General features: G+C 34.9%; 2 protein-coding genes, 1 long non-coding RNA gene and 3 pseudogenes across 4 annotated transcripts in view; 5 read left to right on the forward strand and 1 right to left on the reverse strand.

The window, feature by feature from the left end:
* LOC112004424 (TMV resistance protein N) overlaps nt 1-1,803 on the forward strand; it is a 6,121-nt gene extending 4,318 nt beyond the window's left edge. Inside the window, exon 3 of the mRNA XM_065764804.1 lies at nt 924-1,803. Within this exon, the coding sequence (XP_065620876.1) occupies nt 924-1,623 (700 nt within the window). The 3' untranslated portion in view covers nt 1,624-1,803. The remainder of the gene's footprint in view (nt 1-923) is intronic.
* Nucleotides 1,804-36,034: 34,231 nt separating this feature from the next.
* On the forward strand, nt 36,035-36,544 carry LOC112039222 (TMV resistance protein N). Its single transcript, XM_065764792.1, has one exon. It carries the CDS (start codon nt 36,035-36,037, stop codon nt 36,542-36,544), a length of 510 nt encoding a protein of 169 aa, XP_065620864.1.
* A 3,048-nt stretch (nt 36,545-39,592) lies between these two features.
* LOC112039210 (pentatricopeptide repeat-containing protein At2g02980, chloroplastic-like) lies at nt 39,593-42,176 on the forward strand (annotated as a pseudogene).
* Nucleotides 42,177-42,486: 310 nt separating this feature from the next.
* Nucleotides 42,487-43,218, forward strand: LOC112039209 (extracellular ribonuclease LE-like; annotated as a pseudogene).
* A 7,352-nt stretch (nt 43,219-50,570) lies between these two features.
* LOC136063837 (pentatricopeptide repeat-containing protein At2g02980, chloroplastic-like) lies at nt 50,571-53,154 on the reverse strand (annotated as a pseudogene).
* Nucleotides 53,155-55,520: 2,366 nt separating this feature from the next.
* On the forward strand, nt 55,521-57,126 carry LOC112039206 (uncharacterized). Of its 2 annotated transcripts, XR_010625496.1 has the most exons (5): nt 55,521-55,768; nt 55,915-55,976; nt 56,243-56,387; nt 56,597-56,703; nt 56,803-57,126. It is a non-coding gene; the product is annotated as an uncharacterized LOC112039206 (long non-coding RNA). The 2 variants fall into 2 exon arrangements; XR_002885965.2 differs by having other exon boundaries at nt 55,529-55,768; nt 56,597-57,126.
* The last annotated feature ends 3,566 nt before the right edge of the window (nt 57,127-60,692 follow it).

Below are 60,692 nucleotides of genomic sequence, written 5' to 3' on the forward strand. Positions count from 1 at the left end.
AGGAATTGTAGCAAAAATAAGCTGAATAGTATAATAAGTTGGCAAAAATAATCTTGCCAAACAAACACTAAGTTGGTGAGTAATATTGTCAATATTTTCAACTCCAATATAAAATTTGAGGAAGACTTAGGTACTATTCCTCAGATTCTATTTTTAAAATTCTGCCATGTGAATTTTTTCTAATAAGATGAAAATATATTTTTAAGTTAAATAGCCACATGGTTGAATTTTAAGCGGGGAACTTAAAGAATAACACCTAAAGTATTGTACCTAAATTTTGCCCATAAAATTTTAATATAAATTAGTATTCAATAACATATGTCAATAAAGAACTATATTTTTTATAACTATGACTATTCTGTAAAGGAAATTAAATAAGTAGAAGTGACAAAAAAAAAAAAAAAAATGGAAGAGAAGAACAAAAAAAGGACTCAAAATGAAAAGTTCACGTGTTGTTAAAAAATGGTCAACCTGCAAGTTGACCTGACCTGAACTTTCACAAGATTGAATTGACTTGTTTTTTCATGGTCCAAAAAAACTCGACCCATATTTATATATATATATATATATATATTTTTTTTTTTAATTTGGGTTTAATCAGGTTAATGAGTTCAAGTCCCATTTTGCCTGGTCTAATTTTGACATGTTGTGATGAAATAATACAGGAATAACTGCAATTATATTTTCAATTTCAAAAACTTTATTGAAGGTTATTAATTTCATATTTAAAGATATTGGCATATTTCAACCATTCTCGCCCAATACCACTATGTAGATTTTTTTTTTATGAGAACACTACTCAGATCACATATATGTGTGTGTGTAGAAATGCTTTGATAAGCAAGGACAACTGATTTGCTGAATCTTTGCTCTCTTTATGGCCTTTGCTAACTCAACAAATTGTTGTCCTGTGTTTGTTGCAGACATGAGGCAAACGTTGTTGAAGAAATAGTTAGAAAGATATCTGATAAATTGATTTCTACATACTCAATTGTCCACAAGGATTTTGTTGGAATAAACTCTCGTATGGAGGAATTGGTGAATTTATTAGGCATGGGGTTGAATGATGTTCGCTTTATAGGGATTTGGGGAATGGGGGGTTTGGGCAAAACAACTCTAGCACGAGTTGTTTATGATAGACTTCGCAATCGTTTTGAAGGCAGCAGCTTTCTCGCCAATGTTAGAGAAGAATGTGAAAAACATGGTTTTGTTCCTTTACAGAAACAACTTCTTTCTGATATCTTGTTTGAAAGAAATATTAATTTTTCAGATGTTCAAATGTTAAGCAATATGATAGAGAAAAGATTATGTTATAAAAGGGTTCTTATTGTTCTTGATGATGTGGATCAACTTGATCAACTAGAAGCGTTAGCAGGCGAGCGAGTTTGGTTTGGTCTAGGGAGTAGAGTCATTATAACAACAAGAGATCAACATCTATTGATTAAACATGATGTGGCTGAAGCTGAAATATACAAGGCTAAGGAATTGAATAGTGATGAAGCTCTTCAGCTCTTTAGGCTGCGTTTGTTTTGGGTGAAAACCATTTCCGGAAATGGTTTTCGAATTTTCCTTGTGTTTGGTTGCGCTGGAAAATTGCATTTTCCGGAAATCATTTTCAGTTGACTCACGGTCAAGGCTGAAAATGATTTCCGGACTCATTTTCACTTCAAATGAGTTCCGGAAAATGGAGAGAAAGAGAGCGCGAAGACAGAGAGAAGAAAATGGAGAGAAAGAGAGAGCATGAAGACAGAGAGAGGGAAAGAGAGAAAGAGAGCACCGCCGTCGCCGAAGAACCGGGCCTCGCCGAAGAAACGGTTTGACTTTGTGGGCTATATTCATGACAAGAGCCTAAAAAGTCATATTTTTCTTTTACATTTTTCTTGATAATAATTACGTAGAATCCATTGTTATAATGGGATTACATACAAAATAAATAATACATAAAAAATAAAAAATTTGAACTTGAATTTGAATTGCATATTATTGTCTCAATCATACAATTTTCTATTGTAATTGATTATATAATTTTCTCTTGAAATCAATGCTTGATTTGGTCTTCAATGACTGGAAGTGAAATATGCATTCTAACAAAAAGACACTAAATTGCTTACCCCAAACAACTCACCATACTTCATAGGGTACACAATTTCATTCAAACAAGTGAAATTTGAATTCTTCATTTGTCCACCCGATTATGCTGCAACTTCTCTAAGCTATTAGCCAATGGATTGGAACAATTAAAAGAGATAGAAACTAGGTGGGAAGGCTCACAAAGTACTCAAAGAAGCATGAGCCTTCCATCATTAGACAAATAAATTCTTCCATCAGCCTAACATTCTTCTCTCTCATGCTAGTGTTTGATTCTCACTTTATTCAATCCAACAAATCTCTCCAAATAAAATTCCTTTAACAAACATTCACATATGAATTCTAGTGTATTACATATTATTTTTCTCAAGTAAGGTGGGGATTCAAATCTAAGTACTCCCTATTCAAAAAAATAAAAATCAAATAATGTTATTGAGTTAGACTATTAGCTTCTTTACTTTTCTTTTCCAAAGTTTTGAACATTTTAACCCTAATTATTGTCCCCCAAACTCAATTCTCTTCTCTCCATCCACAAGAGATGTACCATAAATTGGACTCTCATTGTGGCATCAACTAGTCTGAACATGAACACAATGTTAGGTTGTGGGCTATCACATTTCAAGGGCAATTTTCAAAAGAATAATCTTTGACTCTAGAATATTCCATTGCAATGAGCTGTCCATGGTGTGTACGTAGGAGTTATCACTAATCAGTGTGGCTATATATGTTTTAAATGTGAAGGTATTTTGAGATATAATTGATGAAAGAAAAATGTGTTTCAATAACCAAAAACATATAATAATAAAAATCTTGGTTCTCAAACAATCAAAAAAGACTACCTTCCAAATCCTATCAATTTTATATTAGGTGTTGGGCTTTGCATGTCTTTGTCCTAGACAAGCAAGTGCCATGAACATGTTCACTTATAACACGTTATCCCTAATAGTACAGTGGTCCAGTGCAATTTAGTTGTCCAAATATGAAAGCATAAATTGTTGTATTAGGCTTTATGTTAATCTTAGCAAGACAAGTCTGAAAGCTTTGACTCCTCACCATTCTTTTTGGACTCTAATCAGTTATTACAAAATCTTAATTATAGTTTCTTGAACATCTCACAATCAAGATCAAAGTAGAGAGGTTAAGAAGGAAAAAAAAAAGTCTTGCGTTACTCTCTGGTCCTATGGAAGATATGTCACGTTACAAATTTTCACAATAAATCCTAGGTGATAAGTTGTTATTGGTTCTAACTTGAATCCATTACTGAAATTACTTTTTTGACTATCTGTAACGGTTAGTAACATCTGTCACTTAGAATTTATTATGAAAGTGTTGTGATAATGTTGTGGAGATAGTATTTTTTTTGTAAAAAAAAAAAGAATCAAGATTTTGAGAGTCAAATTCTCTCTATCCCACTTAGAACAAAAACCATTTTACTTGTTAATTTTTTTTTATTTTAGTTGCATGTTCCCTTTAATGGCTTTTGGGTTTTGGCACTGTAATTTAGGGAATGAGGCAAATAAGGAAGAAGTACCAAATTTGATATGACAAGCAAAAAAGTTAGCCGACATATACTAATCATTACTCTCGGCCGTTACACGCATAAACTCTTAACAATGTCATAAATGAATATGATTGCCAAGCATATTCTCTTCCAAAACCTTCCATTTTCTCTATAAATACAGTTATCCTTGCTCCATTATATACCATCTCATCTTTAATCTCAATTCCAAATTCCAAACCCAGAGAGACAAAGAGAGAAAGAGTCATGGAGTTAAATATTCAATCTTGTTAAGCTTTTTGATGTTACAGTGTCTCTCACTCCTTTGTTTTCACAGTCACATGATTTCGATTTCTTCTACTTTGTCCAACAGGTGAGCAATTTTTTTTTTCCTATATATCATTCTTTTGCGCATTGTTTTTACTAAATTATCTATGGGTAACTTAAATTTTTTTTTTTTTTCATTTCTTGATCTTCAATTATTTCAATAGTGGCCAGGATGTACTGTGACACAAGCAAAGTTGTTGCTACCCAAACACTGGAAAGCCTATTGCAGATTTTGGCATTCATGGGCTTTGGCGTAATTACAAGGATGGTTCTTACCCATCAAATTGTGATCCTAAGAATTCCTTCAATCAGGCTATAAGGTACTTGAAATCTTTTTTCTTTTTTTTTTCATATATCATTGTCTTTTGGCATGAAATAATAGCAAATTGTGACCAGTCACAGTATAACACAATGTAATTTAGCTATGAAATTCCATCAATTTCTACAAGTCTGGCCACGTAATTAACAACAACTTTATTAATTGGACCCTTTTTTTTAGAAATGACTAATCTATTAGCTGTATACTATTACTATGTATAGACAATTAATAATGCCAATTTTCAAGGAGAAAACTGTTCTCATACTTTTATAACTTTTCCCATCTTAGAATTTTTTTCCCTTTTTTAGGTGAATGCATATCTAAAACATTTCTCTCCTTCCTTAATTCGTGATCCTTTGCTTATTATTATGGGTCCGGATGTCCAACCATTTTAATAAAGTTTTAATATCACTTTCATAGAAATTATAAAAGCCATTAAAAAGTTTTTTTTTTCTTTTCTATAAAAATGTCCTAAAAATATTTTCTAAACTAATGCCAGTGTCTGTTGACTTTTCTTAATAATATTACTATTAGGGAGTATTGCTTGGGAAGAAAAAAAAAAAAAAATTCTATATTTATTACCTAGCTTTTTTTTTTTTGAGAGAAAGTTTTAACCTATAGCATCCGCTCCTGATGATAGCTCTTTATCATCAGACCAAGACACCAATCAATTTTTTGTGTAGGCGAGGCTTGAACCCAGATCTCTTATACAACAATCAGAGACTTTACCAGTTGAGTTAACAACCTACTATTACCTTGCCACTTAAGCCAAAGCCCATAGGGACAATTTCTTTGAATCATGGGCGTGCTTATGTAATGCCTTTAATGAGTTAACGTGCGTTTCTATTTGAAATGCAAAATAAAAGCTTTCACGTCATTTTAGCGCTAAACTGTAAAACATTTTCTAAAGATGTCACTTTTAAGTTTTAAGTAGAAATTGCATTGGCTAAAACAGAGACAGAGACAAAGAGAGAGAGAGTAAAAGCTACATAGGTTTTTTAATCATGACAATTAGCAGTATCTTGAAAGAACACCCTTGGTGTTTTGTGCACTGGACCCGATATATTGCTGCCACTAGTCCCTATATGCCACGACTCACTTATCTATATCATATCGGGTCAGTATAGCGGACACATTGAAGCGCTGAACCCAACCTTGCCCATCTTAAAAACATTTGGAGTTTAGGCTTCAATTTTATTATTTATTTATTTTGGGAAGGCTTCAATTAAATTAGTTAAATATTGTTATAATTTTTTCTAAATTGAACTATGATTATCTTCCTGTTTATCATGGCTATAGATATCAGACCTCATAAGCAATATGCAAAAAAATTGGCCATCACTAGCTTGCCCTAGTAGCAATAGTATACAATTTTGGACACATGAGTGGGAGAACATGGGACATCCTTAGAGTCTTTAATTAGCCAACATGGATACTTCGATACAGCTCTTAGTTTGAAAGGGAAGACAAACTCCTCAAAGCTCTTAATAGTGCAGGTAAATTCAATTTTCAATATTTTAGTGTCTTGTTTTTTTAAGTAACACCTTTTTTAGATTTAGGTTTTGATTGCCTATAATGTCCTTAATAATTCATGCTTTATGTGAAAATAAATATAGGAATAAATCTAGATGGGACTCTTAGAGCTTAGTAAACATAAAAAATGCAATAAAAGGTGCAATTGCCTATACTCCATGGATAGAGTGTAATGTGGATGCATATGGAAACAGCCAACTTTACCAAATCTATCTCTGTGTGGATACTTCTGGGTCAGACCTAATCGAATGTCCTTTGTTTCCCAAGGGAAAATGTGGTTCAGAGATTGATTTCCTTCCTTTTAAAAAATGGTAGTGACAACCACTATGATGGTTTAATTTTCATTTCTATCCTCTTTCAACGTCATCATTGTTTTGATGACCAACATTGTACGTTCAAGTACTATAAAAATGTTTTTTTTTTTTTTTTTTTTTGAGAATGTATAAGAATGTTAATTAATTCAAAATGGGATGGTGTTTATTCGTAAATTTTCAACAACAATATATAAAAAAATAAAAAAAAATATATATATATTTTTATAACTCTGTAATTGAGAGGGATTTGAACCCTCGATATATCTCATTAGTTAGGAAATACTAGGAAGTTCAACCTGCCAACTAGTTAAATTACAAGACTTTTGATTCGATAACAATGTATGGTATGTCCATATAAAGTATTACTTTTGATTCATGGGTAAGAATTTTTTTTTTTTTTTTTTTGAGAAACCAGTAGGGAACTTTCATTACTAGGACAGAAAATTTCTGTCAAATTGGGTAAGGATTCACGGGTAAGGATTGGGTTCAATACATAGGAGCACTGAACCTGTTGGAATTTTAATAAATGATAAATATTACATTTGACATGTGTCAGCATCTCAATAAGTTCAGTGCTCTAGTGTAATATTGGACCTAAGCTAAACTAAAAAATTAATTTGAACTCATGATATCGTTTTAAATTAATAAATACAATACAATTAGTCTCACATGAATTCATATTTAAAATTATAATTAGCTTTGGGGTTTAAGTGATTGTCCAACAATTAATGATTGTGAAATTTTTTATGTTTATGCCTTACTCTTTGACTAAAAACAATGTTTATGGAAGGATTACTGATCAAAGAATAAATAAATAACAATGTTTCTGCAAGGATTACTTATAAAATAAAATAAAATAAAAAAACATTGTAAAAATTTGTTATTTTTACGTGTGACTCTTTGAATAAAACAATGTTTATTAAAGGATTACTTATCCAAGAGAAAAAGAAAAACGGCGTATAGTTCCTAACTTTCAATGATGTTGACATGTTGTGGTCCTTGTGGATCTAATTTTTTGTTTTGCACCTTTCCTTGCCTATCCCTGCTGCAATGCAATTAACGTTTCCATACAGGTGTCCCAGCCGAGAGGATGTAGTATGAGTGTTTGTAATGGAGGTCATGACCACCTTATTGTCTCCCTCAACAATTAAATTCCTGAATCCCGCATCTCCTGCAAATTCTAAAGCTTTTCGGCAAGCTAATATTTCTGCCTCCTCACTATCAATAACCGGTGGTCCTGTGCCTGAAATTGACAACATAACTTCTCCACTGCCATTCCGGATTATTGCCCCAAATCCAGAAGCTTGTAGTTCCTGAAATATAGCGGCATCAAAATTTAGTTTGAAGCAATTTCCAGGTGGTTGAACCCATCTCGGCCCTCTCTCAACTGGATTCGGTACAGCCAGCTGCTCCTGGGATGCTCTGAACTCGTCCAGAAAAACAGAGGCTCGTTTCACTAGATGAGACGTATCTTGCAATGTGCCTCCATTTGTAGCCACATTACGTTGCGTCCATATCATCCAGGCTTGCACTAGGAACAGTTCAACTTCCTCCACTGGCAATTTTCGTATCATATCTTCCACTAGTTGCCGAAAATCAGTTTGGACACTCACACTTTTTTGTAATCTCCTCGAACTCCCTGCCCACGCATCCATTGCAACGCTAGCTGCATTCCCACAAGGCAGCTCACATGTGCTGTCTTCAACTATATGTCTTCGAGCTAAATTTTCACGGGTTGGGAGGATGTTCTGACAAGCACGCCAGCCAAAGACTTCTATCTTATTTGGGATGTGGAGTTTCCATATTTTGCCCCAAACCCCGGACTGACCCCTGTACCTGAAGAGCACTCCCCTTGTGATTGTGCTTCCTTCCAAATCTGTCTTGCAATATGATATCCAGATTTAACTGTGTACTTCCCCTCTCTGTTGTGTAGCCAAAACAGAATATCGTCAGTATATCTTTTGTTCAGCGGAATTCGAAGAATGGCCTCCGCATCATCTCTATGAAACTTTGTCTCGACCAAATGTCTATCCCATGTCCGAGTTGTCTAGTCAATAAGCTCCACCACCCTCCACTCCCATTCATCTTCTTCGCGTGGATGAATCACCATGTTCGTTGGATGATTAGGGATCCACTTATCTTTAGTAACCCGAATGGCCGATCCATCTCCAACTCTCCAGCAACATCCTTGCTTTAAAATCTCTTGGGCTGCCATTATACTCCTCCAAACAAAGGAACAATTTGGAGACTCCACCGCCTCCAAAAAGCTACATCTTGGGAAGTATTTTGCTTTAAAGCACCCATAAAGCAATGAATCCTTTGCCTGCATCAACCTCTATCCCTGTTTTGCTAGCATTGCCAAATTAAAGCTCCGGATGTCTCTAAACCCCATCCCCCCTTCCTTCTTTGGTTTGGACAACGATTCCCAGTTTTGCCAATGAATTAGTTTATAGAGTTAACTTGAGATAAAATCCTAGGATATGAGCTGGATTTAAGGATATTCTATAACCTATGGTCAAAAACAACGACTGTTTAAATTTTTTTTTAAAAATAAAATAAAATGTTCATATTTATTTATTATACATGTTAGTAATCAATGTCATTTTAGTATTAATTCTAAACAGTAACTTATACGGTCAAGTATATGTTTGGTATCTATAATTTGAAATGCGTCAAAGCACAAAACACACATTATAAACTTAGAAATAAGCAGGACCCACACCCATTCGTCCAAAAACTCATCAAGAGGATTGATCTCCCCATAATATGCAAGTAATTCAAGTTGCCTAATGATGCAAATCATGATCCTCCAAATGCCAAGCAAAGTCATCTAAACATCATCACCACATACACCATCAGCGACGTAACACCCTGAATGTCCTCCGTCATGAACTTTGACAATGAACCATTTGCCCTCAGCACCTCTCATATTTCAAGCAATCTCTCCCAAATTCATACCTTCACTGCCCCCAATACTTTCCTTACACTTCTTCTTAGAGCTAAATTGCACGAAAGCCGAACCAGGCATGTCATTTGCGCACTCCACCGTAGCTTTCCACTAGGCATGTCTTCCCATTCCCATTATACGCTTTAGCTTTGGCATCACCAAATCCATGCAAGAGGAAGAAGAGGTGAGAAAAAAAAAAAAAAAAAGATTAGAGAAATTCATTTATTGTTTATTGTTGCTCTATCGAAGGTTTTTTATGGCCAAAGAAATTATGAAATCCTTGGGAAAATGTGAGAAATGGATGGAAATTGGGTTTTGAATTCTGGGTTTTAGCCTGTTTGGTTACCAAGAAAAGAAAAGAAAACTTTCAAATATGAAGATAAACGAATTCTAAATATTTTATTTTTAAATTAAGGACACATGACATCTTATATGACATAAAAATAATATTTTAATCTCACCATTAGTCACATCAGTTTTTTCAATCCACTACTTAACGGCTAAGACTATTTTGACACAATATCAAAAAGGTTAGAGAATAAATTAAAACATTTGAAACGTTAGGGATCAAATTGAAAAACAATGTAAACATTAGGGACTAAACTTGTAATTTACCCTAATTTAGAGAAATCCAACCACAAAAAAATAAAGCAAGAAAAAGACACTTAGACGAGTAAAATGTCCTCACTGAAAGCAGGAACAACTTCCATCATTTCGGGGGTGTTTGGTACATGTACTTAAACAACAATTTTCAGTGTTTAAACACTGAAACACATATTTTCACAACATTTTTTAACTTACATGTATTTTCACAATACTTAAACAACGATGCTAAAATTTCTAACCAAATAGGCCTTCATTTTCCTTTGTTTTGTGTTTAAAAGTTGACTTTAAAAGTAATTGATTTGCCTAAATTATAAAAGGCTTTATTCAACTTTTTAGAACCAATTTATCTGTACAAATCCACAAAAGGCTTTATTCCACTTTTTGAAACCAATTTTTTATCAGTGCAAATCAACAAAAAGCTTTATTCCACTCTTTGGTACCAATTTATTTGTAAAAATAGATTCCAAAGATGCACATTCTTGCATGATCATACATTTGCCTAAACCCAGTTAAGGTCTTTGGCCATATTACATAGCATTTTCTCTATACAACTATATCTTTATATTTTTAAAATATGCGGAAATAAAAAATGAGTAATGAATTATATAAATCTAGCAAGTTAATTATCCAAACCAGCTTCATGTCAATGAATGAATCAGTAAGATAAAGATTAATTTGAACTCATGATATCAGTTTTAAGGTGTAAAAAATACCACCAACGAAGGCACCATTTTTTATTAACTAGAAATTAATATAAACAATACAATTAGTCTCACATGAATTCATATTTAAAATTATAATTAGGTTTGGGTTCAAGTGATTGTATAACAATAATGGTCTCATTTATAGTGTCTCATGTTAGTAATTCGAATTTTACCTCCCCCTTCTTCACTATCTACTATTAAAAGCAAAAACAAAAAGCGTAAAATTAGCTTTATATCTTATTCTCAAAAAAAAAGTTTTATATCTTTTTTTTTCTTTTTTATTTTATTTTATTTTATTTTTTTGCATTGGTAATTAGCTTCATATCTATATGGACAAAATTCTCCTCTAAATCAATTCAAAGAAAATTTCTCCCAACTCGCTATATGACCACTTACATATGTTTTAAATCACCTAACATATACCTAAATCATTTAGGCTAAATGGTTATTAACTTTCCAAGTAGTGTATCACTCATAACTTAATTATTATCCCAATAAATTGTGAAATTTTGTTGTTTATCCACTATTCTTTGAACAAAAACAATAGTATTTATGTAAGGATTACTTATCAAAAAATAAATATAAATTGGGAAATTTGTTGTTTTTATGTGTTACTCTTTGAATAAAAACAATGTTTATGTAAGGATTACTTATCCAAAAATAAAACAAAATAAAATAAAATAAATTAAACACAGTCTATAGTTTCTAACTTCCAATGATGTTGTAGATCTTTTTTTTCTTTTTTCTTTTTTCTTTTTTTCCTTGTTCTTTTCCTGTACTTTTTGGGCGACGCCGACGACCAAAACTCAATCCAACAAGATCAACGCGGAATCTATATCCTATAACCCTTTAAATTCATTATGTTATAGAGTTTACTTTAGATAAAATCCTAGGATATTAGCTGGATGGAAGGGATTAGGTTATTCTACTTTTGGTCTGACTGTTTTAGTTTTCTTTTTCTTTTTTTTAATATAATTTTTGAATTTATTTATTATATAGGTTAGAAATCAATGTCATTTTAATAGTTCTAAAAAATAATTTATACTATTTCGTGTGACTTGTAATTTAACTTGGAGTGGTATTTGTGAATTCCGGTTAGTTTAGTTGGTAAAGTCTTTTGTCGTCCAGAAGTAGACGTCATAAATTAAAACTATTTTTTAAAAAATAAAAAACTTGGCGTGGTATTTTTTTTTTTTTAGAAGAAAGCTATGAATTTGCGGTAAACTTAGCATCTTGGATAAAATAACCAAAAGAGGGCATAGAAGTAGACTCCTCTCTTAAAGAGTCAATGACAATCTTCAAAAATCAATTGGTACCTTAGTTTGATGATAAAGAGTTATCATCATGAGTGAATGTTATAAGTTAAAACTATCTTTAAAAAATTATAAAACTTGATGTAGTAATTTTTTTTTTTTTTAAGAAGAAAGCTATGAATCTACAGTAAACTTAGCATCTTGGATCAAATAACCAAAAGAGGACATAGAAGTAGACTCCTTCCTTAAAGAGTTGATGACAATCTTCAAGTCATCTTGACTGCTATTGAGGTAGTGTCCAAACTGCTATCGAGGAGGCAGTAGGTTTCGAGCTTTTATCGATAGGTATCGAGACTGCTATCAAGAGGTATCAAGATTGCTATTGAGGTACATGCTGAAACTGTGCTGAAAATGCACTTTTCTTAAGCTTTTCTTGAGTAAATTTTGTGTCTTTAACTTGATCTTCAATTATAGCTTTAACACATATCAAAACTCAATAAAAGACACATTATTTGGCATGGTTTGGCAATACCAAAATACAGGACCCTAACAGAAATTTATATTTTATCTTTCAAAATTTTTTGGTAGTAAAAAAAATACATTAATTAATTGATTAATTGCAATATTCTTAAAAACATAGAAGGAAAGATAAAAGACGAATTGAATGCATGTATTAGATAAACGTAAGTGGTTAGTTGATACATTGGAAAAATTTATTATGAGGATCATTAATGGTTTCTTTTTCCTATATTTAATAGGGCATTGTAAGAGAGTTGCTCATACTTTGGCAAGTACATTACAAGATGAGGACTACATAGGGCTCCCAAGTTTGACTAGAGGATTGTCCTCCTTTTATTCTATCCCTTTTACAATTTGATTTTCATTCTCAAATCTCAATAAAACAACTATAGTTTATTACAAAATTTAAAATAAAAAATAAAAACTTATTTTGTAATTAATGAGACAATCTCAAAGGAGTTTTTTTTTTTTTTTTTTTTTAAGAAGTAATCTAAAAAAAGAGTTTGGAACCCTTAAAATTTAAAAATAATTTGTAAGTGCACAAGATTAGTTGATGTTGTTGATTAATTTATAACAAGGAATTTTTTTTTACTATTACTTATTAAAGTAATGTTATTTTAAATGTTTTTTTATAACTATATATTTTTTGGTTTATTTTATTAACTGATCCCGTTTTGTGATGTAATGTGGTGTTTAGAATTAATATTTAAATCCAAATATTTTGTATCTTTGGTCTGTTTAATAAGAGGATTTAAATAAAAATTTTTGTTTTGAAAAACATAAAATGGTGAATTCCACACTTGAATCTATTGTTTAGCTAATGTTTTCTAAATACAAGTTTCATAAAATTATTTCCTATTTTCCCTATTGAAAACAGGATTTTGAAAATGATCAAGAGAATGTTTTCAAGATATATAAAATGTTTTTAATGGCATAGTTGTAAATAAAATGAAAATTGTGGACTCCATATGTGGGGCCAAATAATCCTACGGCCCAGCCCACTTCATTCCTGGGCCGAAGGCCCTAGCTGAGGAGGCACCTAAGTCCGAGGACGACCCCATCATCGGACGTCCGAGAACTTGAGGGACAAGCTCATGACAAGTAGTCACTTTCACATTAAATGTACCTGACTATCACCCTGGCCGCATTAATGAGGAAAGGACCCCGCACCAGCGTTGCCTCGGTCGCCGCGACTCCCAAAGAGACTGAGAAGGCGGCTGATAGGACAAGCACCCGAGTAAGGTCCAAATCGCTCAACAAGTGTAGGGCTAGGATTGGTTGGGAAAAGGATATATAATGTAAGGGAATCCCTCCTGAGAGGGGGGATGAATGGAAGGCCTAAAAAAAAAAAAAAAAAAAAAAAGGAAAAGAGAGAGAAAAGGGAAGAAAAGCCTCCTTGGCCATGGGCCGAGGAGCATCCCCCAGTTGTAAATTGTTCTAAGTGTTTCTTTAAATAAAAGAGAACGGAGTTCACGCCTCGTGAACGCCGGCCAGCGCCTAGACCTTCGATCCACTCTCTACAAATTCATTGTTAAGGGTTCGATGGGCCTTGGACCAATATCCCCTGGGCTTGGGCACCGAAGACCAGACCCTACAATTGGCGCCGTCTGTGGGAAGGATTAGTGCGCCGACCGGCGCAACAGGCGACTATTCTAAATAGATATTCTACGGAAGATTGGTGGTGATGCAAAAAAAAAAAAAGAACTGCCAAACAAACACTGCAGAAAGATAAAAGCTCGAAGACAGAAGATTCAACAGTAAAAAAAAAAAAAAACTTGAAATTATTTCATAAAAAGAAAAAAGGTTACAGATTACAATCAGAGGCTCAGGCAGGCGTGTTTTACAACTGTTCCTACCAGCTAGTCCTACAATCAGAGGCCCAGGCGGACCCGTCCTAAAACTAGCTAGAGGGAAGTGTCAACCCGTACCCTTACTGGCATCAAGAGAATGGGAGAACTTGAAAGTAAGCGGACGGAAGGGGGTGGAGGTTGGCTTGTTTCAAGGCCACCAACAACTCCTTTCTCAGAGCGGCGGAACTTGAACAAAGCGAGGAGCAGATGCAGGGGCTCCGGGACGCCCTCCCCCATGATGTTCCCTTAATTTTCTCCAACCCCCACGAGCGATGGCCGTTGGAGACGGCAACACTCGGGTACCACCCATAATGTGAGTTCGCATGTCTCCTCCGTCGGGGGTGCGCTCTGAGGAGAGACGTTGGGTACTTCAACGACATCCCTCCGGGCCACCGTGCATGGCGCCATCAGGGTTACGCCTAGACTCTGCCGCACCGGAAGCCCAGTGGGGGCTGCGGCCATCACGGCTCTTGGCACGAATGTCCTCATACCCGCCCAAAGCCGTCCCATATCTACTAACTCCGGTCACAATTCCGGCGGGGTTATTAAAGGGGCTTGGGGAGCTGAAAAGGTGTGTTCTTTCTGTTTGTGTTGGGAAGTTCATGGAGTATGGAGAAACCATCCTCCCGGAAAGCCTTTTATAGAGGATGAGGGTGGATGAGAATTAATCCACGCAGAATTCGAAAAGAGTGGATAATAATGAAGCTACCAGATTCCAAGGGGGGCCGTAGACCGTTGGACTTATGTTCATTCACGAGGCCATTAATGAAGACGCGTCACGCACCGAAGCATCAGGCGCGGAACACGAACGGTCAAGGGACGCTTCGCAAATGAGAAAGATGGGGGCTCGAGCTGGAGGCGAGATCAACGCCACGTGTAAGATTATAATCCGTCCGAAGGAGGAATCGTCTCCAGTAAAGCAGTCCGAGGACAAACCCCTACTTACGAAGAAATGAAAGTGTTAGACAAAACCAAGGCTCTGCATGGTCCTCGGACTCAGGCCTATGGGGAAACTAACTACTTCAGAAGAACAAGTGTTAGACAGAACCAAGGCTCTGCATGGTCTTCGGACTCAGGCCTATGGGGAAACTAACTACTTCAAAGACCAAGTGTTAGACAGAACCAAGACTCTGCATGGTCCTTGGACTCAGGCCTATGGGAAAACTAACTACTTCAAAGACCAAGTGTTAGACAGAANTTTTTTTTTTGAGAATGTATAAGAATGTTAATTAATTCAAAATGGGATGGTGTTTATTCGTAAATTTTCAACAACAATATATAAAAAAATAAAAAAAAATATATATATATTTTTATAACTCTGTAATTGAGAGGGATTTGAACCCTCGATATATCTCATTAGTTAGGAAATACTAGGAAGTTCAACCTGCCAACTAGTTAAATTACAAGACTTTTGATTCGATAACAATGTATGGTATGTCCATATAAAGTATTACTTTTGATTCATGGGTAAGAATTTTTTTTTTTTTTTTTTTGAGAAACCAGTAGGGAACTTTCATTACTAGGACAGAAAATTTCTGTCAAATTGGGTAAGGATTCACGGGTAAGGATTGGGTTCAATACATAGGAGCACTGAACCTGTTGGAATTTTAATAAATGATAAATATTACATTTGACATGTGTCAGCATCTCAATAAGTTCAGTGCTCTAGTGTAATATTGGACCTAAGCTAAACTAAAAAATTAATTTGAACTCATGATATCGTTTTAAATTAATAAATACAATACAATTAGTCTCACATGAATTCATATTTAAAATTATAATTAGCTTTGGGGTTTAAGTGATTGTCCAACAATTAATGATTGTGAAATTTTTTATGTTTATGCCTTACTCTTTGACTAAAAACAATGTTTATGGAAGGATTACTGATCAAAGAATAAATAAATAACAATGTTTCTGCAAGGATTACTTATAAAATAAAATAAAATAAAAAAACATTGTAAAAATTTGTTATTTTTACGTGTGACTCTTTGAATAAAACAATGTTTATTAAAGGATTACTTATCCAAGAGAAAAAGAAAAACGGCGTATAGTTCCTAACTTTCAATGATGTTGACATGTTGTGGTCCTTGTGGATCTAATTTTTTGTTTTGCACCTTTCCTTGCCTATCCCTGCTGCAATGCAATTAACGTTTCCATACAGGTGTCCCAGCCGAGAGGATGTAGTATGAGTGTTTGTAATGGAGGTCATGACCACCTTATTGTCTCCCTCAACAATTAAATTCCTGAATCCCGCATCTCCTGCAAATTCTAAAGCTTTTCGGCAAGCTAATATTTCTGCCTCCTCACTATCAATAACCGGTGGTCCTGTGCCTGAAATTGACAACATAACTTCTCCACTGCCATTCCGGATTATTGCCCCAAATCCAGAAGCTTGTAGTTCCTGAAATATAGCGGCATCAAAATTTAGTTTGAAGCAATTTCCAGGTGGTTGAACCCATCTCGGCCCTCTCTCAACTGGATTCGGTACAGCCAGCTGCTCCTGGGATGCTCTGAACTCGTCCAGAAAAACAGAGGCTCGTTTCACTAGATGAGACGTATCTTGCAATGTGCCTCCATTTGTAGCCACATTACGTTGCGTCCATATCATCCAGGCTTGCACTAGGAACAGTTCAACTTCCTCCACTGGCAATTTTCGTATCATATCTTCCACTAGTTGCCGAAAATCAGTTTGGACACTCACACTTTTTTGTAATCTCCTCGAACTCCCTGCCCACGCATCCATTGCAACGCTAGCTGCATTCCCACAAGGCAGCTCACATGTGCTGTCTTCAACTATATGTCTTCGAGCTAAATTTTCACGGGTTGGGAGGATGTTCTGACAAGCACGCCAGCCAAAGACTTCTATCTTATTTGGGATGTGGAGTTTCCATATTTTGCCCCAAACCCCGGACTGACCCCTGTACCTGAAGAGCACTCCCCTTGTGATTGTGCTTCCTTCCAAATCTGTCTTGCAATATGATATCCAGATTTAACTGTGTACTTCCCCTCTCTGTTGTGTAGCCAAAACAGAATATCGTCAGTATATCTTTTGTTCAGCGGAATTCGAAGAATGGCCTCCGCATCATCTCTATGAAACTTTGTCTCGACCAAATGTCTATCCCATGTCCGAGTTGTCTAGTCAATAAGCTCCACCACCCTCCACTCCCATTCATCTTCTTCGCGTGGATGAATCACCATGTTCGTTGGATGATTAGGGATCCACTTATCTTTAGTAACCCGAATGGCCGATCCATCTCCAACTCTCCAGCAACATCCTTGCTTTAAAATCTCTTGGGCTGCCATTATACTCCTCCAAACAAAGGAACAATTTGGAGACTCCACCGCCTCCAAAAAGCTACATCTTGGGAAGTATTTTGCTTTAAAGCACCCATAAAGCAATGAATCCTTTGCCTGCATCAACCTCTATCCCTGTTTTGCTAGCATTGCCAAATTAAAGCTCCGGATGTCTCTAAACCCCATCCCCCCTTCCTTCTTTGGTTTGGACAACGATTCCCAGTTTTGCCAATGAATTAGTTTATAGAGTTAACTTGAGATAAAATCCTAGGATATGAGCTGGATTTAAGGATATTCTATAACCTATGGTCAAAAACAACGACTGTTTAAATTTTTTTTTAAAAATAAAATAAAATGTTCATATTTATTTATTATACATGTTAGTAATCAATGTCATTTTAGTATTAATTCTAAACAGTAACTTATACGGTCAAGTATATGTTTGGTATCTATAATTTGAAATGCGTCAAAGCACAAAACACACATTATAAACTTAGAAATAAGCAGGACCCACACCCATTCGTCCAAAAACTCATCAAGAGGATTGATCTCCCCATAATATGCAAGTAATTCAAGTTGCCTAATGATGCAAATCATGATCCTCCAAATGCCAAGCAAAGTCATCTAAACATCATCACCACATACACCATCAGCGACGTAACACCCTGAATGTCCTCCGTCATGAACTTTGACAATGAACCATTTGCCCTCAGCACCTCTCATATTTCAAGCAATCTCTCCCAAATTCATACCTTCACTGCCCCCAATACTTTCCTTACACTTCTTCTTAGAGCTAAATTGCACGAAAGCCGAACCAGGCATGTCATTTGCGCACTCCACCGTAGCTTTCCACTAGGCATGTCTTCCCATTCCCATTATACGCTTTAGCTTTGGCATCACCAAATCCATGCAAGAGGAAGAAGAGGTGAGAAAAAAAAAAAAAAAAAGATTAGAGAAATTCATTTATTGTTTATTGTTGCTCTATCGAAGGTTTTTTATGGCCAAAGAAATTATGAAATCCTTGGGAAAATGTGAGAAATGGATGGAAATTGGGTTTTGAATTCTGGGTTTTAGCCTGTTTGGTTACCAAGAAAAGAAAAGAAAACTTTCAAATATGAAGATAAACGAATTCTAAATATTTTATTTTTAAATTAAGGACACATGACATCTTATATGACATAAAAATAATATTTTAATCTCACCATTAGTCACATCAGTTTTTTCAATCCACTACTTAACGGCTAAGACTATTTTGACACAATATCAAAAAGGTTAGAGAATAAATTAAAACATTTGAAACGTTAGGGATCAAATTGAAAAACAATGTAAACATTAGGGACTAAACTTGTAATTTACCCTAATTTAGAGAAATCCAACCACAAAAAAATAAAGCAAGAAAAAGACACTTAGACGAGTAAAATGTCCTCACTGAAAGCAGGAACAACTTCCATCATTTCGGGGGTGTTTGGTACATGTACTTAAACAACAATTTTCAGTGTTTAAACACTGAAACACATATTTTCACAACATTTTTTAACTTACATGTATTTTCACAATACTTAAACAACGATGCTAAAATTTCTAACCAAATAGGCCTTCATTTTCCTTTGTTTTGTGTTTAAAAGTTGACTTTAAAAGTAATTGATTTGCCTAAATTATAAAAGGCTTTATTCAACTTTTTAGAACCAATTTATCTGTACAAATCCACAAAAGGCTTTATTCCACTTTTTGAAACCAATTTTTTATCAGTGCAAATCAACAAAAAGCTTTATTCCACTCTTTGGTACCAATTTATTTGTAAAAATAGATTCCAAAGATGCACATTCTTGCATGATCATACATTTGCCTAAACCCAGTTAAGGTCTTTGGCCATATTACATAGCATTTTCTCTATACAACTATATCTTTATATTTTTAAAATATGCGGAAATAAAAAATGAGTAATGAATTATATAAATCTAGCAAGTTAATTATCCAAACCAGCTTCATGTCAATGAATGAATCAGTAAGATAAAGATTAATTTGAACTCATGATATCAGTTTTAAGGTGTAAAAAATACCACCAACGAAGGCACCATTTTTTATTAACTAGAAATTAATATAAACAATACAATTAGTCTCACATGAATTCATATTTAAAATTATAATTAGGTTTGGGTTCAAGTGATTGTATAACAATAATGGTCTCATTTATAGTGTCTCATGTTAGTAATTCGAATTTTACCTCCCCCTTCTTCACTATCTACTATTAAAAGCAAAAACAAAAAGCGTAAAATTAGCTTTATATCTTATTCTCAAAAAAAAAGTTTTATATCTTTTTTTTTCTTTTTTATTTTATTTTATTTTATTTTTTTGCATTGGTAATTAGCTTCATATCTATATGGACAAAATTCTCCTCTAAATCAATTCAAAGAAAATTTCTCCCAACTCGCTATATGACCACTTACATATGTTTTAAATCACCTAACATATACCTAAATCATTTAGGCTAAATGGTTATTAACTTTCCAAGTAGTGTATCACTCATAACTTAATTATTATCCCAATAAATTGTGAAATTTTGTTGTTTATCCACTATTCTTTGAACAAAAACAATAGTATTTATGTAAGGATTACTTATCAAAAAATAAATATAAATTGGGAAATTTGTTGTTTTTATGTGTTACTCTTTGAATAAAAACAATGTTTATGTAAGGATTACTTATCCAAAAATAAAACAAAATAAAATAAAATAAATTAAACACAGTCTATAGTTTCTAACTTCCAATGATGTTGTAGATCTTTTTTTTCTTTTTTCTTTTTTCTTTTTTTCCTTGTTCTTTTCCTGTACTTTTTGGGCGACGCCGACGACCAAAACTCAATCCAACAAGATCAACGCGGAATCTATATCCTATAACCCTTTAAATTCATTATGTTATAGAGTTTACTTTAGATAAAATCCTAGGATATTAGCTGGATGGAAGGGATTAGGTTATTCTACTTTTGGTCTGACTGTTTTAGTTTTCTTTTTCTTTTTTTTAATATAATTTTTGAATTTATTTATTATATAGGTTAGAAATCAATGTCATTTTAATAGTTCTAAAAAATAATTTATACTATTTCGTGTGACTTGTAATTTAACTTGGAGTGGTATTTGTGAATTCCGGTTAGTTTAGTTGGTAAAGTCTTTTGTCGTCCAGAAGTAGACGTCATAAATTAAAACTATTTTTTAAAAAATAAAAAACTTGGCGTGGTATTTTTTTTTTTTTAGAAGAAAGCTATGAATTTGCGGTAAACTTAGCATCTTGGATAAAATAACCAAAAGAGGGCATAGAAGTAGACTCCTCTCTTAAAGAGTCAATGACAATCTTCAAAAATCAATTGGTACCTTAGTTTGATGATAAAGAGTTATCATCATGAGTGAATGTTATAAGTTAAAACTATCTTTAAAAAATTATAAAACTTGATGTAGTAATTTTTTTTTTTTTTAAGAAGAAAGCTATGAATCTACAGTAAACTTAGCATCTTGGATCAAATAACCAAAAGAGGACATAGAAGTAGACTCCTTCCTTAAAGAGTTGATGACAATCTTCAAGTCATCTTGACTGCTATTGAGGTAGTGTCCAAACTGCTATCGAGGAGGCAGTAGGTTTCGAGCTTTTATCGATAGGTATCGAGACTGCTATCAAGAGGTATCAAGATTGCTATTGAGGTACATGCTGAAACTGTGCTGAAAATGCACTTTTCTTAAGCTTTTCTTGAGTAAATTTTGTGTCTTTAACTTGATCTTCAATTATAGCTTTAACACATATCAAAACTCAATAAAAGACACATTATTTGGCATGGTTTGGCAATACCAAAATACAGGACCCTAACAGAAATTTATATTTTATCTTTCAAAATTTTTTGGTAGTAAAAAAAATACATTAATTAATTGATTAATTGCAATATTCTTAAAAACATAGAAGGAAAGATAAAAGACGAATTGAATGCATGTATTAGATAAACGTAAGTGGTTAGTTGATACATTGGAAAAATTTATTATGAGGATCATTAATGGTTTCTTTTTCCTATATTTAATAGGGCATTGTAAGAGAGTTGCTCATACTTTGGCAAGTACATTACAAGATGAGGACTACATAGGGCTCCCAAGTTTGACTAGAGGATTGTCCTCCTTTTATTCTATCCCTTTTACAATTTGATTTTCATTCTCAAATCTCAATAAAACAACTATAGTTTATTACAAAATTTAAAATAAAAAATAAAAACTTATTTTGTAATTAATGAGACAATCTCAAAGGAGTTTTTTTTTTTTTTTTTTTTTAAGAAGTAATCTAAAAAAAGAGTTTGGAACCCTTAAAAGAGCTTGTTTCAAAATGTCAAAACTCGCCCTCAGCAGGGCCGAAATCGGCGACTTCCACTTCCTTCTCTAAGCCTACTTTGGCGGGCTCCGAGAGCCTAAGCGAGGAGGAGGGGCCTGCAGGTGTTACGCCTTCTGATATGGATGGCACCTCGGGGAACCGGAACACGTCCTCGGTCACAGTTATTTTTCGAAGCCGAGGATCCCTTGCTCTGATACGTACTTCGGCGCCGCAAATGACTTTTGAGTCGGATCGTATTCCAAGATCTGGTGAGCGGCCCTAACCTGATTGTCGGCCTCGTTCACGAAAAACCTCTGCCCTCAGCGCCTTTTACAAGTCTTCCCGGTTGATCAGGCTGAAGTGGCGCGTGAAGGCGTGCGGATTTGCAAGAGGAAACACATTCACATTAGAAATCAGACGGTGCGAAAAAAATGGACGAAGTAAATGATGGAACTGATTAGGGTCCTAGAACCCTCTCCCCATATTCCCATTGCCCCACCTAGGGTCCCCTCCGTCGTCGGGCAGTGAAGGCCATCGTGCCACTCTCCAGATACGATGAGGAAGTCCTTGTTCAGCCCCTTGCTGGACTCAGGGAGGCACTGAATGAGCCGGGCCCTGTCATCCCTGGTCTTCAGATAGTAAGTTTTGTCCTTCAGACACTGGAGGTTATAACACCAGTTGACGTCATGGTGGGTCAATCTCAGCCCTATCTTCTCGTTTAGGGCATCCACACAGCCCAGAATCCTAAAGACGTTGATGGGCACTGGGTGGGGGCTAGCCGGAAGTGCGTCAGATAGTCCCTCGTCACCGAACCCATGGGTATCCTCATGCCACCTTCAACGAAGGCAACGATGGGAATCACCACCTCACCCTCCTGCCTCCGAAAGCGCCACTCGCCCTCCGCACAATACCTCAAGCCCACATTAGCCGGTATCTTATAATCGGCGATGAATTTCTCCATCGCCTCCTCAGTGAAGACATACTTCTTAAATCTACCCATCCCGAATGGTGCCTAAGTGAGCTAAGAGAGAGCAAATGAAAGAAAAGGAAGAAATGGAAAAGGAGAAAGTTCAAAGAGAGATATAGTGACTTACAGAAATGTGTAGAAGCTCCTCGGACAGACTTTTTATGCTGGAGATGTAGACTCTTGGGTGCGAGTGAACAGAGGAACCGGCTTTTCAAATGGGTATTTATACCCCCAAATCAAGGAACCGTGCGGGTTTTCCCACCCCTGACTGCTAGGCGAATCCCCACCGTTGGATTGTCATCCTCCCGTTGAACGTGGGGAGCACAGAGCCGTCCGGATTTAATAAAGGAACGTCGCGCCCTTCGAGGCGTCAGTAATGCTTCTGGGGCAGACAAAAAGACTCTAGTACCCACAGAGGGCCAAACTCGATGGGACGTGTCGCATGCCCGAGGACATCAAAATCCTCCTCTCCGCCTGAGGATGCGGACAGCAAAATTTTGAGGGGCTATTGTGGGGCCAAATAATCCTATGGCCCAGCCCACTTCATTCCTGGGCCGAAGGCCCGAGCCGAGGAGGCACCTAAGTCCGAGGACGACCCCATCATCGACGTCCGAGAACTTGAGGGACAAGCTCATGACAAGCAGTCACCTTCACATTAAATGTACCTGACTACCGCCCTGGCCGCATTAATGAGGAAAGGACCCCGCACCAGCGTTGCCTCGATCGCCGCGACTCCCAAAGAGACTGAGAAGGCGGCTGATGGGACAAGCACCTGAGTAAGGTCCAAATCGCTCAACAAGTGTAGGGCTAGGATTGGTTGGGAAAAGGATATATAATGTAAGGGAATCCCTCCTGGGAGGGGGGATGAATGGAAGGCCTAAAAAAAAAAGAGAAAAGAAAAAGGAAAAGAGAGAGAAAAGGGAAGAAAGCCTCCTCGACCATGGGCCGAGGAGCATCCCCCAGTTGTAAATTATTCTAAGTGTTTCTTTAAATAAAAGAGAACGGAGTTCATGCCTCGTGAACGCCGGCCAGCGCCTAGACCTTCGATCCACTCTCTACAAATTCATTGTTAAGGGTTCGATGGGCCTTGGACCAATATCCCTTGGGCTTGGGCACCGAAAACCAGACCCAACACCATAGATTTGCCAAAACTCTTCTATATCTTAAATTAAGAAGCTTCTCTTTATCACAAATTGAAGTTTATCCTTATATAAAAATAAAAAATAAAAAATGGTACATTAGTTTTACTCCCACACTTCAATTTTGAAGCTCATAATTAATTATCCAAAAAAAAAAAAAAAGTAATCTACACACTACTTTCTATAATTTTTTTTTTTTAATCTCAAAGTAAAATGGTCTCCCAAACATCTTTTTTTTTTTATATAAAAATATATTTTGAAAATTGTTCTTAAAAGTGATAGCCAAACACATATGATGTAAAAATTATTCTCTAAAACTAGTCTCACATTCAATTTTTTGAAAATTATTTTCTTACTGTTTTGAAAACAAAAACAAAAGTACTCCTACAACACGCCCTTATTTATTTTATGAAACTCATTCATATATTAAACAAAATAGATTTTCACGATACGTTTAAATTAACATTGTGTTTTTAAATATGGAATGTCTAGGCTTTAGNGGGGCTGGACTATAGCAGCTTCAAGGCCTTCTGAGCTTTGGCCAGAAGGGACAGCCTGCAAAGGCGTGGCAGGTACAGCTGCCTCCTCAGCAGCAGGAACTTCAATTTCAGAGGTAGACTTCACAACCTCCTGGGGCGCCTCCTTAACAGGGCCCTCACCTAATTCTGCTACCTTGGGAGGGTCACTTCCTTGGACGAGCTTATCCACGGGCTCAGCAATTGAGGTGTCCTCACCCGTAGCAGTACCGGCTTCCTCTGCAGCCTCCTCGGCCTCAGCGCCACTTGGAGTTGCCTCGCGGATGGCAGGAGGGTAGTACACATTCTCCTCATTCCACAAGTCGGACGAGGCCTTGACCCCAGCCTGTCTGAGAGCCTCCCTCCAAACCTCAGCAGAGTACCGCCTGCACAACCCGGGGACTTGAGCCTTAAAGGCTGCTTCTGTCTCTGCCATCCCCGTAGCATAAGCCTCCTCCTCGGCTTCCTGCTTAGTGGCCAGGGCTTCCTTCCTACCCTGGTCAGCCTCAAACTTGGCCCTTACAGCCTCGTCCCTCGCCAACTCAGCTGCCCTCTTGTCCGACTCGGCGGCAGCCACCTTCTTTGGCAGATCAGCAAGCAGCTCCTTTGCAGTCTTCAGCTGCTCCTCTGCCTCAGCCAGGCGCTTTGAGTAGTCTTCGGCCTGCTTCTGGAAGCCGGCCAGGCCGGACAGGGCATTATCCCGAGCGCTGGTCATTGCCCCCAGCTCTTCCCAAGCCTTGGCAAGATCATCCTCGGAGTTTTTAAGGACCCGAGTGGCCTCCAAGCGTTTCTCATGCTCCACGTCCATGGCTTTCCCCTGGTCATGGGCAGCGTCCTCCAACCTATAAATGGCCTGAACGGCCTGGCAGACAAAACAAGTACGCGGTTAGCCGAGCCCAGAAAAGGGGGAGAGAGAAGCTACAACTAGAATAAGTCATAAATGACGAGGGACTTACCATTCCCAAGTACCGCTTGAGGCAGAGGAAGACCTCCCTGCTCCTCATAGTCGCCAGCTCTGCCATGTCAGCTAGGAGTAGCAGGCACCTTTCCACCGCGTCGGCCACGTACGCGCCTTCGCCCTCTTTGAAATCCCTGAGGGAGGAGTCTTCCCTCAGCGGCCCCCCATGGAGCATTGGGGTAGGAAGCCAGGCCTGAGGCTCGGGCTGGTCGTCAACTTGTTTATCCTGGCCTCGGGAGCCTATCTTCAGCTGTTTGGATGGCCGCCGAGTATCATCCTCCTCCCGTGGGGACCCGGACTTTTCCTCAGCCGGCCTTTTGCCCTTATCCTTTTTCTGTTTGGGATCAGAGGGCTCATGCCTAGAAGGCAGACTCGTCTTGAACGGAGAAAGAGGAAGCCTTGACTGGGTAGAGGCCGATCTGCCCTGAGCAGAACGAGTTTTTGGAGGAGGAGGAGGAGGAAGCTCTGGCTTTGATTTCCCCGGCTGGCTTTCAATCAGATCCGACAGGCTAGGTTAGGGCCTCTTCTTGTAACCCATTTCGTGCCGGGAAGAGGACTTGGACACTGAGAAGTCTGCTTCAGTCAGCCGAGGGTCACCCAAGTCTCCTGGAGGGTCCTCGAACTGGTGAGCTTGTTCAAAAATGTCAAACTCGCCCTCAGCAGGGCCGAAATCGGCGACTTCCACTTCCTTCTCTAAGCCTACTTTGGCGGGCTCCGAGAGCCTAAGCGAGGAGGAGGGGCCTGCAGGTGTTACGCCTTCTGATATGGATGGCACCTCGGGGAACCGGAACACGTCCTCGGTCACAGTTATTTTTCGAAGCCGAGGATCCCTTGCTCTGATTACGTACTTCGGCGCCGCAAATGACTTTTGAGTCGGATCGTATTCCAAGATCTGGTGAGCGGCCCTAACCTGATTGTCGGCCTCGTTCACGAAAACCTCTGCCCTCAGCGCCTTTTACAAGTCTTCCCGGTTGATCAGGCTGAAGTGGCGCGTGAAGGCGTGCGGATTTGCAAGAGGAAACACATTCACATTAGAAATCAGACGGTGCGAAAAGAAATGGACGAAGTAAATGATGGAACTGATTAGGGTCCTAGAACCCTCTCCCCATATTCCCATTGCCCCACCTAGGGTCCCCTCCGTCGTCGGGCAGTGAAGGCCATCGTGCCACTCTCCAGATACGATGAGGAAGTCCTTGTTCAGCCCCTTGCTGGACTCAGGGAGGCACTGAATGAGCCGGGCCCTGTCATCCCTGGTCTTCAGATAGTAAGTTTTGTCCTTCAGACACTGGAGGTTATAACACCAGTTGACGTCATGGTGGGTCAATCTCAGCCCTATCTTCTCGTTTAGGGCATCCACACAGCCCAGAATCCTAAAGACGTTGATGGCACACTGGGTGGGGGCTAGCCGGAAGTGCGTCAGATAGTCCCTCGTCACCGAACCCATGGGTATCCTCATGCCACCTTCAACGAAGGCAACGATGGGAATCACCACCTCACCCTCCTGCCTCCGAAAGCGCCACTCGCCCTCCGCACAATACCTCAAGCCCACATTAGCCGGTATCTTATAATCGGCGATGAATTTCTCCATCGCCTCCTCAGTGAAGACATACTTCTTAAATCTACCCATCCCGAATGGTGCCTAAGTGAGCTAAGAGAGAGCAAATGAAAGAAAAGGAAGAAATGGAAAAGGAGAAAGTTCAAAGAGAGATATAGTGACTTACAGAAATGTGTAGAAGCTCCTCGGACAGACTTTTTATGCTGGAGATGTAGACTCTTGGGTGCGAGTGAACAGAGGAACCGGCTTTTCAAATGGGTATTTATACCCCCAAATCAAGGAACCGTGCGGGTTTTCCCACCCCTGACTGCTAGGCGAATCCCCACCGTTGGATTGTCATCCTCCCGTTGAACGTGGGGAGCACAGAGCCGTCCGGATTTAATAAAGGGAACGTCGCGCCCTTCGAGGCGTCAGTAATGCTTCTGGGGCAGACAAAAAGACTCTAGTACCCACAGAGGGCCAAACTCGATGGGACGTGTCGCATGCCCGAGGACATCAAAATCCTCCTCTCCGCCTGAGGATGCGGACAGCAAAATTTTGAGGGGCTATTGTGGGGCCAAATAATCCTATGGCCCAGCCCACTTCATTCCTGGGCCGAAGGCCCGAGCCGAGGAGGCACCTAAGTCCGAGGACGACCCCATCATCGGACGTCCGAGAACTTGAGGGACAAGCTCATGACAAGCAGTCACCTTCACATTAAATGTACCTGACTACCGCCCTGGCCGCATTAATGAGGAAAGGACCCCGCACCAGCGTTGCCTCGATCGCCGCGACTCCCAAAGAGACTGAGAAGGCGGCTGATGGGACAAGCACCTGAGTAAGGTCCAAATCGCTCAACAAGTGTAGGGCTAGGATTGGTTGGGAAAAGGATATATAATGTAAGGGAATCCCTCCTGGGAGGGGGGATGAATGGAAGGCCTAAAAAAAAAAGAGAAAAGAAAAAGGAAAAGAGAGAGAAAAGGGAAGAAAAGCCTCCTCGACCATGGGCCGAGGAGCATCCCCCAGTTGTAAATTATTCTAAGTGTTTCTTTAAATAAAAGAGAACGGAGTTCATGCCTCGTGAACGCCGGCCAGCGCCTAGACCTTCGATCCACTCTCTACAAATTCATTGTTAAGGGTTCGATGGGCCTTGGACCAATATCCCTTGGGCTTGGGCACCGAAAACCAGACCCAACACCATAGATTTGCCAAAACTCTTCTATATCTTAAATTAAGAAGCTTCTCTTTATCACAAATTGAAGTTTATCCTTATATAAAAATAAAAAATAAAAAAATGGTACATTAGTTTTACTCCCACACTTCAATTTTGAAGCTCATAATTAATTATCAAAAAAAAAAAAAAAAGTAATCTACACACTACTTTCTATAATTTTTTTTTTTTTAATCTCAAAGTAAAATGGTCTCCCAAACATCTTTTTTTTTTTTATATAAAAAATATATTTTGAAAATTGTTCTTAAAAGTGATAGCCAAACACATATGATGTAAAAATTATTCTCTAAAAACTAGTCTCACATTCAATTTTTTGAAAATTATTTTCTTACTGTTTTGAAAACAAAAACAAAAGTACTCCTACCAAACACGCCCTTATTTATTTTATGAAACTCATTCATATATTAAACAAAATAGATTTTCACGATACGTTTAAATTAACATTGTGTTTTTAAAATATGGAATGTCTAGGCTTTAGGATTTATCTTTTTTTTTTTGGGGTGGAATTTTAGGCATTATCTTAGAATTATCTTTAAATTTTTTACTCTTCATGAAAATCTCCTTGTAAGGATACCAATTAATTGAGTATGCAAATTGCTAATCATGTATTATTCCCTTTTGATAAGAAAAAGAAGGTAGAAGTATTTTTATTGAACTACTCCATTAATATGCTTAGTTTTTACTTCACAATTCAAATTTAGATATTATGATACAATTGATTTTGATAAATAAAAAATTTTAAAAATTTACTAAAATTATTACATTACAAAAATCCATTGAAAAGGTATGGAATATTGTATTATTAATAAGTTTTTCTATGAAATTTGTATTTGAATTAATGATAAGAAATTTAGAAATCCTTTTAAAAAATTATGTTGGGATAAGATTCCCTGCCATTAAATCCTTCAATTTCCTCCAATTTTAAGTAAAATGCAAGATACTTGACATTTATTTAATTTTGTGTGATTGATGAAACTTGAAAGAAAATTGAATATTTAAATAGGTGGGGATCTTATTCTTATCCCAATCTAAATTAGAATAAACTAGATTAATTAATTGGAATTCCATAAGAGATGGGGTTAGGGTTTTTGAACCCAACACCTCATGGATTTCATGATGTTTTCAGAAGTCAGAACCATTATACCAACTCATTGAGGTTTTAATTATTTAGTTTAGATATATATGAGCTTGTTAATTTCAATATGAAATCAACAAATGGATAAGTATAAATTTGACTATTTGTTGGTAGGTAGATCATGAGAGCTGCTTGAACTTTAAGAAATACTCAATTAGAATTTTAAAGAGTCACTTGGTCAATAACTATTGATATAAAACAAAGCCATCGCTCATCACAATTGATTTATTATATAACAATGTAGTCATTGGCATAAAGTATATCAATTTAGGTTACATTAATAATTTACTTTTTAGTTGCCACTTCAAGAGAAGAGCTTTATAGTTTAGTAATATTAACTACTTTTCTTATGAAAAGAATCGAAGTTCAAATTTCAATTTTCCAGTTGTTGTAACAATTCAATTATTTAAGAAAGAAATTACTTTTTTAATGGAAAAAATAAAATTTACTTTTAAGTCCTATGCTACGAAACAGGGAAGCACTTGGTTGATTTGGTACAATTGTTATAAGAGATGTTACGTGAGACCATAAATACTACATGCAGTGATAGAAAGTTCAGCCCTAGCTATTTTTAAAACGTTGACTTTATGAGGGTCATTAATTGTTTCTTTTTCCTATAATTGGCAAGGACATTAATTACAAGACGAGGACCCAAGACATCAATTTGTTTTTAGTGTAGGCAGGAATCGTACCCCATATCTTTTATTCAACCATTAAAGACATTACTAATTAAGCTAACTAGAACTCACGATTAAAAATTGAGATTTCCTTTCTTAATTCTCAATAAATTGACCATCGTTCAATTTTGGTGTAGGCATGGTTGAACCCATGATTATTTTTTTTTTTTTGGAGAAGGAATCTCAAAATAGTTTGCAACACTTCAAATCTAAAAATAGTAATTTGCTAGTGCACAAGATTCATTGATGTAATTGATTAATTTATAGCATGGAATTTTTTTACTGATACTTGTTAAAGTAATATTATTTAAAAAAATAATTTTGTTTTCATTTAGGGAAAGGATTTGCAACAAATTAAGTTGCAGCAATTCCTGCAAAAAGGCACACATTTTAATGCTTAAAATAATGACCTGTCAAGACTAATATTTAAATGAAAAACTTTTTATATTAAGATTGAATTTTTCACCAAATAACCACTTGACATGTGTGTATTTCAACAAATCATTTCTCTTTGATTTATTTCAGATCCCTTTTTGGATGTGATGGGGTGTTTAGAATTAATATTTTAATCCAAATATTTTGTATCTTATTTATTATAGGAAACTCATTCATGTATTTTACAAAATAGATTTTTTGAAATGTTAAAATTAACATTTTGTTTTTAAAATATCGAATGTTTAACTTTAAGGCTTTAGGAATTATCTTTTTTTTATTATTATTATTATTTATGAGAACTTTAGGCATTATATTAGAATTTGCTTTAATTTTTTTATAATTCATGAAAAACTGCTTGTAAGGAAAGTCAGGAGACAACTGACACATATGGGATGGTATCATGGTACTACTCACACAGACAACCCACTACTCTTCTTTTTCAATGCGTTCACACTCTCTTCTTAAAATCTTAATCCTCAAGTCAACAAGGGAAGAAGGCATGTACCGTAGAAAGAACAAATGGGTAATTGATAATGATTGATAAAAATCCATTGCGCGTTCTCAGAGCATTCACATCAGCTCATGCATTATACACATCTATTTTTACACTAAAAACTTATTTTTTCTATTTTACACATTCACTTTTACAAAACACCCCCATCAGTTTATCTATTCTACCCCTTCTTTTATTTAAATAATCAATTTTATCTATTTTTTTATTATTTCTCTCAACTACCGTTTAAATACGCGGGTCTCTCTCTTTCTTCTCATTTTTTCTGATTCTTGTTCTCTCTCCATACCCATCTCTCTACTCTACCCATCTCCATGCGCCAAAATCACTCTCCCTCATAGCTCCGACCCACTCCTCACAGCTCCGACCCACTCCGATCCCACCCCTCACAGGTCCGTCCAGCTTCGATCCCGCCCCTCACAGCTCCAACCCACTCCGATCACAGCTCCGATCCACCCCGATCCCACCCCTCACAGCTCCGACCTACTCCGATCCCACCCCTCACTGCTCCGATCCCACCCCTCACTCTCTCTCACAACTCCGATCTCACCTCACAGCTCCGATCCCACCCCTCACTCTCCCTCACAGCTCCGATCTCACCTAGCTCCGATCCACGCATCAACGAGCTCCGATCTCACCTAGCTCCGATCCACACATCAACGAGCTCCGATCATTCCAGTCAAGCTCTGATCAGGCTCCGATCTGTCTCTTTGTTGTTTGTCCGTGTGGTTTGCTTGTGTGTGGGTGTGTTTGTGTATCTCGTGTTTTTTTTTTTTTTTTTTTTTTGAGCAAGTGAATCTCTGTGTTGATCGGAGCTGTGTGTGGATGTGTTTGTGTGTGGGTGTGTTTGTGTTTGTGTGCATCTGAGGAAAAAGAAGAAGATGAGAAGTGGTGAAGCTACTGAGGTTGTTGAGCACGGAGAAGAGAGAGAGAAAAAAAGGAGCGAAAGAAATTAATAAAATAATCTATACCCGAGCTACAGTAACCGTGTAAATTTACATGGTTACTGTAGCTCGTGTATAGATATACACGATTTTAGACATTTTTAGAAGGACTGATGTAGTGAATTTTTGAGGCAAAATGTGTAAAAACAGCTTCTTTTTCTATTTTACATGATTTTACATACACGGGTGCGAATGCTCTCAGAAAATTATTAGAGGAGACTACTGTACAGTATAGTACCTTCGTGGAAATCACATGTTTACAGTGCTACCATTGTAGTTTACTTCAAACAATAACATTCTCTTTTTAGGTTTTGAAGTATTTTATAGAGGTTTTTTTTTGGCATTTTAATAATTTTTATAGTTTACCAAAAAAAAAATTATAAGTAAAATTAATATATTAGTATGTACAATTTTGTTAATATAAATTATAATAACTTCATCAATAAGTAGTATAAGATTACTATCATTTAATGAGGTGATAAAATTAAAGTAATGTGAAATATTTTGTAACTTCTAAAGTTGTTTTAAAAATCTCTCAAAGCTAATGCACTTCTGTTATATGCTTAGTTTTTATTTAATTTTATTATTTAAAATTTTATTTTTGTTATTAGGAGTTAGTTAATTAAATAATGATAGGATAAATTGTTAGTTAGGCTACTTTGAATCAGTTTATTAATCAGTTTGGGGGAATTCTCTTGAAGTAACCAATAAACCAATTAGGTTCATAACAACTTTAGTGCATTTCTTTTTATTCCCTTGCTTATGTGCTTAAATCTATTTATCTCACCAAGTAATAATAAAAAAAATAAACTAGTTTTTCTATAATCTATATAAAAAAAAGAAAGAAAGGAGAGTTTAAGTGGTATTGTTTGGCACATAGATAACGGTTTTGTCGAGTCATTCTGGTTTTGTTACTCAGTCAATACCACTGAAGTTTTTTTTTAATATTTTACGGATAGAAAGAGAGAGTGTTCGGTGATATTGTGAGAGGAGGGAGAGGGAACGTGAAGCGTCGGTGGATTATATTATGGTGTAAGAAAATGGGTGATTGGACATGATTTGACAAGTAAATAGTTTAACTAATATGACTATTATTACTTTACTACCCCTACGTATATGTATAGTACAAAGCATTGTGAGGTTTTTTAGTCTTTTGACAAGTAAATAGTTTAACGAATATGACCGTAATTACTTTATTACTCCTACGTATGTGTATAGTACAAAGCAACATTGTGTGGTTTTTTGGTCTTTTTGTCTCATATTTACTCCAGCTGCTCCCAAATCGATCCCACAGAAGATGGTTTTATTTTGTCTGATTTTTTTTTTTTTTTTTACGTTTTTGGCCCTTTTTCTTCTTCTTTTTTTCTTTTCTGTTTTTTTTTTTTTTTTTTTTTAATCCAGCGCCTGATGCACTGTTCATGAGACATGAACAGTCTCATGAACAGTGCACCAGGGCATAAGGCAAATGCACAGTAAATTTATTAATGAACAGTATGTAAACACAAATTCTTCCAATTGTAGAAAATTAAACAATTGAAAAGAAATACGGTTTGCAAATATAAATTTGTATTGATGTATAATGAGTACAATCTCTATTTCAATTCTTTTACAAAAGAATACCCTCTGATTCTATCTTCATTGAACTTGACTCGAACAAGGAATCTTCTTGACTTTAGTTGAAAGATGGATTGAACAATCTCCACAACAAATCTCTAGCTTCGAGCTTATTAGAGATTTATTGTTTTTCAAGTCTTGGAATATGAAGGCTTTTAGGTTGAAGTTCTTCGGGGCTTTAGAGGCTTGATCCGTTGAGCTTCAAGGATTTGAGGTTTGTTGAAGTTTATGGAGGCTTTTTTCAGCTTAATTCCAATAGAACTTCAAAGAACTTATTTGAATGTTCTTCGTGTGTTCTTGAGGCAGAATTTCTCCAGAGCTTTTACGTCTTAGCCAAATTCTCTTTTTCTTTCAATGAGAGGAGGTATGCCCTCTATTTATAGTGATTTCAGAAGATAAGCTCCTCTTTGAATTGATATGCTTGAAAATATGTAGTAGGCTCCTGATTGGCCCAAATTTTGCTTAGAGATAATTATTTCTATTTATCTATTTTGATAAATATCACATGTTGATATAGATAATAATCAACAAAGATAAATAATTATCTCTATTTAATTTATTTATTTTAATAAAGATAATTATCCATCAATTTTAAATATGAAATTTACCTTTATTTTGTGGGCCAAATGACACGTGGCAAATTTTGATATGCCAATGTGATGTCAATTTGGATGACACATGTCATCATCTAATTTGATTAATTTAATGACATTAATTTAGAATTTGCCACTAAATTTTGATGTGGCAATTTGAGATTGGCTTAAAATTTTGCCTCCTACACAGTAATTAAAATATTTTTTAATAGTCTCATGAACAGTGCACCAGGGCATAAGGCAAATGCACAGTAAATTTATTAATGAACAGTAATTAAAATATTTTTTAATTGTTTTCAATTCTCAGTCTTCAATTTTTAGCAAAATAAGCGGTATTCAAACGCATACAAAATGTGGGGCCTTTATTGCCTTTTAGGAGAAACGTGTGAGTGTGACCATTAAAATGTGTGGTCCTTAAAATTAGATAGTAAATAATAATAACAATCTAAAAAAAAAAAACTAAGCAATAATTAATAATTTTTTATTGAAAATTGAATGAATAAATTCATTCCAAATTACATAGATTTAAAAAATTAAAACTATGATCATTAAAAAAAAAACCCATTGAAAAATATGATTGCTGAAAATTATATTTAAAAAAAGTTAACTTTTATTGAAGCAAGTTTTACACACATTATGTGGAATTCAAGTAAAAGCCCATTGTGTAGAATTCAAATAAAGGTTTGTGCACATAAAGGATTATTCATACACCAGAGAGAAGCAGATCATGATCATAGAAACAATCGCTACCACTCCAGCAACAATGGTAGCATCTTTGGATTAAATTCAGCTTAAAGGTCTTGTATTTGCTCATTATTATAAGTTGTAGGAACGTAGATTTCTGGTTATGTTTATAATATTAATCACTCATACACACTATTTACACTAAACTACTCTTCTATATAAATTATTAGTGTTCATTCTAAATCATACAGAGAAATTAATTTTTAATTAAAAAATAAAATAATAGAATCAGAATATTATAAGTGGAGTTGTGGTGTACCTTTGTGTTAGAATATTTTTGCCTCTTCCTTTTATGTGAGTTTGTTTCTCAAAATAAAAAAATTCTCTCAGTAATTTACACATGCCTTACACGTGCTTTAAAACTAGTTTAAAAAAAAAAAGTCAGTAATTTATTTAAAAGCACTTTTTATTCCCAATCTCATTAAAATGTAATATTTATTTCTTTCTTTTTCTATTTCTTTTACTTTCACACTCATTCTCTCTTTCTCAAATAAGCTCTCAGACTCTCCACCGATTCATCATCAAACTCTCGTCCTCCTCAAACTCTCACAGATTAACCCATCATCCTCCTCATCCATCATCCTCACCGATTCATCATCGTCCTCACCGCCGCCACCGAAGCTCACACACCATCGTACCGAAGCTCACGCATCATCGCCGACCCACACACCACCGCCGACCCGATTCATCATCTTCCTCACCCATCTTCGAAGCCCAGCTCCGTTCATCCATCATCCTTCGCCGATCTGTTGATTTTGCATTTGGGTATGTCTGTGTGTGTTTGCATATGGGTCTCAATTTGCTTTGTTTACTTATGTGTGTGTGTTTGCATATGGGTCTCAATTGGCAGTGTAGTGTGAGTACCTGTGTGTGAGTGGTCTTTGCATTGGGTGAGATTTTTTGCATGTGTTTTTGATTAAATGATCATTTAAATCAAAATTATAATTGATTGTTCAGCTGTTTTGTGATGCTTTGGTTTGAGTGTTGTGAAATGTCTGATTGGCGTGTGTATGGGGATTTTAAGTACTAATAGAACATAGTGAACGTGAATTTTGTTAGCAGTGGATATAAATTGTTATGTATGTATGTATGTATGTTCTTTGGAATATTTTTACAAAAGTATTATAATTTTGATTAATTGATCATTTAAATCAAAATTTATAATTTGCTATTACGTGGCTGTGGCTGTGGTGGTGACCGTGGTTGTTATGATTATTATTTATTGTAGTGGGTGTATATTATTTTATTAAATTGAATATATTTTGTTGTGCTAAAAGTTAAAATAAAACTATTAATATTGGGTATTTTGCAAAATAAAAAAGCAAAATAAATAAAGTAGCTTTTATTTATTTATGGCTCCTTCAACGTGGATGCACCCATTTTTGGCTTCATTATATCTGATACATATCTATTTTGTAGTTCAAGAATCGCCAATTTAATATCCGATGGCTTTTATGGGCACAGAAAGCGCATCCTCATCTTCTTCTTCTATCATGTCTGGATTTAAATATGATGTCTTTCTTAGCTTCAGAGGCAGTGACACCCGTAAAAATTTCACAGACCATCTATATGCTGCTTTGAATCAGAAAGGTATATTCACATTCAGGGATGATGAAAAACTTGAGCGTGGAACATTCATTGCTCCAGAGCTCTTGAGAGCAATAGAAGAATCGAGATTTGCTGTTGTCATTATCTCACAAGACTACGCTTCATCGAGTTGGTGTTTGGTTGAACTAGCAAAGATTGTTGAGTGCATGGAAAAGGCGAGGCTTATAGTTTTGCCTGTTTTTCACTACATAGATCCTAGTGATGTGAGGAATCTAAAGAATACTTTTGGAGAAGCCTTTGCTGAACATGAAGTGCGTTTCAAAGATAACATAGAGGAAGTATACAAATGGAAAGCTGCTTTGACACAAGTTGCTAAAATTGCTGGATGGGATTTACGAGACAAGTAAGAATTTCTTCACTTGACCGTACGATCACTTTCTTTTCTTGTCTTTTTGCTTTTGATTTTCTACTGGCTAGTGATATTTAAGTCAATCAAATTCCAACTTTGATAATTGAGTAACTTTTGCAAAGTTTGTATATAGTCAATTACACTTCAAAGGGAAATTGATGAGTTTCAGTTTCTCGTATAAATTTTCAAGTCAAAAATATTATATAAATCACACATAAGTTACTTTATGTATATTTGTTAAAGACAGCAAGTCACAAGTCCATCATTCTTGTCTAATTCCATTGTAGAAAATACAGCTAGTATTCCATTCATGCCCTCTAAACTTGTCTATTCTTAGTATTTTAATTTTTTTTAAAGTAATGCACCAATATTCTTTGAGGTTTCACAAGATGACACGCATTTCCAAACATTTCAAGATATGACACTCTCGTTCTCGAAATTCTATGAAATACAGATAAGTTCATCTCCCCTCAAATCATTACTTTTCTAATTGAATATTCCATTATATAGGACTGTTGTTTTAAGAGGTGTGATGAACTTATTTGTTGCATCTGGGGTGAAGCCAGACCAGCAGGGTGGGCACAATTGCCCCCAACCCCACCCCTCTATTCCCTCAAGTTCTCTTAAAAATTAAGATTTCAGTTTTGTGTGTATAAAATATTCTTAATTTAAATTTTTTAATTGAAAATAACACTCTCCAAAAGAACAAAAAAAATCTTATTTGTAACCTTAAAATAATAACATGATATACATTCACATAGAATTATATATCTGTCATTATCTAAAAAAAAAAATTATAATATGATATATTATCGCAATATCCCCTATCAATCTGCCAATTTTTATTTGTTGTTGTTTTCAGAATTCTTTGAAACTGCTATATACTTTAGTCTTTTAACTCTCCCAATATAATCAAGGAAAAAAAATTCTTATTTGTAGCATAAAAATTTGACATGGTATGTTTTCACAATTTTTTCTAACCAATTTTTTGAGTTTTATTTGTTGTTTTAAAACTTTTTTGTACATTGCAATATACATTTTAAAGGACTTTAAAAAATCAAAGACATACATAGAGCATTTAAAATTTTTTGAATATGTGACCATACTATTAATACTTCCAAGTTAATTTATTTTTCATCTCACTTTTAAGCATTCAAATTATATGTTTTACATCTTCTCAAAAAAAAAAAATTATATGTTTTACTTCTTTGAAATATATATATTGTGAAGTAAAAACTAAGCATGTTAATTGAGTAGTTCAATAAGCTACTTCTAAATTCCTTTTCTAATCAAAAGGGAATAATACATGATGAGCAATTTGCATGCTCAATTAAGTGGTATCCTTACAAGGAGTTTTTCATGAATTGTAAAAAATTTAAAGATAATTCTAAGATAATGCCTAAAGTTCCCATAAAAGAATAAGATAATTCCTAAAGCCCTAAACATTCAATTTTTTTTTATTAAAAAAAAGGTTAATTTAAACATATCAAGAAAATCTACTTTGTTAAATATGTGAATGAATTTCATATAATAAATAAGGGTTTGTTTGGTAGGAGGATTTTTGTTTTGTTTTAAAAAAGTATGAAAATAATTTTCAAAAAATTGAATATGAAAGAGAAAGTGAAACTAATTTTCAAAGAATAATTTTTACATTATATGTGTTTGGCTCCACATTTAAGAACAATTTTCAAAATATTAAAAAAATAATGTTTGGGAGACCATTTCTACTTTCAGATTAAAAAAGAAAAAAAATCATTCTATAGCAAGTAATGTGTAGATTACTTTTTTTGGGGCAACGGTAAGTTTCAAAATTGAAATGTGGGAATAAAACTAATGTACTTTTTTTTTATATATGATAAAATTCAAATTTGTGATAAAGGTAAACTTCTTAAATTAAGAGATGGAAGAGTTTGGGCAAATCTATGGGGTCCATTATTTTCAATTTATTACCGGCTATGTCATTAAAAATATTTTATGTATCTTGAAAACATCTTCTTGGCCGTTTCCAATATCCAATTTTCAATCGGGAAAATAGGAAATAATTTTATGAAAACTGTATTTAGAAAGGATCAATTAACTATAGATTCTAGTGTGGAACCTATCATTTTATGGTTTCCAAAAAAAAATAATTGTGTTTAAATCCTCTACCAAACAGGTCCAAGATACAAAATATTTGCATTTAAATATTAATTCTAAACACCACATCACATCACAAAATGACATAATTTTATGAAATAAACCAAAATAAAATTTATTTTTAAAAAATAATTTAAAATAACATTACTTTAATAAGTAACAGTAAAAAAATTTCGTGTTATAAATTAATCAACTACATCAACTAATCTTGTGCACTTACAAACTATTTTAAATTTTAAGGGTTGCAAACTCCTTTGAGATTCCTTCTCAAAAAAAAAAAAAAAAAAAAAAAAAACTCCTTTGAGATTGTCTCATTAGTTACAAAATAAAGTTTTTTTTGTTTTAATTTTATAACAAACAATAGTCAATTTTTCGAGATTTGAGCATGGAAATCATATTGTAAAAGGGATAGAATAAAAGGAGGATAATCCTCAAGGCAAACCTGGGAGACCTCCTTAGTCCTCAGCTTGTAATGTCCTTGCCAAAGTATGAACAACTCTCTTGCCCTATTAAATATAGGAAAAAGAAACAATTAATAATCCTCATAATAATTAATTAGATTTTTACTTTTTAGAATTTTCTTTCTTTAGAAGAGGAGAATTACGAGGAAAAAAATTATGGGATTGAAAGTTTTCAAATTATTCTCGAAAACTCTAGAATGATCTTTTCAACAATATTAAAATTTTCCAACGTATCAACAAACTACCTATGTTTATCTAATACATACATGCAATTCGTCTTTTATATTTCCTTCTATGTTTTAAAAAATATTGCAATTAATCAATTAATGTATTTTTTTTTTTTTACAAGACTAGTTATTTATTATCAAAAGTATAAAGCCCCCCGTCAATGTCCTTTCCCTTACTTACTTGCCATTTATCTAATATTCTAATTGCCTATCCCCATTTTGGTGACATTTCTTTTATACTAAATCTACATGAAGCAAAACTACATGAAGCAAAACTGGTGTCTTCTCCATCTTCCCATTTTTCTGACCTACCAAACTGACCTTAAGTTGTCTTCTGCCACATCCTTAGTTGAATTTGTAAATCTGGGCAATCATGGATATCAATTGATCACTTCGTTTTATTTTGCATGTCATTCTTGGACTTCTACTTTGTTAGGTATTCAGGATCCAAAATTAGTATACCCTTTTTACTCCATTTCATCAAGAAAAAAAAAAAAAAAAGACGTGAATGGAATGTTCATAGAATGCGAAAATTTGAATATCTATTAAAATGGTCGATCTTAAGTACCACTTGCACCGTGCCCGATAGAAAGCAAGGAAGTGAAGGAACATACCCGTAAATGCTGTCTAATAAGATGTCCAATGACCATGTTGGTTTTGTAGACAAGGTCCCTTTAGTCACAACCAGTAAGCAATAATTACATGGACGTGAGTACCATGCGAACTTGACAAGTCTTTCCCTGCACAACCTCTCTGTCACACAAAAACAAACACAACACAACACAACCAACACATATGGCAGCAGCTAACGCTCTCCAAATCAGCCCATTTTCTTCTTCTCCTCCAAAACCCAACACAATAATAACCTCTTCTCCTCTGTCTCTCTAACCCCATTGCACTTCTCTCAGAGAGCTCAAGCAAATCCAAGCCTTTACCATCAAAACCCACCTCCAAAATGACATTACTGTCCTCACCAAGCTCATCAGGACCATGCCCACAAACTGTTCGACCAAATTCTCCAACCAGACATTGTCGTCTTCAACTCTATGGCCCGTGGATACTTCCGCTACAATGCCCCTCTTCAGGCCATTTTGCTCTTTTCTGATATCCTATGCTCTGGCATTGTCCCTGATGACCATACCTTCCCTTCTCTTCTCAAGGCATGTGCAAGCTCTGAGGTATTGCAAGAAGGTAAACAATTGCATTGCCTTGCTACCAAACTTGGTCTCAACCATAACATATATGTATGTCCCACATTGATAAATATGTATACTGAGTGCAATGATGTGAACGCGCTGTTGTTTGTTATAATGCAATAAACACAGGATATGCTCGAAGTAGTCGGCCCAATGAGGCATTGTCATTGTTTCGTGAATTGCAAGTGAGTGATCTCAAGCCTACTGATGTAACGCTGCTTAGCATACTTTCATCTTGTGCTTTGTTAGGAGCATTAGACTTAGGGAGGTGGAGACATGAGTATGTGAAGATACATGGTTTTGATAAATATGTAAAGGTCAAAACTGCTCTTAAGATATGTATGCAAAGTTTTGAAGCTTGGATGATGGCATAATGCAGTTTGCGAACATGTCAGTAAGAGATACACAGGCTTGGTCAGCCATAGTTATGGCATGCGCAACTCATGGGCATGGTTCCAACGCCATATCATTGTTTGAAGAAATGAAGAGGGTGAGAGTGCGACCTGATGAGATTACATTTTTGAGTCTTTTAAAGGCTTGCAGCCACACTGGCTTAGTAAGGGAAGGTTGTGAGCATTTCTATAGCATGAGTAACAAGTATGGGATTATTCCGGGTATCAAGCACTATGGATGTATGGTGGATTTGCTTAGTCGAGCTGGTCACTTAGATGAGGCTTATAAGTTCATCGATGGATTACCAATTTAGCCCACTCCCATACTTTGGCAAACCTTGGTATCTGCTTGTAGCAGCAATGGCAATGTAGAATTGGCAAAGTGAGTGATTAGATGAATTTTTGAACTGGATGACTCTCATGGAGGAGACTCTGTAATCTTATTGAACTTGTGTGCAAGGGCTGGAAGATGGGAAGATGTGAATTATTTGAGGAAACTGATGAAAGACAAGGGGGTGGTGAAGGTACCTGGGTGTAGTTCAGTGGAGTTGAACAATGTAGTGCATGAATTCTTCTCTGGGGAGGGAGTGCAATCTGTTTCTACAGATTTGCTCCGGGCACTTGACAAGTTAGTCAAGGAATTGAAGTTGGTTGGGTATGTTACTGATATTTCTTTAGTTTTCATGAAGACATGGAAGATGAGGACAAAGAAATTACTCTAAGATATCATAGTGAGAAATAGGCTATTGCTTTTGGACTTCTAAACTCTCACCCTGGTACAAAAATTCGGGTAGTGAAGAATCTATGTGGGGATTGTCTCTATACAGCAAATTGTACAAGTCATAATCAACAATGAGTAATGAATTATATAAATCTAGCAAGTTGATGATCCGTACCAGCTTCTGGGTTTAGGCAAATGTATGATGCAAGAATGTGCATCTTTGGAATCTATTTGTACAAAATTGGTTCCAAAGAGTGGAATAAAGCCTTTTGTTGATTTATACAGATAAAAAATTGGTTCCAAAAAGTGGAATAAAGCCTTTATTAATTTAGGCAAATCAATTACTTTTAAAGTCAACTTTTAAACACAAAGCTAAGGAAAATGAGGTGGCAGAAGTTTTTCCTGCTCTCAATGAGGACATTTTACAGGTCTAAGTGTCTTTTTGTTGCTATTTTTTGTGGTTGGTTTTCTGTAACTTTTTATGTATCAAGGAAAAAGAAGAAGTCAAAGTTAGTTGTTTCAATATGATAAGTAAATAATAATTTTATTAAATTTATTTTTTTCACAAAAATACAGACAAAACCAATGAAGCTGTGGAAATAAGTCAATACTTTTGTCCCAAATTCGTCCCAAACTCCCAATGTGAAAGGCTAATCATGGGCATTTGTTTCACACAACACAAGTGATAAATTAATAGTAATAACGGTAAGCATATGCTGCACCAAATATTCTGTCCACACGTACAATTTTGCCTATAAATACTGCCATTCACATCATGAAACTATCACCCTAAGTCCAAAAACAAATTCCACACCTCACACACACACACACACACACACAGATGAAAGTATGGAACCCCATTGTGCAATCTTCATCAAGCTTTTATTAGTACAATGCCTAGCAATTGGCTGTGTTTCAGAGAGTTTCAATTTCTTCTACCTTGTACAACAGGTGAGTAGGATTATTTAAGAGAGAGATCATCCTTTTGAACACTAACTACTCTTATTTGATGTTGTCATAACATCAGAACTTTTTTCTTGATTTCACCCCTCTAAATCTCTAATGCAGTGGCCTGGATAGTACTATGACACAAAACAAAGTTGTTGCTATCCAACAACAGGAAAACCCAAAACTGATTTCAGCATTCAATGGCTTTGGCCTAATTACAATGATGACTCATACCTGTCCAACTGCAATCTTAACAGCCCTTTCGTGAAATCCAAGGTACCAATTTCTCATTAGGAAAGTGTTAAAGTTGTTATCAATTTTACAATATGAAACTTATAAACTAGCTTGATAATAAAGGTAATTGGTGCTACATCGACAACATAAGTACTTAAATTCCATCACTAATAAAGTTCATTGTATATCATTCTATAGATTTCAATTAGCAGAATGCAAGTAAGTTGGCCAACACTGACCTGCCCAAGCAGCAGTGGTTCCTCATTTTGGTCAGATGAATGGGAGAAACATGGGACTTACTATCAATTATTTTATATTGAACGAGGTGCTTTGCAGTTTTTATTAAAATTTCTCTAAGAATCTTTTTTAAATAGAAAATCCTAGCTGGTCGATTGTTACGACCTTTGGGAACATGGTACAAAAATACAGAGAATGTTTGACCACGGAATAGAAATAAGGAACCAAGCCAACAAAAACTTAGGCATACACGTCCAAACAAAAAAAAAAAAAATTATGCACAAAGGGTTCATCCTATTACTTTAATTTAGTAGCTTTCCTTCTTTGCCATTTGAGTTTCAGCTTATCGGCTTTTTCCAATTACCTTCGTCTATAGCCTTTAGGGTGCTATCTTTAGAAGCAGCTGCCACAGTAATAACTTTAGCTCCTGTATATAGAGAAACAACTTTAACATTGATAGTGCAAAGAAGTAGTTATTGAAACATTGACCATTAGAAGGAAGCAGATATTTCCATATTGGCGAGCAAAGGATAGATGAAAAACCTATCTTAAGAAACCAAGTTGGATTAAAGAAATGTATAAAATTATTACTAAATTAATTCAGAGATACAAAGTTTTTAAACAATTCAAGGCAGAGAGGTCCCAAGTTCAGGTGCAACAACAGTTACTTTTGGCATTTTTGGGAAGTAAGAAGCAATTTAGATTATCAATCACTGTATTTGGTAGGTAACAAGCAATTTAGGTTATCAATATTTTGCATATTTTAACTTCCTAACAACGGGGAAGAAATACCCTTTCTTTATCTCATATTTAGGCTTCTTATAAACATCCTTTTCCCCTTTTAGTAACAACATCACCGCCTTAAAGCAGTCCCCATGAATCAAAATTCCTAAGAAAATCTAAACATCCACATAAAGCATATATTAATCTCCAAAAGGAATATAAGCAAAGCACTTACCAATAGGACTACTATTTTAATAGGAAATTTCTTCCTCAAAGCCAAAGCTTATCTAAAAAAAATTTAGTGAAGCATAGAGGAAATCAAATGCAACCCATACCCATGAAATGGTAATGATTATAACAAATTTGTATTTCTATTGCAATTATAGTGCATAATGGTATGTTTACTATTTTCCATACCTTCTGTTGTTTAGTTTGTAAAGTTTATTTAATACTTATCCTTCTAAATTGCATTACACGGGCATGTACAATCAAATTTTAATCTGGCTAAGCATTAGAACACAATCAATGATTTAAGAAAAAGAAAAAAAAATGTTGGTATTGTTTCTTGGTTCTCTCAGTTTGCTATTTCACATAAACAATGCTTGGGCACAATTTCTAGTTAAGATATCTATCATTCAAGGATTCAGATAGAAGTTTGGATACAAAATAACTTTCACTAAGGAAACATGGTTCTATTAACCTCAACAGAAAACTGCAAGTCCTTTCTAGAGATCACAGCAAAGTAGGACAAAATGTGAAGAACTTGAGAGAGAGAGAGAGAGACTAACAATTAGATAAAAAGGTAGATTCAATGCTAAAGTATGATAAACCTGTACCAGTTTTCTATATAACACAAACAATGCTTGGGACACAATTTCCAGTTAAGATTTCATTGGTGGATTCACATTGAAGTTAAGATACAAAATAACTTTCAGTAAGGATGGAAAGTTTTCTATAATATTTTTTTGCCTTGTACTTCCTGAGTGATGGAAAGTTTGGTTTAGGCATTCTTACAAACACTTTAAGGGAGTAAATAACACATGCCACTAACCTAAATCTTCAACTTTTAGTACAACTTTAAACAATGAATAATTCTTTGACTTTCAATTCCAAATTCATTGAAAACTAGTACCAAAACAATAATTAAGCTCCACAAAGTTACACAACATTCCAAATCATCACACCAGTATATCTTAAACCCAGTAAAAGAAGACAGAAATTACATAAATAATTACCAAGTACTTACCATCTAAGCACTCTAAATTATCACACACTCGAGCTGACCTAATACAGAATATTGCATGCTAAACCAAATTAAACAACTCCAACACCACCAATATAAATAAGAACATGAAATATAAAGAAAATTTCCAATACCAATAGCAGGAAAAACAAAGAGAAAGTAAGAATAACACAGAATGGATACTCACAATGTGGATCATGTGGTTGTGAGAGATGTAGAGGAAGTATTACAGTATAGCTTGCTGGGGACATCAACCAATAATATTGAAAGAAAAATTGAGAGTATGAAAGCTTATGTAGGTTTCGTGGCCTGCGATTGACAGACCCTTCACTAGTAACCTTTTTTGAATATTCATAACACTCTTGGCTCTACAACTTAATTGAGGAGAGAGTCTGTATTAGAGTAAAGAGAGAAAACTGTAAAGAGCAATTATCAGGTGGTAATCGAATGGTTGGGTTTTAAAAATAAAGCATTAAAAAATTACTAATGGTGATGTGTAAATTTGTGAGACCTCTAAAGCTTACGTGGCATAATTTTAGAAGATCAACAAAAAGTCAAACGCTTCAACTTTATAGTATTTATAGATAATGAGAACAAACTAAGATTTTTGAATCGCTTGAATTTTTAAAAAATGTACAAAATGATTTCTTTTACCTCCACATTTCTTTTAAGTTTGATATGTAGTCTTCAGCGAATGCATACAAACTACAAAAGTGAGCTTAATCTTCACAAGTTTTCTTGTGCTCAACATCCTAATTAGGAGCTTTCTCACATTTTCCTTCTGCATTGTTCTCACTTTTAAATCAGATCTCTCTATCCAACATCTTTCCCCTACTTTTCAAAAGGAAGCTACAGTAGCACTTGATCATTGTTGATAAACAACAGTACTAGCCTTCAACTATTTATGCAGAAAAGCATACATTTTACGAGACACTTACCAGGAAAAAATAATGGAGCTAGATAACCTGTTTCATAAAATAAACTTCACCAGCATGATTTTAAGTAGTCCAATAATGATTATGTAGATTTCCATTCCTAAATTGCTAATAGAAATTGCAAGTGCAGGCAACATTCAGTGTCTAGAAGCAGGGGAAAAACAGAGAGAGAGAGAGACTTAAAAAACAAAGATTGGCACTAACGCTCACCCATAGCAGAAAAAATAGGAACAAGAGTACAAATAAACCTAAGATACATATAGTTCTATGTCTAAGTATTATATTCGATTGCTCCAAAATTGTTTTCCACTATCTTTAAGGGTCCAGTAGCGCACCACCTGATGTAATATTTTTTCATCATAGGTACCTTGGGGTTAAGGCAAAGGGACTCATTACAAAGCATTAGCAATATGGAAACATCTTGACAAAGTGTGGAAAACAACATTTGTTAGAGGACAGGAAAGATTGGCCTAAAATTTTAGATAATGCACAAAGCTATTAATAAATTTGAGCAGCCTAAGGCATAGGAGTGAAAATCTAGACATTGCAATTCCTCGCATGTTTAAGGGCAGAGACAGAACTGTGTTTAGAGTGAGGGGGCCATGCCACCCCTCCCCCCCCCCCCCCACTTTTTAAATAATTTTAATTTTGTATGTATATAAATAAAAATATTAAAAGATGATCCCAAAATTTATATACTTGGCCCCCCTCTCCAAAAAATTTACAAATTAACCCAAATAGAAAAAATATCTGACCTACCCTTTTGCCCAGTTGTCCCGAAAATAACCAAAAAAAACTTATAATTTTGAGATACTTCATTATTTCCCTATCTTATAAATCTATTGTTCCAAAAATTAGTTCCAAACAAAAACCAAATAAACATTGATTTTTACATTGGATAAAATCTCATGACTTTACAAGTCAAGAAATTGTTTGAATGTTATGCAGATGTAAAATAAATCCTTATAATTTATATGACTTTTTATATGATTTCTAGATAATGGAAAAATCAACTATAATGTTTGATTTTTTGAAAGAAAATACAAATAAATTCGAAGTCATTACTAATATTCTATTTTTTGAAATCATTTAACAACATTTTGAGGAATCGCTATTGATGAAATAAGTATTAATTCATTGCAACATGATTATATACTTTTGTCCACAAATACATGATTAAGATGTTAATAGACATTACGAAATTCAATGAACTTATAGTAAGCTTGCGCCCCCCCCCCCNTTACCACCTGATAATTGCTCTTTACAGTTTTCTCTCTTTACTCTAATACAGACTCTCTCCTCAATTAAGTTGTAGAGCCAAGAGTGTTATGAATATTCAAAAAAGGTTACTAGTGAAGGGTCTGTCAATCGCAGGCCACGAAACCTACATAAGCTTTCATACTCTCAATTTTTCTTTCAATATTATTGGTTGATGTCCCCAGCAAGCTATACTGTAATACTTCCTCTACATCTCTCACAACCACATGATCCACATTGTGAGTATCCATTCTGTGTTATTCTTACTTTCTCTTTGTTTTTCCTGCTATTGGTATTGGAAATTTTCTTTATATTTCATGTTCTTATTTATATTGGTGGTGTTGGAGTTGTTTAATTTGGTTTAGCATGCAATATTCTGTATTAGGTCAGCTCGAGTGTGTGATAATTTAGAGTGCTTAGATGGTAAGTACTTGGTAATTATTTATGTAATTTCTGTCTTCTTTTACTGGGTTTAAGATATACTGGTGTGATGATTTGGAATGTTGTGTAACTTTGTGGAGCTTAATTATTGTTTTGGTACTAGTTTTCAATGAATTTGGAATTGAAAGTCAAAGAATTATTCATTGTTTAAAGTTGTACTAAAAGTTGAAGATTTAGGTTAGTGGCATGTGTTATTTACTCCCTTAAAGTGTTTGTAAGAATGCCTAAACCAAACTTTCCATCACTCAGGAAGTACAAGGCAAAAAAATATTATAGAAAACTTTCCATCCTTACTGAAAGTTATTTTGTATCTTAACTTCAATGTGAATCCACCAATGAAATCTTAACTGGAAATTGTGTCCCAAGCATTGTTTGTGTTATATAGAAAACTGGTACAGGTTTATCATACTTTAGCATTGAATCTACCTTTTTATCTAATTGTTAGTCTCTCTCTCTCTCTCTCAAGTTCTTCACATTTTGTCCTACTTTGCTGTGATCTCTAGAAAGGACTTGCAGTTTTCTGTTGAGGTTAATAGAACCATGTTTCCTTAGTGAAAGTTATTTTGTATCCAAACTTCTATCTGAATCCTTGAATGATAGATATCTTAACTAGAAATTGTGCCCAAGCATTGTTTATGTGAAATAGCAAACTGAGAGAACCAAGAAACAATACCAACATTTTTTTTTCTTTTTCTTAAATCATTGATTGTGTTCTAATGCTTAGCCAGATTAAAATTTGATTGTACATGCCCGTGTAATGCAATTTAGAAGGATAAGTATTAAATAAACTTTACAAACTAAACAACAGAAGGTATGGAAAATAGTAAACATACCATTATGCACTATAATTGCAATAGAAATACAAATTTGTTATAATCATTACCATTTCATGGGTATGGGTTGCATTTGATTTCCTCTATGCTTCACTAAATTTTTTTTAGATAAGCTTTGGCTTTGAGGAAGAAATTTCCTATTAAAATAGTAGTCCTATTGGTAAGTGCTTTGCTTATATTCCTTTTGGAGATTAATATATGCTTTATGTGGATGTTTAGATTTTCTTAGGAATTTTGATTCATGGGGACTGCTTTAAGGCGGTGATGTTGTTACTAAAAGGGGAAAAGGATGTTTATAAGAAGCCTAAATATGAGATAAAGAAAGGGTATTTCTTCCCCGTTGTTAGGAAGTTAAAATATGCAAAATATTGATAACCTAAATTGCTTGTTACCTACCAAATACAGTGATTGATAATCTAAATTGCTTCTTACTTCCCAAAAATGCCAAAAGTAACTGTTGTTGCACCTGAACTTGGGACCTCTCTGCCTTGAATTGTTTAAAAACTTTGTATCTCTGAATTAATTTAGTAATAATTTTATACATTTCTTTAATCCAACTTGGTTTCTTAAGATAGGTTTTTCATCTATCCTTTGCTCGCCAATATGGAAATATCTGCTTCCTTCTAATGGTCAATGTTTCAATAACTACTTCTTTGCACTATCAATGTTAAAGTTGTTTCTCTATATACAGGAGCTAAAGTTATTACTGTGGCAGCTGCTTCTAAAGATAGCACCCTAAAGGCTATAGACGAAGGTAATTGGAAAAAGCCGATAAGCTGAAACTCAAATGGCAAAGAAGGAAAGCTACTAAATTAAAGTAATAGGATGAACCCTTTGTGCATAATTTTTTTTTTTTTTGTTTGGACGTGTATGCCTAAGTTTTTGTTGGCTTGGTTCCTTATTTCTATTCCGTGGTCAAACATTCTCTGTATTTTTGTACCATGTTCCCAAAGGTCGTAACAATCGACCAGCTAGGATTTTCTATTTAAAAAAGATTCTTAGAGAAATTTTAATAAAAACTGCAAAGCACCTCGTTCAATATAAAATAATTGATAGTAAGTCCCATGTTTCTCCCATTCATCTGACCAAAATGAGGAACCACTGCTGCTTGGGCAGGTCAGTGTTGGCCAACTTACTTGCATTCTGCTAATTGAAATCTATAGAATGATATACAATGAACTTTATTAGTGATGGAATTTAAGTACTTATGTTGTCGATGTAGCACCAATTACCTTTATTATCAAGCTAGTTTATAAGTTTCATATTGTAAAATTGATAACAACTTTAACACTTTCCTAATGAGAAATTGGTACCTTGGATTTCACGAAAGGGCTGTTAAGATTGCAGTTGGACAGGTATGAGTCATCATTGTAATTAGGCCAAAGCCATTGAATGCTGAAATCAGTTTTGGGTTTTCCTGTTGTTGGATAGCAACAACTTTGTTTTGTGTCATAGTACTATCCAGGCCACTGCATTAGAGATTTAGAGGGGTGAAATCAAGAAAAAAGTTCTGATGTTATGACAACATCAAATAAGAGTAGTTAGTGTTCAAAAGGATGATCTCTCTCTTAAATAATCCTACTCACCTGTTGTACAAGGTAGAAGAAATTGAAACTCTCTGAAACACAGCCAATTGCTAGGCATTGTACTAATAAAAGCTTGATGAAGATTGCACAATGGGGTTCCATACTTTCATCTGTGTGTGTGTGTGTGTGTGTGTGAGGTGTGGAATTTGTTTTTGGACTTAGGGTGATAGTTTCATGATGTGAATGGCAGTATTTATAGGCAAAATTGTACGTGTGGACAGAATATTTGGTGCAGCATATGCTTACCGTTATTACTATTAATTTATCACTTGTGTTGTGTGAAACAAATGCCCATGATTAGCCTTTCACATTGGGAGTTTGGGACGAATTTGGGACAAAAGTATTGACTTATTTCCACAGCTTCATTGGTTTTGTCTGTATTTTTGTGAAAAAAATAAATTTAATAAAATTATTATTTACTTATCATATTGAAACAACTAACTTTGACTTCTTCTTTTTCCTTGATACATAAAAAGTTACAGAAAACCAACCACAAAAAATAGCAACAAAAAGACACTTAGACCTGTAAAATGTCCTCATTGAGAGCAGGAAAAACTTCTGCCACCTCATTTTCCTTAGCTTTGTGTTTAAAAGTTGACTTTAAAAGTAATTGATTTGCCTAAATTAATAAAGGCTTTATTCCACTTTTTGGAACCAATTTTTTATCTGTATAAATCAACAAAAGGCTTTATTCCACTCTTTGGAACCAATTTTGTACAAATAGATTCCAAAGATGCACATTCTTGCATCATACATTTGCCTAAACCCAGAAGCTGGTACGGATCATCAACTTGCTAGATTTATATAATTCATTACTCATTGTTGATTATGACTTGTACAATTTGCTGTATAGAGACAATCCCCACATAGATTCTTCACTACCCGAATTTTTGTACCAGGGTGAGAGTTTAGAAGTCCAAAAGCAATAGCCTATTTCTCACTATGATATCTTAGAGTAATTTCTTTGTCCTCATCTTCCATGTCTTCATGAAAACTAAAGAAATATCAGTAACATACCCAACCAACTTCAATTCCTTGACTAACTTGTCAAGTGCCCGGAGCAAATCTGTAGAAACAGATTGCACTCCCTCCCCAGAGAAGAATTCATGCACTACATTGTTCAACTCCACTGAACTACACCCAGGTACCTTCACCACCCCCTTGTCTTTCATCAGTTTCCTCAAATAATTCACATCTTCCCATCTTCCAGCCCTTGCACACAAGTTCAATAAGATTACAGAGTCTCCTCCATGAGAGTCATCCAGTTCAAAAATTCATCTAATCACTCACTTTGCCAATTCTACATTGCCATTGCTGCTACAAGCAGATACCAAGGTTTGCCAAAGTATGGGAGTGGGCTAAATTGGTAATCCATCGATGAACTTATAAGCCTCATCTAAGTGACCAGCTCGACTAAGCAAATCCACCATACATCCATAGTGCTTGATACCCGGAATAATCCCATACTTGTTACTCATGCTATAGAAATGCTCACAACCTTCCCTTACTAAGCCAGTGTGGCTGCAAGCCTTTAAAAGACTCAAAAATGTAATCTCATCAGGTCGCACTCTCACCCTCTTCATTTCTTCAAACAATGATATGGCGTTGGAACCATGCCCATGAGTTGCGCATGCCATAACTATGGCTGACCAAGCCTGTGTATCTCTTACTGACATGTTCGCAAACTGCATTATGCCATCATCCAAGCTTCAAAACTTTGCATACATATCTTAAGAGCAGTTTTGACCTTTACATATTTATCAAAACCATGTATCTTCACATACTCATGTCTCCACCTCCCTAAGTCTAATGCTCCTAACAAAGCACAAGATGAAAGTATGCTAAGCAGCGTTACATCAGTAGGCTTGAGATCACTCACTTGCAATTCACGAAACAATGACAATGCCTCATTGGGCCGACTACTTCGAGCATATCCTGTGTTTATTGCATTATAACAAACAACAGCGCGTTCACATCATTGCACTCAGTATACATATTTATCAATGTGGGACATACATATATGTTATGGTTGAGACCAAGTTTGGTAGCAAGGCAATGCAATTGTTTACCTTCTTGCAATACCTCAGAGCTTGCACATGCCTTGAGAAGAGAAGGGAAGGTATGGTCATCAGGGACAATGCCAGAGCATAGGATATCAGAAAAGAGCAAAATGGCCTGAAGAGGGGCATTGTAGCGGAAGTATCCACGGGCCATAGAGTTGAAGACGACAATGTCTGGTTGGAGAATTTGGTCGAACAGTTTGTGGGCATGGTCCTGATGAGCTTGGTGAGGACAGTAATGTCATTTTGGAGGTGGGTTTTGATGGTAAAGGCTTGGATTTGCTTGAGCTCTCTGAGAGAAGTGCAATGGGGTTAGAGAGACAGAGGAGAAGAGGTTATTATTGTGTTGGGTTTTGGAGGAGAAGAAGAAAATGGGCTGATTTGGAGAGCGTTAGCTGCTGCCATATGTGTTGGTTGTGTTGTGTTGTGTTTGTTTTTGTGTGACAGAGAGGTTGTGCAGGGAAAGACTTGTCAAGTTCGCATGGTACTCACGTCCATGTAATTATTGCTTACTGGTTGTGACTAAAGGGACCTTGTCTACAAAACCAACATGGTCATTGGACATCTTATTAGACAGCATTTACGGGTATGTTCCTTCACTTCCTTGCTTTCTATCGGGCACGGTGCAAGTGGTACTTAAGATCGACCATTTTAATAGATATTCAAATTTTCGCATTCTATGAACATTCCATTCACGTCTTTTTTTTTTTTTTTTCTTGATGAAATGGAGTAAAAAGGGTATACTAATTTTGGATCCTGAATACCTAACAAAGTAGAAGTCCAAGAATGACATGCAAAATAAAACGAAGTGATCAATTGATATCCATGATTGCCCAGATTTACAAATTCAACTAAGGATGTGGCAGAAGACAACTTAAGGTCAGTTTGGTAGGTCAGAAAAATGGGAAGATGGAGAAGACACCAGTTTTGCTTCATGTAGTTTTGCTTCATGTAGATTTAGTATAAAAGAAATGTCACCAAAATGGGGATAGGCAATTAGAATATTAGATAAATGGCAAGTAAGTAAGGGAAAGGACATTGACGGGGGGCTTTATACTTTTGATAATAAATAACTAGTCTTGTAAAAAAAAAAAAATACATTAATTGATTAATTGCAATATTTTTTAAAACATAGAAGGAAATATAAAAGACGAATTGCATGTATGTATTAGATAAACATAGGTAGTTTGTTGATACGTTGGAAAATTTTAATATTGTTGAAAAGATCATTCTAGAGTTTTCGAGAATAATTTGAAAACTTTCAATCCCATAATTTTTTTCCTCGTAATTCTCCTCTTCTAAAGAAAGAAAATTCTAAAAAGTAAAAATCTAATTAATTATTATGAGGATTATTAATTGTTTCTTTTTCCTATATTTAATAGGGCAAGAGAGTTGTTCATACTTTGGCAAGGACATTACAAGCTGAGGACTAAGGAGGTCTCCCAGGTTTGCCTTGAGGATTATCCTCCTTTTATTCTATCCCTTTTACAATATGATTTCCATGCTCAAATCTCGAAAAATTGACTATTGTTTGTTATAAAATTAAAACAAAAAAAACTTTATTTTGTAACTAATGAGACAATCTCAAAGGAGTTTTTTTTTTTTTTTTTTTTTTTTTTGAGAAGGAATCTCAAAGGAGTTTGCAACCCTTAAAATTTAAAATAGTTTGTAAGTGCACAAGATTAGTTGATGTAGTTGATTAATTTATAACACGAAATTTTTTTACTGTTACTTATTAAAGTAATGTTATTTTAAATTATTTTTTAAAAATAAATTTTATTTTGGTTTATTTCATAAAATTATGTCATTTTGTGATGTGATGTGGTGTTTAGAATTAATATTTAAATGCAAATATTTTGTATCTTGGACCTGTTTGGTAGAGGATTTAAACACAATTATTTTTTTTTGGAAACCATAAAATGATAGGTTCCACACTAGAATCTATAGTTAATTGATCCTTTCTAAATACAGTTTTCATAAAATTATTTCCTATTTTCCCGATTGAAAATTGGATATTGGAAACGGCCAAGAAGATGTTTTCAAGATACATAAAATATTTTTAATGACATAGCCGGTAATAAATTGAAAATAATGGACCCCATAGATTTGCCCAAACTCTTCCATCTCTTAATTTAAGAAGTTTACCTTTATCACAAATTTGAATTTTATCATATATAAAAAAAAAGTACATTAGTTTTATTCCCACATTTCAATTTTGAAACTTACCGTTGCCCCAAAAAAAGTAATCTACACATTACTTGCTATAGAATGATTTTTTTTCTTTTTTAATCTGAAAGTAGAAATGGTCTCCCAAACATTATTTTTTTAATATTTTGAAAATTGTTCTTAAATGTGGAGCCAAACACATATAATGTAAAAATTATTCTTTGAAAATTAGTTTCACTTTCTCTTTCATATTCAATTTTTTGAAAATTATTTTCATACTTTTTTAAAACAAAACAAAAATCCTCCTACCAAACAAACCCTTATTTATTATATGAAATTCATTCACATATTAAACAAAGTAGATTTTCTTGATATGTTTAAATTAACCTTTTTTTTTAATAAAAAAAAATTGAATGTTTAGGGCTTTAGGAATTATCTTATTCTTTTATGGGAACTTTAGGCATTATCTTAGAATTATCTTTAAATTTTTTACAATTCATGAAAAACTCCTTGTAAGGATACCACTTAATTGAGCATGCAAATTGCTCATCATGTATTATTCCCTTTTGATTAGAAAAGGAATTTAGAAGTAGCTTATTGAACTACTCAATTAACATGCTTAGTTTTTACTTCACAATTTAAATTTTTTTTATTATGGTACAATTGATTTTGATAAATTTTTTTTTAATTTTTTTTAAAAGAAGTTACTAAAATTGATTCCATTATAAAAATCAATTGAAAAGGAACAACATAATAATGTATTATTAATAAAATTTTCAATGAAATTTATATTTAAATTAATGATAATAAGTTTAGAAATTCTTTAAAAAAAATTATGTTGGGAAAAGATTCCCTCCCATTAAATCCTTCAATTTCCTCCAATTTTTAGTCATATGCAAGACACTTGACATTTATTTAATTTTGTGTGATTGATAAAAATTGAAAGAAACTTGAATATTTAAAAATGAGGGCATCCTACTCTTATCCCAATCTAAATTAGAATAAATTAGCTTAATTAATTGGAGGAATTTCGTAGGAAAAGAACTGAAGTTCAATTTCTCATTTTTCAATCCTTACCACCACTGCATACCTTTGGTGTGATGGTCACTCCACAAGTATAAGTGCTTATGAGGTGTGGGGGGCAAGAATTAAGTCACCCTCTGTCTCCAAGAGGGAGCTTCACATACATATATACTTAGATTAAGTTAGAGTAGGAATCAAAAAAGAAATTCTTGTAACAATTCAATTATTTAAGAAATATATTACTTTTTATTTTTAAGGGAAACAAATAAAATTTACTTTTTAAGTACCACGCTGTGAAAGACCGAAAGCCCAGAATCAAAAGCATAAAAATGAGTTTTCGTTCAGTCTCCTACGACTAGCTGAGGTGCGGTTGTCGGCGATCTCAGCTCCGCCACTTCTTCAGGTCTCTCTGATCTATTTAACACTCCGTTTGTTTCCCGAAAATTTTTTTTTGAACGAAATTACATTTCCTATTACTAATTGTTTGTTTGTTGATTAATTTATTGATTTACCGGTTTAATTGAGAAAATTTTTGTGTGAATTCAATAGATTCTTCATTTGTGAAGTACACTGTGGTGCCAGTGAATTTGGGGGAACTCACTTTGCTCAAGGTAACTTTTCTCTCTTTTTCTCTGTTTATTGAGAAAATGAATGAAAAAATATCATGCTTATGTGGAAGCTTGGTGGTTTATGTCTATATATATGCCTTCGATTTCAGAAAGAGCAACAATTTTACCCTAGAAAAAAATTCAAGGTAAATTAAAGAGGAACAAATATAAAACGAGAATTAAAACTTTGAATCGTTTGTTATTTAAGAGTCAATCTCTGATTGGAGCATTCTATTGGAATAAATGTGTTCTTGTTGTGAATCTTGTAGTTTCAGTAGAATGTGGAATCTTGGGTACAAGGATACCAATCAAAAAAACCTGGGAAGGCTACCATAGAATGCCTCACAAAGATTCAAGCTTTGACTCATTTTTGGGGTTATAATACGTATTTCTTTCAAAGAGAGCCTTTATGAGGTATAGTCTGCTGCAGAAGAAGTGTAATAATATGTTTCTTCATTATTCTAGTATGAGTGATATGACGTTCGCTATTCTAGTTTTTTAGCACTACTGTTTCTCATTTTTTTTGGGTACTATAGTAGTGTTATTGTTGCTTCTCTCTATATTTGTTTTGAGTTCAAATTTTGCTCTGTTGTGCTGTGCTCTCATTTGCTTACATGGTGCAGTCAGTGCTCTTCAAGATCTATACAGGTCCTTGAACAACCCATCAGTGCTGAAGGGAAGGAGAGTCATGGACAGGAGTGTCATGTTTTGATTCATCTGTTATACACCTGTAATCCACTTAGCTAACCTATTTTTTCTACTAACAATGCCACATTGCCATAGAAGCCCAAAACCTTACCCTTCTATGGTCTCTACTAATTTTATGCAGTAAAATTCAAGGACTAAACCTCACTGGGTGGATTGGAGGCCAGCTTAATAACCTGCATCATTTGAAGCACCTGTAACTGAAACTGCCTTGTCATATTTAGCTCTTGTTGAAATAGTACCTGTACTGTTTATTTAATTCTTTATTCTGGTTTCTTCTTTAGGGGTGTCAGCTTCAATAACATAGGGTGAAACTGTTTAGTAACAGGAAAGGCAACTGTTATTTGTTTATAAAGTAACATTCTGGTTTCTTCTTTATTCTGTCTTAGGCATTATATTTGTTTATATAGTAACAGGAAGGGCAACTGTTTCTTCTTCCCAGGTTAAACGGTCTAATTGGTCTTCTTTCTTGTAGTGGTTCATTTGAAGAGTTCATCACGCAATTTAAGTTTTAAGCGTTGGGTTGTTAAAAAACTAGATATGCTATACTGTTTACTGTTTACACAGAAGAGAGGAATTGGGTATCGATAAGACGATAAGTCTGATGCTAGAAATACCCCATTATGTCCACTTGATTGTTCTTGTTGTTTTTGAGGATACATGCAAAAATCTGTTGGGTGTAGTTGCTTCCTTTGATCCAGTGAATCAGATTTTCATGTAGTCTTGTAACTTTTCATTTGCTGTTTTGTTGTTATAATTTGAGGGTATTGGAGCGCAGCTTTCTTTTGCCTTGTATGCTAGAACTAGATTACATTATTATTTTTATATAATTCAATCAATTTTGTGCTCATGATTAAGCATGTTTCTAAGTATGACTTCTTTGAATCCAAGATATGAATCTTTGTAAGTTTTGAGGAAGAATTCAATGCAGTTAGAGTCATGTAGTCTATCCGTTAGTCAAACTAATTCTCTTACACATTTAGAGTTAACAATATATAATTATTACATTTTTGCAGTCCTGAATTCATGGTGATAATACAGATATAAATATGGATTTTTCATATAACTCCATTAGTTCTTATAGTTTCATTTACTTGAATGAATTGTGTGATGCACTCACTTTATTGCTTAGCATCCGAAAGTCTTTTTTACGTTATTGTGAAGTTGATCTTGGGCATGTCTTGCGACAACTAATATATGCACTGTTGTACATTTGGCTGATACAGGGTTCAATATCATAAACTTTTTCTATTTACATCTTTGCCTGATATAGGGGTTCTAATAAACTTTTTATTTAAATTTTTAATGTCTTATTGCCTGTATAACGATGGTTCTAATCTCTTTTGTGAACAAATGCATAATTAAAGTTATTTTGGAGGATGTTGTGCAATTTTTGTAGTTGAAACTAGGATGTTATCATGACAAAAGTTGCTGTTGACTGGTACAGAATTTTATATATTAGCATTAACTCAAAAATTGAAGCTGGTTTTACTTCATTACTATGTACATCAGATATTTTGATCTCCTTTGTCCAAAAAAAGAAAAAAACAAAGGTCTTTAGTCACCATTTATGAATTACCTAGCTTGAGTTTCAAAATCAACCCTAGGCTTGTGGTATATAAATTCCTTTTTGTTGAATCTGGTCATTTTCTTTTGTTGTATCAGTATTTGTAAATCACAACCATTGCTGCACTCTCCCCACTGCCATAATTTGAACTCCTTCAATATCATACTCATTTGGGAAATGGGAACTACTGTGTGGATACATGTCCATTTTCTACTAGCTTTGACATTTAGCTTTTAGTTTTTCTTGTTTAAGTACAGCTTTTTCATTTACCTTAATTTTGTTTTTCTGACTTTTTCAAAGCACAAATATACCTCAATCCACTTTCCAGCAAAAAGCCAAATAAGCTTATATATGTTGACAAACGAATTACACTCCTTCATCTAAACCATCTGGGGTCTATTCATTTTTAATATAATATAGTTGGATCTCCCTTGTCAAGGAAATGCTCTATAATCTGTGTCATAACCAACTCCAGTAAGGTCCTGATTTATCAGGCAGTGTTGCTATGAGTTCCCCTAAACCAAGGATGCGAAATCTTCCCATCATGGGCATGTTTGCATGTACCCAAGATCAAAGGGAAATGTTTGAATATCTTCCTACTGTTTCATTCAAGGTTGGAGTGTCAAAATATGCTCTTTTTATTATTGGTTTATTTTGTGAGTTGGACAGGCTTAGTGGTAAAAAGACACTCAAAAATCTAGTTGCCATTCTTTATTATTGCTTCCACTGACTTGTAGATTTCTCAATAGCTGTTCTTTGCTGCACTTTGCAACTTATATTGATCGTGATTGCTTGCTTAAACATCTCTTTCGCCAGGAACATTCAAGATAATTCTTTCAGTGGCATTATACCAAAGCATTGGCCAATCTACTAGATTATAAGCCTCGTATCATATTCACCATATAAACATGAACCCCGTCCTGCCAAAAGTGTTGGTATAAGCACACCAAAACTATATACATCAGCATTCTCAATTAAATAGCCCATACGCGCATATTCAGGCATTGGGTACCCATGTTTTCCACCAATATGAAAAACTTGTACATGCAATTGACCTTCGGGAATTGACATGGAGACTGAGAAATCAATCAATTGGGCAACATTGTTCTCATCCAATATAATGTTACCCAGCTGAATATATATGTATGGATAACAGGCCTGAAAATGCAGTGTAGGGATATGCAACTGCATTAGCTATGCCCATTGCAATCCTTAATTTGCATTTCAATGGAAATGGCTCAGAGTTAAGTCCCTTAGTCGATGGGATACAAATACATTTGGAGAGAATGATTTCTTTTACAAATTCATACACTCGAATCGGATTTTGGGTCTCTAAGCAACATCCTAAGAGTTTTAGAACATTTTGGTGGACACTCATTTGTGATCTAATGTCAATGTCTTTGATCATCTCTCCAAGTATAGCCCATGATCTTTTGCCATATTTTTTAATTGAAAATAAGTGATCTTCCAAAGAATCCTTGTAAAAGTGAAAACCATCTGCATCCAAAAAATTTGAAATGGGTCACAGTTGTATGTTGCTCTTCTAAGCTCTTCAGCAGAGAAGAAGATATGAATAAGATTTCTTTCTCCATTGCAAAAGGCAATTAACTCCTCTAATAACATTCTTCGATTCTTCATAAATGGTGTCTCTGTCTCCTCTTTGGCTTCCCTCTTCATTTCAAACATGAAATCCTCTTCTTCATCAAATCCTTAGGTTACATATTGGAATATTAATATAAACGCAAGATATGATAAGACAAGACATGAAGAAGCTGTAATCAGGCTTTACATGAAGATATTTGGAGATCACTAACCAATCTTTGCTTATAGATCAATCGGCATGCACAATTTAGAGTTTGAAAGTTGAAACAAGTAGTACCGTTCCACAATGTAAATCATGAATTGGAAATATTTGAAACAAATTACCTACCAAAATATCAATGCTTAAAGAAGTGGGCCAACATGTCACGACCACATATTGCAGTAACAAAGCATACCAAACCAATGTAGCTATTAGTTATCTTTGCTGATTATTGTTAGAACTAATTATGTTTGTGCTTATACTTCAACTAATTAATACATGTTGGTGCTAATTAATACATGACTCAAGGAAAATACTAGCCATGTTTGTGCTTATAGTTCAAAGAATTAGTGTAGTCACAATTAAGGTTCCTCCTTAATTGAGTGTGTGTTGTGCAAGCACTGTAACACAAAGATGATATCCATTGTGTGTTTGAGTCACCACCATTAACTCCTCAAGGCCAACCAATTGGCTCACGTGCTAGATGCTACCATGAGACTTGAAAAAAAACCTTTAACCTAGTTCTTAACATTTTTATTTTTTTTCTTATTTCTTTCCATACATATAAAAGAAAAAAAAAATCAACTCAATATAAGTTGAATAATGCATAGATCCTTAAATTTATAATTTAATTCTAATAGTCTAA

This window comes from Quercus suber, unplaced genomic scaffold, assembly GCF_002906115.3.
Source record: "Quercus suber isolate HL8 unplaced genomic scaffold, Cork oak 2.0 scaffold_584, whole genome shotgun sequence".
NCBI classification, from domain to species: Eukaryota; Viridiplantae; Streptophyta; class Magnoliopsida; order Fagales; family Fagaceae; genus Quercus; species Quercus suber.

Excerpts from the sequence above, each read along its gene's own strand:
- LOC112039222 (XM_065764792.1), top strand. The coding sequence starts at position 36,035 with ATGGCTTTTATGGGCACAGAAAGCGCATCCTCATCTTCTTCTTCTATC.